General features: G+C 45.9%; 1 protein-coding gene across 12 annotated transcripts; it reads right to left on the bottom strand.

Moving 5' to 3' along the window:
* Nucleotides 1–33,752: 33,752 nt before the first annotated feature.
* Nucleotides 33,753–60,871, bottom strand: KCNA6 (potassium voltage-gated channel subfamily A member 6). Of its 12 annotated transcripts, none has more exons than XM_077178417.1 (6): nt 53,502–60,871; nt 53,107–53,193; nt 52,380–52,485; nt 51,411–51,580; nt 38,240–38,282; nt 33,753–36,190 (listed from the first exon to the last, which is right to left on the bottom strand). In XM_077178417.1, the coding sequence occupies exon 1, from the start codon at nt 59,949–59,951 to the stop codon at nt 58,395–58,397; it is 1,557 nt and encodes a 518-aa protein (XP_077034532.1). In that variant the 5' UTR covers nt 59,952–60,871; the 3' UTR covers nt 33,753–36,190; nt 38,240–38,282; nt 51,411–51,580; nt 52,380–52,485; nt 53,107–53,193; nt 53,502–58,394. The 12 variants fall into 12 exon arrangements, with proteins under 12 accessions (XP_077034532.1, XP_077034537.1, XP_077034531.1 ...); XM_077178422.1 differs by having other exon boundaries at nt 51,411–51,494; XM_077178416.1 differs by lacking the exon at nt 38,240–38,282 and having other exon boundaries at nt 51,411–51,601.
* Between the last annotated feature and the right edge of the window lie 11,218 nt (nt 60,872–72,089).

The following is a 72,089-nucleotide window of genomic DNA, read 5'->3' as shown; positions in this document are numbered from 1 at the left end:
CTCAATGCCATCAGTCCAAGCACAGTGTTAGTTAAAAAAAGTTATAAATTACCCCTCTTACTGCTGCCTGGATCTAAAGCAATTTGTGAATTACTGCCAGTAGGTATTTAAAGAGAAAAAAGAAAAAGAATAAATTAAAATCAATTCAGCAAATGCCCCTAAGTTGTACAAACAAAGGAAGATTTGTAAATGACCTGTGCTCAGCATATCTGCCACCAACAGGGATGACAACGTCTGGCAGTATTTTTCCAGTTGATTTGTAACCACCCTGGAGAGCAGTGAAAATTGGCTGAAATTCTTGAGCTGCCACTTATTTTTCTATTTGTTTGTTAAGTTTTTTTTGTCTCTGCAATGAGCACAAATGTTCTCCTTTGGGCTGATTCTCTGACTTTTGGTTCATGCTGCAAAAGGAAAAACACAAATCCCTTCACAGCTGCTATTCTGGCTTATCAAAGACTTGCTTAAAACACATTACAGTCAAAGAAAGGCTGCTGTGCAGCAGACACGGGACAACAGGGTGCAAAGATGATGTAAAAACAACTCCTATGCAAAGCAAAGTTTGGAAAGCAGAGTTTAGGGTGAAGCAGAAAAAGACATACACATTAATTTGACCATATGATTGGGAATAAGGAGCACAAAGATTCTTCTTACTAGGGAAAATATATCAATGGGACCTCCTCAGGTGGAAGAGCACATTCATTACATTTCTGGCAGTGGATTCTCAGTAGGATAGAGATAGGGTGTCTTATTTTTTGAGAGAACAAGCTTTGTACCTCACACTTTGTTCAGAAGCTTGCTTTGGTCTCAGTGTCTGGCTTCTAACACCTGCATGGATTCATTTCCACCACAAGCTCCTGTGTACACCTTCTTTCAGGAAGATGCCTGTCAAAACAAAGCCATGAATTCAACCACTGGCACTTCCCTCTCTCCGTGGTCTTACCCCTAATGCAAACTATAAATTTTGCATTAGGAGTAAGAAAAAAAGAAATCAAAGCTGTGCTTTTTTTTACAGGAAGTTTCTGGATTTTGGCAAAATATGGAATAGGGAATATGGCTAGGGAAAAATGATTATCCAAAGAGCAGAAGAGGAGCTAGTTTAATGCTATGGGGATAAAATAATAGTACAACTAAATTTCTAGGAAATAAGAGGAAAACAGTAAAACCATTTCCATGCAAGCTCAGAAGACCAAACATGAAAATTATCTAGAGTTACTGAATTTCACTGACCAAGGCCAAAATCTGACATTCCAACAGGAGGATATTCATTCAGGGTGGTAAGGGATGGACCCACAGTTCCAGAAGCTGTTTGGATTCAGCTGACAGCAGCTCTGAGTTAGAGGTTAGTTGGTGGTCATAGAATGGATCAAAAACTGACATTCATTCATTCATTCATTCATTCATTCATTCATTCATTCTTGGGTCCACAAAAGAATATTTTTCTTACCCTGCATCCATCAGGTCAGTCTCAAACAGCTGGCAAAGACTGGTGAGGTACAGGCATGGCTACCTAAAATCAGGGAAAAATTCAGGGAACAAGGGAGAAGAGCTTTACTTAGGTTCCCATCCTAGCTCCCAGTTAGTCTTAGAACCTTCTGCAAAGGACCTTGACGCTTGCCTTTCACCCAAGGTACTGCCTGTGGACTATTTAGTTCCACAGTTGGGTTGGTCCTCTAGTACACACACACACACACACACACACACACACACACACACACACACTCTTGGTGCACTTCCAAAGGTTTTCTGGTCTGCTAGAGCATGAAGGGGAAGTAAATAGCACACACAAACTGCCTTTCCATTGCAAGCAGAGAAGATCAGACTCTCAGACCACAACAGCAGAGTGTGGCCAGTCCCCTGCAATCAAACATCCCCTCGGTCAAGCTGGGCCCATTGCTTGCCGCTCTCCAGCATTATCAGGGAATATTATCACTCATATCAGCCCCCAAATCCTTCAAATTCCACTGCAAGGTGTGGCAGACAGTAAGATGGCACCCACCCAAGTAAAATGAACCCCAAATCTCTGCTGCTGGGGGCTGTGACAGGAGTAGGGGTGTGGGACTGCCCTTTTTCTCTGGCTGGGAGGGAAGGAGTGATGAGCACAGGGGAGCAGCTGCAGGAATCCCAAGCTGTGTTTCCCATTTCTTATTCTGCTTGGGAAAGTGGGATATGGTCAGGAGTGAGTCTGAGGGGTGGGGGAGCAGATGGATTAGGGACAGGAGGCCTTTGGTGTAGGTGTGGGAAGCCCAGGCACCATGCAGCCATGAATCCAGGGCTGACAGCAGGCACGGCAGGACTGTCACGTTCCCACTCTGCCTGGAATTACCTCACTACCAGCATCTCTTCCACAAAAGCTCTTTCACACCTTCTACAAATGTGTAAAAGTAAACAAACTCCCACTACGGGTAAAAAAACTCTGCAAGTGTAAGAAACCTCAAGCAGGTTTTTTTTTAAGCTGAGGAAAAGTCCACAAAGATTGTGCTGGCTTGTTAAGCTGTATGTGCATGAGGATTTTGTGATCTGCTCTCACTTTTCACAGGACTTATCCTGGCTTCCTATAGGTTTGCACAATATATAGGTATATTGCAAAATAGCTTTACTCCCTTCAAAGAGAAACATTTTTTCTTCACCAGTGTTTGCTAAACAGTGGGTTGAGCTCATCCTTTGTGTCCCTGCAAAACTGAATGGAGAATTACATGGGATCACGTTTGGGTATCTGTGAGATTTGGTGGGTACAGAGGCATATCCATAGGGTGAACCAAATTCCATTGTTTCTTTGATATATTTTTGATTCATCTCCAACCACCAAGAGTAAGGCAATTAAACATGTGAACTCAATTGGGATTTTAATCCAAGTTTTCCACTGAAAATTTCCATGGCTTAAAATAATGTATTTCTTCAAACAGTACCATGCAATAAAGTACAATACTTGTCCCCACCACTAAGAAAAACCAAAATTTACAAAACCCTGTGTGTTTTCAACAACTCAAATGCTGGGAGCCCTTGGATCCAATGCAAGCAGGATGCACTTTGGCTTGCCTCCTGTTCTTCAGGGCATTTCTGTCTAGTGTAAGTGCTCAGTGGGAATAACATGAAATGACCTGAGAGAAAGCTCAGTGCATCAAGGTCTACATATATTCCAAAAAAGTGGTAGAGAAACTGTTGCCATAAAAAAGTTCATCTGCCTTGCAGCTGGAGAAGAAAACAAGGGATAAAAATTTTCTCAAACTCCAAGAAGATCCTTTTCTACATAGACAGCTCAGGCTGATGCTGAGCAAGGCTAAAGGGTTTGGTGAAGGCATGCACAGGAACACCACCTGCACCACATGATTGTTGTGTCACTGCTACTCTGCACTTCAGAAAATCATAAAATCACAAAAAGGTTTGGGTTGGAAGGGATCTTAAAGATCATTCAGTTCCATGCCCGTGCCATGGGCAGGGACACCTTCCACTACTCCAGGTTGCTCAGAGCCCCATCCAACCTGCCCTTGGACACTTCCAGGGATGGGGCAGCCACAGCTTCTCTGGCCAACCTGTGCCAGGGCCTCACCATCCTCACAAGAAAGAATTTCTTCTGGATATCTAATCCTGCTCTCTGTCAGTGTGAAGCTATTGCCCCTTGTCCTGTCACTCCAGGCCCTTGTCCAGAGTCTCTCTCCATCTGTTTTGGAGGCTCTCTTCAGGCACTGCAAGGCCACAGTGAGGTCACCCCAAAGCCTTCTCTTCTCCAGGCTGAACAATCCCAATTCCCTCAGCCTTTCCTCCCAGCAGAGCTGCTCCATCCCTCTGATCCCCTTGGTGTCCCTGCTCTGGCCTGGCTCCAGCAGCTCCCTGTCCTTCCTGTGCTGGGCCCAGGAATGGATGCAGCCCTGCAGGGCAGGATGAGCAGAGCAGAGAGGGGCAGAGGGGAAGAATCCCCCCCACTCAGAGTATCTGCACAATACTCCTACTGATGGTCTTTGTAGTATTAAATGTGGGCATCTACATGAGCTCCTCAGACCTGCGTGGCAGCAGAAGTCTCAGAAGAGTGAATCAGCCGTTGCTTTGTGAAGGGCTGGCATGATGGGTGCTGACAAAGGCACTCCATGGAGCCAGGGCCTTGCTTTCTCCAACAGTCAAGCTAAAGGGAAGATACATAAAATCACTGCTTCTAAAAGGAGATGTAAGCTCCAGAAATAGAAAGTGTGGCCACGCTCCCAAAGACTTTGCCAGTCTTCTCAGGGAGCAGTCCTGACATAAACCCGCTCACCAGTACAAAGAATAAGAACTGCTTCTTTGGAGTGGGAAAGACACATTCATTTGTCAGAGAGGAGCAGAAAGGGTAGAAACTGTTTAAGAAAATACCTTTCTTGCATTTCAGGATACTGGGGAACACTGGAGCTGTCACAGTGTTTTGTGTCTTGAAATGTGGGTCTAAAGGAAAGAAAGGAAAGTTTGTTTCATCTAGATGTGGAATGCAGAAAAATTACTTGTCCCCTCTGCCTTCCTATGTGACACAGATGGCAGGCAGTGGGAAGAGTTTTGCTGAGGGAACTCTCAGGTGCCACCATTTTTGCCTCAGAGTAGATGTGTGCAGGTGTTTTAGAACTGTCCCTGTCTGAGGGGGATAAACAACTGAGCTGTTTCAACTGGTTTAAGAGTGGGCAAATTTCATAACTTCCAGTTTGCAAAGATATGAGACCAAACTGAGGAAGTTCCAGTTCTGCTAACAGAGGAGGCACCATGCATTCACGCTTTACAGTTCCCTCTGTCACTGCTGACTTGGAAAAAACAGTAGCTAGGCAAAGTGTGGCTTCACCTAGAGACACTGCTTCATGGTCCTTTCCATCCTGTAGATTAAATTTCCTTGTGAAGACATCAGAGGATTGCATGGGCCTTTGCTAGGAAAACTGCAGCATTAGCATGTGACCTGAGGAAGGTATCATCACTGAAACAATTATAATGGTCATTTTTGTATCCTCAGGGAGGGACAAAGCATGTTTAATATGGCACCTGGCTGCACCCTAGCAGCCAGGAGGGACATCCCTGTCCAGGGGGCACTAGGCCCAGCATAGCCAGCCAGGCCCAGGGTGGGAATTGTCCCACTCTGCTCTGGGCTGCAGCAGCTTTGGGTGCCACAATAGTAGGAAGATCTAAAGCTATTAGAGAGCTGGGTCAGGGGAGGGTTAGGCTGGATTTCAGGAAGAGATTCTTCCCCCAGAGCGTGGCTGGACACTGAACAGGCCCGCCCAGGCAGCGCTCACAGCACAAAGCCAGACAGAGCTCAAGAAGTGTTTGGACAACACTCTCGGGCACATGGTAATTCCTGGGCTGTCCTGTGCCGGGCCAGGAGTTGGACTGGATGATCCTTGTGGCTCCTTTTCAGTTCAGGACATTCTATGATTGTATGAAACTTCTCCCAGTGAATCTTCAGCAAGTGAATCAGTTCTCCATTTCCATTTATAGCCTAATTCCCTTGATCTTTCTAGCACTAAGTGGTTACCACTGTGTCATGCAGGCCCAGATTACAGCAGTTCTTCCAGGCAGGACTCTTCCTTGTCAGAACAGCAAGAAGACTTTGGTTTCTCCAAAGGCTACAATGAGTTAAGCAGGTGCAGCATTCCTATTTCCACACAAAGATGGGAAGATGGAGCCAATTCCATGCAGATGGCGAGCTGTTTAAACAAGAAATTCCTGTTCTGCATCAGCCTGCTGATGTGCCTCCTGCCAGAGGGCATCTGCAGCCTGAGCACTGCCAGTTTCCAGCCCCGAAGCTTCCCCCCTCCCACCAGCACTGCTTGTACAACAGGGAGAAGGCACTGCATCCCACCATCCCTCCTCTGCTCCTTCAGGCCCAGGGAAGAAGGAAATCTACACATTTATCACTCAGAAAGGCACTTTGGTGACAGTGGAAAATATTACACACAGCCATAAAAATAGTCATGTCTCCTACCCAACAACAGCATTATTTCAATGTGATGGATGGCTTAAACCAAATAAAGCTACTTTCAGAGGCAAACCTCGACCTTCAGGGCTCTTTATTAGATATGTAAAGCTTCATCCACCAGGGGTCTCAAGCAGCTGTTTAAATATGCAGAATCTTAATGAAGTCAGCAATGCTTCTGATGTGTTTCAAGCACTCTTTGCTGGATCCATGCCCATAAAACCTCTCTGCTGCCCTTAACCGTGGAGGTATTTAATGGTGCAGGTGCCACACAGTGGAAGTGGTCACCATTCCGGTCACCCAGAGGGAGATGAGGGCATGTTTTAGGCCAGGTTCAAATAGTACTGGTTTTTCATCAGTTTCAGCAGGGCTACTTCCACTCCAAATATTAAGACCAGCATCACAGAGTTGTGCCTCCTCCTAAAAGCTTAATTATTGTTGGTGTATTATTTACATATTTAGCCAAGAGAAATTCACAGTGCAGAGTCTATTTTAGCCCTAGTCTTGGAAAGGATCTGCTATAGCTCACATTATTATACATGTGAAATTCCAGGTGCACATCTGACCAAGTACCAACAAGTATTTTCAATCTTCATGGAATGCCTACTAGTGATGTTCCAAAACATCTTCCTCAGACTGCCTGTGTACCTCATTCTTCCTTCTATTAATTCTTCCATCTCTAACCAGTGAAAACATGGACACCATTATATTTACCCAACCTCATTTGCCATCTCAGCTGGGGAGAGGCTGAGCTCAAGATGCGAATCAGGCCTGTGGCAGTGCCTATATTGCAGGCTGGCAATATAGTTTGGGTTGGATCTACAGACGCAGGAAATCCAGGCAATGCTGGCTCCTGCAACCCAGTGACACAGCTGACTGCCAGCCAACACTGCTTCAGACAATCAGGAGATCTCTCTTGGCTCTGTTGGCCATCATTGGGATCTCCATGCTTCAAAGCAGTTGCTTAATCTTGGACATCTGATGCCATCTGAGGCTGACAAGGATGTCCCTGCTCTGACTTTCAGTTCCTGCTGCAGAAGAGTGCCACACTCCATGCTGTAATTCCCCAAGCACCTCTGGGATACCCTAGGAAGCTCACTGCTTATTTACTTTGGACCTTGTTGCTCTAGAAGAGTTGGTTGTGTCAAGGACCAGAGGTTTTTGCTCTATCCTCTCAATAGAGAGAGGCCTAGTGAGACACATTTACCACTGACATTGACACAAGTAAGAGTTGTGTTTGCTTTGAAACCAAAAATCCTGTACCAAGAGCCCCATTGCTTATGAGAGTTATTAGTCAAGCTACAATTTTAAACCTTGTGAATTAAATACTCTACTATAAAAATAAAGCCTAGTGGTCAGACAGTTGCAAGAAGCAGAATATTCAAAGTCAGTTATTCAAAACAACCAAAGGAAGTCCATTTTAAAGGTACTGATGAAACTACTTCTCTCAGGCCACTAAGCATCTGAGACATTCAGATAACCAGAAACAGAATAGACTGCAATTTATTTACCTGATCTATGCAGGCTAACGTAATGGGTTTTAACTAATATTTTATTGATAGACACCTATTTGTGAGCACTATATAATCCCCTGAGATTGTGACATATTTCTTCAGACACAAGGGGTCAGACAGTTAAGACAATCTGAGAGCAGAGAGGATGCAAACACAATTATTTTTTCACGTGATTTTTGCAAAGCAATATAGAAAACACCAAAATAACAAGATCATCACTTTTGTACAACAATGCAGTCACTATTCCTGGGTGTAGGACTGACCTTTGCAAAGAATTTTTGATTTGCTGTAGCTCTATTTCTCCAGTGGAAAATGGCCATTCTGCTGCCACAAACAAGAAGAGCTGTGTGATTTCAGCTGCTGATGTGTTGTCTCTGATTCTGTTCTCAGCTGGTGAGGGTTGTTGGCACAGCAGACTTGTGTGGGTCAGGCAGGCATTCTGTTTTCCACATAGTGCTGGAATGCTGCTGTACAGAGGTGGCTGCGTGGGATGGCAATCGTGGTGTTGTTGACTCTGATCCGTCCACAATGGCATCATTTGTACACAGCTGTGAAGAGAGCCCTTGTCAGGCTCATTACCATCTGGGCAGTCATTCCCAGAGCAGAGCCAGCCTGGCTGAATGGACAGACTGCGGGAGGAGATGTTGGGGAGCAATGCTATGGAAAGAGACCTGGGGGTGCTGGTCGATGGCCAGTTGGACATGGGCCAGCAGTGACCTGGAGCCAGAAAGGACATCCCAGCCAGCCAGGCCAAGGAGGGGATTGTTCCACTCTGCTCTGGGCTGGGGCAGCCTCACCTTGAGTGCCAGGCCAGGTTTGGATGCCACAACGTAAGAAAGATCTAAAGCTGATAGAGAGTGTCCAAAGGAGGACCACCAGGATGGGGAAGGACTTGGACGGGAAGCCACATGAGAAGCAGCTGAGGGCACTTGGTCTGTTCAGCTGGAGAAGAGCAGACTGAGGTCAGAGCTCACACTGCAGCTTCCTAACGAGGGGATGAGGAGGGGCAAGCCCTGATCTCTCCTCTGTGTGACAAGGGGCAGGAGCCAAAGGAATGGCTGGAGCTCTGTCAAGGGAGGGTCAGGGTGGATATCAGGAAAAGGTTCTTCCCTCCGAAGGTGCTGGGGCACTGAACAGGCTCCCCAGGGAATGGTCACAGCCCCAAGACTGCCAGAGGTCCAGGAGTGTTTCGACAACGCTCTCAGGCGCAGGGTGGGATTCTTGGGGTGGCCTGTGCAGGGGCAGGAGTTGGGCTGGATGATCCTTGTGGGTCCTTTCCAGCTCAGGATATCCTGTGATTCTGTGGCTATGTCAACTGCAGGGAATAAGCTGATTTTATGACAACAAAGCACAAATGGGTGGGTTACAAATTACAGGACAAGGGGGCTGATCATATATCCCAAAATGCTAATGATGATATGCAAGGAGATAGCCAGCCATCTCACAAGCTGGTCAAGGTGAAGACAGGTAGGAAGGTGGGCACCTTCTTATTTGAAACTAAAAGCCAGGCAAAACTGATCTCTGCTGGGGTTTGATTACCAGCACAAATCTCAGGTTGAGTTCATCAAAATTCTAGGATGGGATCTGAGTACTGAGTGAAATGAGTGCTCAGATTTCCAGCAGATCCAAGTCATGTTTAGACTCAAGCTCAGCTCTCTGGGTGGGGATCTACAGTTGCAGAAAGGAAGGTGATGAACCCAAGTGGTTTTAGCTGGAAACAACTCCAAACTAAGATCTGGAAAAGTTCTGCTTTCTATTATCTGGTCATATGAAGAATAAAATTGTGTTAAAGCAAAATTTTTCCTCTGCCTCTCCTGAGATTTTGGATACTTGTTCAAGCTGGAAACTGGAGGGTAATTCTGATTTGGTTTGTTTTGTGGGCATTATAATGTTGGCATTTTTTGGCTTGTTTCTGCTTTCCAAATTGGGAAATTACATCAACATTTGCATTTTTATTCTTGTTTTAACCCATTCTCAGGCTCACCTTCAAGACAAGGACTTGAAACTCCATGTGTATTTCAAACTTTTTTTCTTCACCAGAGTTGATTTCAGTTTTTATTTTCTCTGATTGAAAGAGGACAAATAGAACAGGTATCATTTTACCAAACTCTTCTGAACCACATGTACTTAGGCAGAAAGGACCATGTAGGTCTGGTTCTATCAGGATTAAAGCCTCCAGGAGGACAAACATAGGACGCAGTGTGCCAGGGGTGCTCAGAGGAGACCTCAGTTTCCTCTTCTCCAGCTGAACAGACCAAGTGCCATCAGCTGCTTCTCAGTGCTCATTACCCTGTTTATAGGTGTGTGAGGTCTGATGTTGATATCTGTGTCTCTAGGAACTGAAATCATAAATTGAGTCAAGAAAGATCAGCATGAATCCCACCTCTTCCCTGTATCCTGCTGCATGACATGGTATTATCAACATTACAGGGATGTTTATCTGTGTCCAGGTGCTGCTGCTCCCTTTTCCTCTTTCACCTGGGGTCAATCTCTACAGCCAAACTCACCAGGACTTTAAGGGCTTTAAAATATCCCTATAAACTCTGCAGGACTGCACTGTGTGTGAACAATACAGAATGTTTCTGCTCTGGACCTCATCTGGACCTCCACCAACAAGCCAGTGTTCAGGCTGCTCTTGCTCTGCTTCTCATGTCCCGTAGTTTCAAAACACTTTCCTGTTCTCCCAGAGCTCCCAGGCACCTTCCTGCTCCCTTCCTGTCTGTTTGGTGGGCCTGCTGCTGTGCCAGCACTGTGTTCTCTGTGTCTGCAACCCTATTTCTGTACACACCGGACCAAGAAAGTCCTCTAGTGCCATACCTGAATGGACAGAGCCTCCCATCTGCCCCACTACCACCCACTCTGCAGATTTGGGCTGGTTCTTCCCACCAGCAGAAGGCAAACTGTAGCATAAGAGAACACCTGAATCACAAGATCATTCAAATTGGAAAAGACCTCTGAGATCATGAAGTCCAACCTGTGACCAAACACCAGACCATGACACCCAGTGCCATGTCCAGTCTTTCCTTAAACACTTCTGAGGATGGGGACTCTATCATCACCCTGGATAGCCCCTTCCAATATTTAATCACCCTTTCAGTAAAGAAATTCTTCCTAATGTCCAATCTGAACCTCCCCTGGTGCAGCTTGAGGCTGTTTCCTCTATTCTTGTCCCTTGTTCCCTGGGAGCACCTGGCTGTTCCCTCCTGTCAGGAGTTGTGCAGAGCCAGAAGGTTCCCCCCCGAGCCTCCTTTTTTCCAGGCTGAGACCCTTTTCCAGCTTCCTCATCTGCTCTTCATAGGACTTGTGCTCCAGACCCTTCCCCAACTCCCCATTCCCTCTTCTGGACATGCTTCAGCCCCTCAATGCCCATCTTGCAGTGACAGGTGCAGAACTGGACACAGGATTTGAGATGTGGCCTCACCAGTGTCCAGTACTCAGATACAATCACTGGTCTGATCCTGCTTGCCACACCATTGTTCATCCCAGCTGGGTGCCATTGGCCTTCTTGCCCACACGTTGCTTCTCATTCAGCCACTGTCACCAGCTCCTCCAGGCCCTTTCCCTTTTCAGCCATTCTGCCCCAGACTGGAGCACTGCAGGAAGCTGTTGGGGCCAAAGTGTAGGACCCAGAACTTGGCCTGGTTGAACCTCAAGTTCTCCCCAATGACCACAGCAGCCTAATTGTCTCCCATCTTTGCCTCCTGGAAACAGTTGATAAGAAATATCTCTTGCTAAGGCAACATCTCTGGCCATCCAAGGAACTCTGTCTGAGTGTCCATCATCTGTGAGGACAGACAGCACTGCTCTGGAAGGCACTGCAAAAGGCTGTCCTCTGGGAACAGAGTGCCCTCACTGAGACCATCTCCAGCCAGTCAGTTTTGTGTTATCCTCAGTTGGTATCCCTTTGCCATGTAAGCTAGGGTCTTTTCCTCCCCGCCCCCAAATCCAGAGCTGTTTTAGGTTACAGTGTAAGATGTAACCAAAGTACGTATTCTGCCACCATCTTCAGAAGCTGTTAAAGCAGGTGGGGCAGTGTTCCTTATCTCCTTCATGATTTATCCCTGATAACTCCAGGGGCTGTCTTCTGTTAATGGGCCATCAAGTCTCACTGCATGACAGATAAAATTACATCATCCCATTGTGAGATGCTCTGCCCAGGGGGAGGAGCCAAGCATTCCTACCTGGATAGAATCATCTGAGACTTGGAATGCCACGGGCAGCCTTATCCACTGCATTCCCAGAGGACAAGAGCTACATAACCACCACCAGACCTTCAGAGGAAGACCTGACCCTTCTACAGGATCACTGCTTCAACCGAACCACATCTATCACTTCAAGATAGATGACTGCAGACACCATTTAATGGGACTGCTACCACCACCCTGACCAACAGGCTGTCTGTTCTGACTTGGGATCTCCCATTGGTTTGTTTTCAAACTAGCACAAGGGTTGGCTATAATTCATGCAATGCTGCTCCAATTTCGTTCCCTAATTCCTGTTTTCCCCGGGGGTTGCTTCCTGTAAATAGGCTTCCTTCAGGAATAATAGCACAATGTGTACATTTCCCACCTTCTTTATGAGCCCCTCCTGCCCTTTCATATTTTTATGCTGTTCTGATATTTCTGTACTTACCTAGGTAATATCTTTTCAGAACCCATCCCCCTTCAACTCTAAATTGCTTCTTCTTTCCTTGTGCCTCTCCTTTTGCTCTTAATTTTTTGTATTTTCTAATTAATCTCCCTGCAATGCTGAGATGCTAATAAAATCAGAGGGAGAAAGGATTTTTATGGGACCCAGAGCTTGCTTGAAAACTAATAACCTTGCTAAAGTAGATTTAAGAGATGCTAGGTGCAGCCTTGCTCTGAGTGCAAACCTTGACTCAGCACATATGCAAACAGGCTCCAAAAATAGCTTGCACTTTCCCAATTCACATGTGATGCATGTGCCATAATTCTGCACTGTGCTTTCCAAATATAGCACTCATACACTATTGGCTGGTCTAAATCCGTGGACATTTAGCTTTTTCAACCCAGGCATCAAAGCACGCGGCTGCACAGCTTTTTCATAGAGGGATTTTTCTCCTGGGCACCTCCCCCTCTATTCACAAAAATAAAGAGATTTATCCCCTCCCCTGTGGCTTAAGATCCCCGTGGCAACTGCAGAAACCCCTCGTGAGGAGAAGTGACATTAGGTGTTGTTTCAGAGGTATTTTTAGCTTCTTGCCATGCTCCCTAGCAGCTGGAAGCAAAGAGGTAACCAGTAACATTGAAGCCAGCCAATTCCCCTGGAACAGCAGCAAGGGCTCTGCAGAGCAGCAACCCAGAAACCACAGCCTGACAAGCAGGGCTTGTCTGCACGCAGATCTGCGCAAGGGGCTCAGTTAAAGACTGAATGAAGGCCTACTCTCCTGTATTTCAGGGATGGAGATGGAATGAAGGGCTTCTCTCCTGTATTTCAGGGGAGCAGATGAGTTTCTGGGACAGGACTGAAAAGGCAGAGCACTGATCTAATCACTGGGATCAAGGCCAGGGTGGGTGGGGCTTTGAGCAATCTGGGCTAGTGGGAGGTGTCTCTGTCCATGGAGGGGGGTGGAATGAGATGAACTTCAAAGCCTTTCCAACCCAGACCATTCATGATTCTGTGATGACCATTTCTTTGGAATAAAGCAGCTAGGGAGTTGGGGAGCACAACTCCAGGGCACTACAGGTCCAGGGATGCCTCTGGTTTCCACCCACACTTCAGATCATGGTTACACACCCACTGTCGTACAGGCACAGGCATAGGACAGAGCAAGAGTCTACACCCCATGAAGGGACACTGCGAATTGCTTTGAGGATTTCTGTTGCTAAAGCAAATATGGCACAGACACAGAGCAAAAGCACATAAAGTGTCCATTCAAATGCAGCCCAAAATGTACAAGAATAACTCTGTCCCACCAGCCTTATGTCAGAGCAGGTACTATTCTTCCTGCAGCTTTGGTGAGCAGCTCCCACATCTGTTGTCAATAGTGCAGCAGAAATGTGAGGAACATCCATGCCTTCTTTCCAGTGGTCCTGCCGGATGAGCCAACACTGCTTTAATCGCATATCAGTGATCATTAGTTGTGAAACAGGCTGAAAGGAGAAGACAGATGTAATACATGAGTCTTATCACTTAGCAGACAAGGTCTTCAAGTGCCTGTACTGGTAAGAACAGATCTGAAGCAATGGAAAGCATACCTTCTTGGGGCTGTGCTGTGCAGGGCTAAGGGCTGGCCTTGGTGAGCCTTGTGGGTTCCTTCCAGCTCAGGAGGTTCTACAATTCTGTTTTCTGTGATCTCTCAGGCTGATAACACTAATATGTCCTCCAAACCTGAGGAAAGGAATATAACCTGCAGGAAATCCAGGGACTAAGAGAGAGCCTGGGCCAAACTCATTTGGGATCGATACTGCAAGTACTTACTGACAGCACACTACATCTCCTTATCTAAATAGCCTGCTACTACTACCTTGCTTATCAAGTCCTGCTTTACACTTATTGAACTCCAGGAGCTTTGCTCCTAAAATATACCAGCACACAAATATGCTGGCATGACTCAGAGGTGGTAACATCAGTGGGGATTTTTTTGCATAGCAGCAATGTTTAAAGATAAAAATTAATGCAGCTACTCTAGGGGCAGATGGAGAAGTCAAGGAATTGGCAGCTCAAATCCCATTACCTGTGGGTATCTTTGCAAGCACTCACAGCCTCTGACCAAGGGCCTTTCACATTTGCTTCAGCTCATGGTGCAGATGCTTAACCCTTAAAAACAGGCAAACCTCTTGAGGGTTTGCAGCATTCCTTCTATTCAGCCATCTTCACTGCAACACCAGCAACTAACACTTCATTATTCCTGAGGAAAATAGAAGGAATTTTTGCCAGAAAGGACTTAGGGGTGCTGGTGGGTGAAAGCTGGCCCTGTCCCAGCTGTGTGTGCTGGGACCCAGAACGCCCTTGTGCTGGGCTGAGCCCCCAGCGTGGGCAGCAGGGGAGGGGAGGGGGGGATTCTGCCCCTCTGCCCCGCTCAGGTGAGACCACACCTGCAGAGATGCCTCCAGCCCTGGCCCAGCACAGGAAGGACAGGGAGCCGCTGGAGCCAGGCCAGAGCAGGGACACCAAGGGGATCAGAGGGATGGAGCAGCTCTGCTGGGAGGAAAGGCTGAGGGAATTGGGATTGTTCAGCCTGGAGAAGAGAAGGCTTTGGGGTGACCTCATTGTGGCCTTCGAGGACCTAAAGATAGCCTGCAGGAAAGATGGAGAGAGACTCTGGACAAGGGCCTGGAGTGACAGGACCAGGGGGAATGGCTTCAAAATGACAGAGAATAGGTTTAGATTAGACATTAAGAAAAAATTCTTCCTTGTGAAGATGGAGAGGCCCTGACACAGGTTGCCCAGAAAATCTGTGGCTGCCCCATCACTGGAAGTGTCCAAAGCCAGGTTGGATGGAGCTCTGGTCTAGTGGAAGGTGTCCCTGCCCATGACAGGGAATTTAGAAATGGATGATTTTTTAGGTCCCTTCCCACCCAGCCATTCTATGATTTTATGATTCCTATCCCTCCTGTCCCAACCTTTCAACTCCCATCATATTTTCAGATTCCTACAAGCTACTCCTTGGGTACAGCAGGGCTCCAAACTGCTGATACCCAGTTTGCAGTGGAAGAACAGCAGTGACCTGGAGCTGCTGACTGGGCATAGGTCAGTGTCTGCAGGGATGTCCCCGAGACGGAGGCTCTGCTCCATTCCCCCATGAACAGAGTGGGTTCAGCTCTCGCTGGAACACCTCTGCTGCTCAGTGGTGCAGATGGAGCCCACAGCCCTGCTGAGCTGGCACAGACAGTGGGCTAGAGCAGTGCCGAGGAGTTGGTGTGTGACAGACAGGCTGGCTCCTCCACTCCTGGGTCACCACAGAGATCCTGGATGTCACCGTGCAGCTGTGGGTGGGGGGATGTGAGCATGCTGTTGACTGCCATTCTGTCCGAGGAAAGGCAGCCTCATTTATATGGAGTTCTGAATAAATTCCCTGCTAACCTCCCAGCCATCTGCCGTGGCAGTTGTACCTTCAGAGGCAGCCAACCAGCTCAGCTGCCAGCAGCACGAAGCAGAACTGATGCCTTCTCAGAGCATGGGGGCTGATGCCAACAGAACTTGAAGTCAGGCAGTTTTCCTGGGGGCTTCCAAATGGTTGCTCTTTGTCCAGTGGCATGAAATATAAGAAGAGCGTGAGGCACCTGCCATGAAATGGAAACGTAGGCAAAACCCCCCTGGTTTGGTAACAAATGTCAGTCTCAGGTTAGGTTCACAAAAGTTCAAAGGTCTCCTGGTGAACTTGAGATAGGCCTTTTGAGAACCAGAACTGGGAGCTGGGAAATTTAGAGCCATGAGCAGCCCTTTGAGATCAATATTTGAGTAAGGAGGCACCAAACAAAGGGGCAGGTTTGTCCAAGAGGCGGTGACTCAGCAGCTCCAGGTCACTGCTGTTCTTCCACTGCAAACTGGGTATCAGCAGTTTGGAGCCCTGCTGTCCCAAGGAATGGCTTGTAGGAATCTGAAAATCTGATGGGAGTTGAAGGGTTGGGACAGGAGGGATAGGAATCATAAAATCATAGAATGGCTGGGTGGGAAGGGACCTAAAAGATCATCCATTTCCAAATCCCTTGCCAGGGGCAGGATCACCTTCCACTGTCCCAGGCTGCTCAGAGCCCCATCCAACCTGACCTTGGACTCCTTGGCGCAGGATGCTGTGAACGGTAGCTGTTTAGAAGCGTTCAGCTGGTCAAACTCATGGCAGTGAAATCCCTTGGAGGTTTATATTTGAAATAAATTCCACCAACTTGTGAAGCTTCTGGATGTTTCCTGGGTTTAGGTAATGGATTCAGAGCAAGAGCAGCACAAACAGTCATTCCCGTGTACTGCATTATTTCCTTGACCAGCACTCAGGGTTCAAAGGTGCAAAAGTATTTACAATCTCAAGTTTTACTGAAACAAGAGAGTTTAAGTTTCTATGTCTGTGATTCTGCAGAAGGGTGGCTTACCACCTCCCACAGAGACTTTTGCTCAGCCTTCCCATGACATCCACACAAGTGGCTGATGGAGGAGGTGCTTCACATGTGTCCAAGGTCTGTAAAATCAATGTTGAAAGGCACAGCTGAGGTAGTTCAGCCCAAGGAACAAATCTATGTGGTTGAAGGGCAGGAATTGTCCTCTTGGGCAGTGTAGTCTACAGCAGGAAGTATGGAAGAGACATTGGCTTAAGCATCCATGAAAAGATTAAATACAGACATCATCCCTCACATTTGTGAGGGGATCAGAGCATGACATGGGCAAATACTACATTCAACTGATGTGTGATCATCCTCTGTGAGGGTGGAAAGGCCCTGGCACAGGTTGTCTCGAGAAGCTGTGGCTGCCCCATCCATGGAAGTGTCCAAGGCCAGGCTGGATGGGGCTCTGAGCAACCTGGGATAGTGGATGGGCCCATGACGGGGGGGTGAGCCACATGATCCTGGATGTCCCTTCCAAGCCAGGCCATTCTGTGATTTCTATGGAGCCACCAGAGCTCACTGATAAATCTTGCTTCCCTTGCAGACAAATGTTCCCCCACATCAACTACTTTGACTGACATGAGTGGAGCAGTGCCAGCTTACACCAGCAGTACATCTGCTCCCACATCTTTACATAACTGTTCCTGAATTTTCCCCCCTTTTTTTTTTCCCTCCTCCCCACAGGTAAAAAGAAGCTGTGATTATGCTGAATTCATTTGAGAAATTCCACCAAAATTGATGACACCATGATAATTATTACCAATATTTGCTGCTGTTCATATTTTAAGCCCTTTAAACTTTTCCCCATTTTTCTTTCAGAGCTGGGCTGTTAAATTTATTGCCAATATAAAACGCAAGGGGAAAAAAACTTTGTAAAAACATTAAATATGCTGCAAGACTTGGGCCAAACCTGCTTTACAGTCACTCTAGATGATCTAATAATGTACAGATCAGGTTTATGCAGCAGTGAGCAATTTGACGGTCAGACCAACAGTGTTTCAGAAAAGGGGAAAGCCATGAGGCAAGCAAAAGATGCTCTGTGGAAATGAAACATTTCACAGTGGGACTCTGCTTGCAAAATTATTTTTCACCCTCAACATTAATGTTTATCTGTTCTAAAGCAACACCTATGGTAAATGCCAGGCATGTTTACTACAGGCACTGTGTTGACATCACCCTAGAGAAAATAACAATGGTCTGGCAGCCTGCAAAGTCTTTTTAAAAATAGACTGTGAAGCCCCTGAGAAAACGACAGGCTCTAAAAATAGGAGTAGAGATGAGGAAGGCCAAAAAAAAAAAAAAAAAGTGAAAAAAAAAGCTTTCCTGATGCTAAAGCTCAGGGTCAGCTCCAAAATGTGAGGTTCCTTCAAGGACACATAATGAATGCATAGCAGTGCTTTGCAATGAATGAAAGCTCCCTCTCTGAGGTTTTCCTGTGCCGCACTGGTATCTCAATGAGGGGGGAAGAGGGAAAAGGGCACAATTTTAGCAAATACAAGGAGGTACAACCTAGGGTTTCCCCTCCTTCCTACCCTTGATCAGCCCTTGATAAAAACGTCTCCCAGAAGTGGTGTGGATCTCCCTTTGCTTCTCCCTCCACACACACCCCTGCCGCTGTTCTCCAATGCCAGTATTCCTTCTCATAAAAACAGATTTTGTGAGCACATCTTTGCTTCACTGGCACAGAGACAGACCTTCGGAGGCTGAGAAAATCATTGTAATAACCCAAATAATTGCAAGTAAGCATCCCAGATTCTTGGTTATTTGTGATGCATCAAGCTGGACAACCCATTTTCAACTTTCATGCCCAAGTAGCAGGATAAGGCATGAGGCTTCTGCAAGAGTTTAGACCCTCCTTTTGGCCCATGACACTGGTAATTTTTAGCATCATTCTCTCATAGAATGAGAAAATATGGAATATTTTATGAAATAAATCCAGAGCCCTCCAGTGGCCAAAAGCACACCAGTAACCTTGCTGGAGGCTAACCAGAGATGGACTCCAAGTTAGCTGCCCTACTTTAACTTGGCACCAGCCAGCAACTGGTTTGAGAAGAGCTGGACAGCTGCAGTCAATGGAATGTACTGGGACAGACACACGTGAGGACCGTGGGATCCCATGGGTTAAAATCCTAGCATCACTAGTGGAGAAGACACCAATAAAAACAGGGAGCCACTTAAAATGGCCATGGTCACCTGTTGGGAATAACTTGATTTCCCTTAAAAAGTGGCAGGGGAGGAAGAGGCTAGCCTGAGTTTTTGATAGGAGTGCGATGGAAAGGCAAGCCATGGGCACAGCCACGGGTCAGGCACTCCAGAAATGCCACTCTGCCACCTTAGAGGACAGCTGTGAATCTCCAAGGAATTCTCTTCCTGCAAGGTAGGCACCAAATTCAGGCAAAGGAAGTTGTGCCTGTACTATAGGCAGCTGCCTTAGAAACAACTGCTCGGTGTAGGTGTTTTGTTTCCTCGGTCAGTTGCCTAAATGCACCTCTTCTTTCTCCAGTTCTGTGTTATTTATCAAGGAGTGGATTCAGTAGAAGCTGAGCCTTGTGTGTGTGTGTGTGTGTGTCATTCAGAGTCTCAGGATCTCCTAATCATGGATCCTGAAGGTGTGACAGCACTTTCTTTTTGGGATTATCCTATTGCTGTGACCCTCCTTGCCAGGTGCTCTCTGTTACAAAATTAAGCAGGTTTTCTTATCTAGGGTTTCCTTCCTTTAACTTTGATCACTCCAGTTTTTTGGGGTTTTTTTGGTTGTTTTTTTTGGGTTTTTGGGGTTTTTTTGGTTTGGTTTTGGTTTTTTGGGTTTTTTTTGTTGTTGTTGTTGTTTTTTGTTTTGGTTTGGTTTTTTGTTGTTGTTGTTGTTGTTGTTGTTTTTCCCCAAAACAACAAGGAAATTGAGTAACCTCTGGAATAATGGAAGTGCCATGCAGTCTCCTGATTGTTAGTGCCCTCCTCAAAGGGTGAGAACACTCAGCAGCAGATCCAGGCTGCTCTGGGTTTCTCCAGCTGAGGAATGCCATGGCAGAGTCTTCCCTCACAGGCTGCATAAACCTCAACCCCACCCCAGCTCTCTTTGCTCCTGCGACAAACTCTCCAGAGGAAAGGAAACTTTACCAAGTGTGGAGCAGATTTTCCCCACAGGGTTCCAGTCCCATTTCCCTGCCCACTCACAGATGCTGACAGTGAAGGAGTGCTCCATTCCACAGAGCTTCCCAACACCAGGATGATATTCCTAGCTGGCACAGTGGACTGGCACTTTTTGATGCCAGGGAGAAGATTAATCTTTCAGCCTATGTTAAATATTCTCTCATGGACCTTCAAAATCAAGCTGAATACAGAGATGCCATTAAAAAAAACAACCCAGGACATAAGTATGAGCTGAATTATTCTCCAGAAACCTCAATATACTTAAAATGGGGGAAACAATAGAAAATAATGGGAAAACCTCTAGAAATGCAGTTTTGCAGAGTCATGAGCCTGGTATGGCCTTCTACAGATGAAAACCCAAGAGCCAGAAGAAGATTAGTCAGAAAATTCGTTTGTCCATTCCATTCTTTTCTTCTTTCCCACCACAGATATCTCGGTCCTCAGACATCAGTGAGCAAAAGTAAGGATTTTTTTCCCCCAGCAGCCCTATCCACAAATGGCTTTAAAATTATCATTTCTATTCTGGGAGGAATACCACAAAAGGAAAAAAAAAAAAAAATCACTCTGCCACAATCCATCGACAGAATGAAAGGGGTGCATTTGGAAGAACTCAAGGAAGCATTTGGCAGGGTTATTAAGACAAAAGGAGAAATCAAACAGGTGAAAAAGAAGAAGGAACTGTGGAAGAAATTTTGAAAGATTACAGAGGTACCGCTGGAGAAACTTCCTATGGGTAAAAAAGCACTCCAATGGCCTAGGAAAAAAAAAAAGTTCAGGTGTGTTATATACTGCTTTGAGATCAAGATGACAGGGAGGAGAAATGACCAGAATTTAACCAAGAGAGCAATAGTGTCTTTAAATACCTTAAAACAAACTGTCTCCATGCAAACTGGAGATACTCTGGTTTTAAACAGCAGAATTTACTGCAATCGAGAAAATAAATCAGTGTTTTACAGCTTGTTTACCAAACCATGCATGGAGCCAGTCAACCCAACTTGATGACTTGCAGGACATGAGCTCTAGAGACTTCTGGCTGCATTATTCAACACTGATATACAGCCTTCAGAACAGTAGAAACAGGTCCTCATGCCAGCAGCATACAGATGATATCCAGGTGGGCAGGAACAACATTGAGAAACACTCAGGAAATCCTTGGTTAGCAAGGAGGGTCACATTAATTTATAATCACAGAATCATGGAATGGTTTGGGTTGGAAAGGGATCTTAAAGATCATCCAGTTCCAACCCCCTCCCATGGGCAGGGACACCTTCCACTATCCCAGGTTGCTCAGAGCCCCATCCAGCCTGGCCTTGGACACTTCCAGGGATGGGGCAGCCACAGATTTTCTGGGCAACCTGTGCCAGGGCCTCACCACCCTCACAGGGAACAATTTCTTCCGGATATCCAATCTAAACCTGCTCTCTGTCAGTGTGAACCCATTCCCCCTTGTCCTGTCACTCCAGGCCCTTGTTCAGAGTTTCTCTCCATCTTTTTCGGAGGTTCCCTTCAGGCACTGCAAGGCCACATCATTGTGGTCACCTCAAAGCCTTCTCTTCTCCAGGCTGAACAATCCTAATTTCCTCAGCCTTTCCTCCCAGCAGAGCTGCTCCATCCCTCCGATCCCCTTGGTGTCCCTACTCTGGCCTGGCTCCAGCAGCTCCATCACAGAGCACAGCCTTTTGGCCCGGGATCCTTTTGCTGCATTCCTGACCACCCCATGTGAGAAAAGTTATCTCCAGTATCTGAAGGGAATTGTTTGGAGACATTTTTTCCTGGTATGTATCTCATTCTCACTACTGTAGCCTTTAAAAGGAAGACACAAACTGAAAAGTCAGGCCCAGAATGTATCCTAGACATTAGTCCTACTTGTGTTGGATGGGAATGCTGGAGAGTGACTATACATGACAGAGCTCTGCCATGGGTCTGCCAAGAGAAGTACAAATTCTTTGATTACCAACAAAGAAGTCTGTGTCGCTCCAATTGCCAGATTAAGCACCTTTGTCAGTTTAACCATCCCCAAAATATGCAAATCAGACTGTAACAGGATAACCATCCCCATCACAGTCCTCTACAACTGAGACACTGCTGAGCAGGGAATGTTACTAGAGGTCAGAGAGGAATTTTTTTCCCTGCATCCCCCCCAATTGGAGGATTTGTGGTGACACTGTCAGACTCAGCAGCAGCATTGCTGGTGTGTTTGATGCAGCCAAGCTTGGCCAGGGTAAGAAAATGCTTTAAGCCCTGCTTGGCCTGAGTCAGAAAGTAGTGGTTTCTTGTTAGTTCCTTGAGAAGCTCATCACAGCATTGGGCTCTGCCCTGTCTGAAATGGTTTGATTTTTCTGGAGGAGTTAAACCACACCTGGATCCCCATGCAAGACCCCCATTGCCATTCACCTCAGCAATGAGTCCTGCAGTGAATGTTGAGTGCTCTGCTCCCTCTGACTCTACAATGTTAACTGGAATCAAGACCACATCTCTGGCTTGCACCAGATCCCAGCTATCCAACCAGAACAAAATCTAGACATGTCCCACCAGCACCTTCTCTAAGCCTCTTTATATGTCCTTCTCTCTCCCACACCAGCTTTGCCAGACTCTCTCACAACAGGATGTGGCTGCTTCATCAGTTCTACCTCCTAGGAACCAGCCACTTTCTGATGCAGAGAAAGCCTTAGCTTTGACATACAGGCAGCTCATCAGCTCCATTTGCTGTCACTCACTGCTTCAATTTTTGTGCACGTGATTCTATTCACTGAACTCCCACTGAAATCTAAAAGAAAAATTTTAGATGTACCTAAACATCTACTGCCTTTATTCCTCTCAAAGATATTTCCTTCTCCTAGCAATTGATTTCCAGAAAAGCAGAGATTAAGGAGCTGTTTCTTATGAGCTAGCAACAGTTTGAGTGTCCTCTAGTGGCACGAAATGGGATTTCAGTCACTAAACCTTAGATGTCTGGAAGATCTCCCACCCTTCCCATGCCAGCAACTATCCTCCCTCCCCTGAATCTGCTTTCCTGCGCTCCATAGTATCCCCCACAATCCCAAATTCAGGATAACTTCACCTGTGGTAGCCACAAGAAGAGAAAAGAAAATAAGAGCCTTTTGACACAAGATATGTTAAGACATGAAGGCTCTCTGCTCTCTTGCTCTTTAGAAGCCTCGGCCATGCTCATGTTTGAGGCTTTTAACAAGAATGTTTGTGTTCAAACAGCTGTGTGGGCATGGGACCAAAGACTTGTAACACACCCTAACAAAGGCATCTGCTGCTGCTGCCACTACCCCAAGAAAAAGAGACAGCTCCACCATGGCACCAATGTCAGAGCAGGGCTTTGGTCACAGATTTAGAGAATCACAGAATCAGCCAAGTTAGAAAAGACCTTGGAGATCATCATCTCCAACCTATGACCTAACACCACCTTATCAACTAAACCATGCCACAAGTGCCACATCCAGCCTTTTTTAAACACCTGGTCCATGGAGCCATCCCATCCTTCACTGATAAGAGGGGAAAAGACTTTGGTGAAAAGAAGCTGAAGAGCATCTGCTGCCAAATCTCTAAGCTACACACCTGTCTAAAAGATGGCATCATACCTAATAATGAAAAAGAGTTGACAGTATAACAGTACTGTCATTATTTTATTTTATTTTATTTTATTACCTACCACCGAGATTACCAGTAATTTTAAAATTCTATGATGCCATGTGATAGAATACTTCCAGTTTGAAAAAAAGAGGATTTTTTCATTTCCTTTCAGAGAAACTTTAGGTGGCACTGCTCTGCCATGAGAAGCTTGGTGACAAATCATGGTGGACCAGCCCTTGGCCCTCTGCAGTTCTGTGCAATTCACACATGGGGAACATTCCTGCATTTCCTGCATTTCCTTGTCCACAGAGAGCTTTCAGTCATCCAAAAGCATCTGCTTTAGTGTTGGCAAAGTCAGCTCTGTAATAACCCAGGTTTCAGAGGCTGAGTGGAAAACGAGAACCTTTCTTTAGCTCTTTTTTTGCGTCATCCTGTAACCTTTAAATTGGAACAGCACCTCTGCTATTGAATTCAACAGGAGATTCCATATAGTTTTTTTTATGAGATTCATTATCTGGGGAGTTTATCTGCCATCAATTTTAAAGCCATAAAAGATTGCTGTGATCATGTATTGTACTTAGAAAAGGGAGCAGTGGAATCTCAACCTACTGGTAGAGCACCTCTGTAAGGCGTCTAGGAATTCTCCCAGTGTCGGCCTTGTACCTTCCCTGTCCCTCTGAACGTGCAAGTTAGTATACACAAGTTAAAATCCACTCTTCATTGTGTTAAAACTGGCTGGATGGCCAGGCCCAGGAAGTGGTTGTGAATGGAGTCATATCCAGGTGGTGGCCAGTACATCCAGAGGTGTTCCCTGGGCTCAGTGTTGGGGCCAGTTCTCTTTAAATGACAATCTGGACAGGGGGATTGAGTGCACCCTCAGTCATTTCTCAGATGACACCCAGCTGGGTGGGAGTGTGGATCTGCTGGAGGGCAGGAAGGCTCTGCAGAGGCATCTGGACAGGCTGGATCCATGGGCCCAGGCCAGTGCTCTGAGATTCCACAAGGCCAAGGGCCCGGTCCTGCTTTGGGTCACACCAAGCCCCTGCAGCTCCAGTCTGGGGCAGAGGGGCTGGAAAGCTGGGAAAGGCCCTGGGGGTGCTGGGGACAGCGGCTGGACAGGAGCCAGGTGTGCCCAGGGGGGCAGGAGGCCAATGGCACCTGGGCTGTGCCAGCCATGGTGTGGCAGCAGGGCCAGGGCAGTGACTGTCCCCTGGGCTGGCACTGCTGGGGCCACACCTCAGATCCTGGGGCACTTCTGGGAACCTCAGGACAAGAAATGGACATTGAGGGGCTGGAGCGTGTCCAGAGAAGGGAACGGAGCTGGGGAAGGGTCTGGAGCACCAGGAAGGGCTGAGGGAGCTGGGGGGGCTCAGTCTGGAGAAAAGGAGGCTCAGGGGGGCCCTTCTGGCTCTGCACAACTCCTGACAGGAGGGGACAGCTGTGGGGGACTGGGCTCTGCTCCCAGGGAAGAAGGGACAGGATGAGAGGAAATTGTCTCAAGCCGTGCCAGGGGAGGTTGAAGTTGGACATCAGGAGGAATTTCTTCACGGAAAGGGTGCTCAGGCATTGAAAGAGGCTGCCCAGGGAGGACAGGGAGTCCCCATCCCTGGAGGTCTTCAAGAAATGACTGGACATGGCACTCAGTGCTCTGGGCTGGGTGACAAGGTGGTGTTTGGTCACAGGTTGGACTCGATGATCCTAAAGGTCTTTTCCAACCTGAATGATTCTGTTATTCAATGATTCTATGATTCTAAGGTACCCTTAATAGAATAACCTTAGCAGGCAAACACCCCACACTTCCATCAGCAAAAGAAGAGAGAAAAATCTAGAGACTGTCCTAGAGGCAGAGTGTGTAGGGGCAAGTATTCACACACCTGAAACAGCACTGCAGAAGAAAAAAAAAAAAAAAAAAGATAATCAGGCTGTGTGGAACAGCCTGGAACAGCTTATTCCTGAATGGATCCCTCGCCCTCTGCTGGAGCTAGCTCATGCCAGCCCAGCCAGGGAGGAGAGAACAGAATACAGATGTGCCATGGAAGGGTCAGAGCTGGGAACAGGCAGCTAGGAGGGAGAAAGCTCAAGGGATATAATACAGTGCAAAGGCTATTAATGAGGGGAAAAGGAAGCACTGCACAATAGGTGATGAGGGGGGGAACTTGCTCGCTACAGGGTACCAGAGGGGGATGGATGGACAAAGAGATTTGGGGCTGTCTCAGCTCACTTCACAGCAAAGACCAGACCCCAAAATTTGGACACTACAGCAGAGGGGAATTTGGAATTTCAGGTTTACTAAAACATCATCAGAAATCTCTGGCATGCCTGAGAACAGTGCCAATCTTTTCTGCAAGCACAGGTGAAATCAGTGATTTGGATGAAGGGCACTGCCTGCACAGCCTCTGGGGAAGGTTCCACCTCCACCTGTGCTGCTCAACTCACTGCAGCCACTTTCCCAGGAAGTTCCATGATGTCCCCTTATGTCCCAACAACAACACTGTGCAGCAGATGTAAGGCAAGCTATCCTTGCAAACTTCTCCAGGCTTCTGGTTTCAGGGATACTCACAGGAGGGGCAGATCAGCAGATGCTGGAATGGCCATCCCCACTTCTAGGGATGCACAGGACAAAGGTATCAGTGAGACTCAGCCCTTTACAGCACAGTGTACTTGTACCTCTGACACCTGGGGCTGCCTCCAGTCTGGAACTGCAGCTTGGTCAGGAGTGTGGGTGGATGAAAAGCCCTGGGAGCTTTCTTCCCTCCTTCTGTGATGCCCAGGTTTGGTTCCTACATGGACATATAAACAAATGGCAGGACTGTATGGGGTTTGCAGAGCAATCAGAAGTCACAAAGTGAGCAGCTGCAGGAAGCAAACAGCACCTGGTTGATTTGGAAGGAGCTACAGCTACACATCCCTATATATCAAGTTTAGGATAGGAAGTGACTTCCTGAAACACAGTATCAAAACCTACTGGAAAGGGTGAATTTTTCCAGTAATAAACAAGGAAATGATTCCTCTATGAATATGCAAATTGCTACTCAGCAAATGGCCTGGGCTATGGGGAGCTGTTAATGTGCACAAAATCGATACCGAGACAGTTTGTCTGCTCCATTCAAAGGCAAACACAGCAGCCACACTGGTTTGGATTGGTCTAGGGTATGGAATATAATTTCCCCATTTGGAAAGAGAGAGTGCTGTGCAGACCTGATGGTTTCACCAAAAACCTCAACACTTCACACAGATTTGACCAGGTCACAAAGAGAAATAGACACAGGGTTGTCACATTTCTCTGGTGAGAACTTCACCTCTTCCTTATTCATGAGCTTCAGACTCTCACTCTTGTGACTACTTTCTCCTTTTCCAGGAGTGGATGTCTGCTGCCTACAATAAATTTGAAAATTAGGTATTGTCGTGAACGGCGGAAGAAATGCCTCACACAATATGCGTGAATAGCAAATCCCAAAGTTTATTGAAAGCTCACACATATTTATATTGGTGTTAATGAAGCTTATACATATTGCAAAAGCTGAGCTCATTATTGGCTAAAGCACACTTAGATCAACCACACCTACTTCTATGCTCTAATGATTATTTTGTTTCTATGTTTACATTCTTCTAGCTTCTCTACCTAGGCTATCTTCATTTTCTGGCAAGCGATTTTCTCCCCCATCTTCCCGTTTCAGCAAAGGTCACTATGACCTCTGTCAGTGATTGGACACTGGTTGCATAATCCCCAGCTTGTTTCCCCTATCCTTATCCAACGGTATCACATCGAAATGGCCTTTCTCAGCTAGCCAATTATCCAAAAAGCTCTCCACATTTCCCCCATTTTTCTGTTGAACAAGCATGGTTTGATTAAATGCGGTAGCTATCATCTTTCGCACCATATTCTGTAAGCATATACAAACACATGGCAAAATTAATACTAACAACAAAGCTACAATAGCTACTACAATGCCAACCTTAACAATAGAACGTAACCATGATCCTAAGCTTAAAGATTTGAGCCACCCATCAATACCAAGGCCTGATTCTACCCGTAAGTTCCCAGTTAACCTCCGCAACTCAGAGAGCTGTGAGTGAACAGACTGTGCATGATCAGAAAGATTCATGCAACACATGCCTTCAAATTCATCACAGCCATGGCCTTGTGCAAGTAAGAGAAAATCAATTGCAGGTCTATTTTGAAGTGTTGCATGGCGAATAGAATCAACATCAAGCAAAAGACTAGAAATCGCTAAAGAAGTTGCATTTGTTTGTTTAGCAAGCCAACACCCTAACCTATTTAAAATAGCATGAGCACGTGCTGCTGATACCCCTGGAACTAAGAAAGATGCTGCGATTATGGCCGCTGGGGACCAAAACTTTACATCGTCCCGGCAGTCTGCTGCAAATGCATGAGCCATTAGTTTGCTTCTACGATGGCGGCGGCTCATGTTCAGTATCATGGACATGTTGGGTGTAAGTAGAGACAGCTGTCCAAGTGTACATGGTCCCCCGTGCAGCATTGATGGGATACCGGCCCAAGCACGGTCTCCACATATCAGGAAATATCCCGCTGGCAATTGAATAGGGTCATTTGATGAGACTGACACTCTCTTTGTTGTATAATTGCACCAGGCCGATGCATTTCGGTAGACAGTCATGCTGGAAGTTACAACATTAGAATGGTTCTTGACTGACAGCAGGCTTCTATGGTTAAAATGAATACATGCATCTGCCATCACTGACCCTAACAACTCCAACTCTTGGAGTTCCTGTGGTGCTACAGGAAAGTGGGAAATCCACTGATCCCAATTATCCACACTCGTCCTAGCATCGCTGACCTTACATGTGAAGGGCACGGCCAGGGATCTGCTGGTAATCCAACCAAACAGGTCATGAATGGATTGCCAGGAGAAGATAATGACAGGCAAATAGTCTCCTGTTTAGTCAAGTTTGCCAGGGTGACCCATATGTTAGTCTTGGGCTGAGGTGGGGCCCATGCCTGATGGTCTACACTGTCCACAAAAGAAGCAAAAACTAACAAAGCAATAACATAAAGTTTGCATCTCACCCTGATTTTTCCAGGCACCTTTTTGAACCACCCGGCCATCATGTCTGTCACAAACTTTTAAGAATGTCTCTTCTTTCTCAGATTTAGCTTCTTTAGGTTCTTCAAACAATCTTCCCACACTTGGTTGGGATCCTGACCTCCCGAAATAGGACCTATCACACTCGACTGTGACAGAGGAATATTTCTACCACACTTAGTCTGCAAAATACACGACTGAGATATCCCCAAAACATGTTTGACTAAATGTTGTATTTCCCATCTAAACCATGCAAGGATTTTCTGTTCTGGGGACTCATACAACTGTAACCCTTGGAAACCAGGTAGTCCTGTAAACAATTTAAGATCTCTCTGCCAAGAGTCAAACCGCCAATAGAAACCACACCTTTCACACCACAATTCAGCTAATCGAGTTTGATGTACCCACTTAGTTTCCTGACAACCTCCACAGAAAAGCAGTACCCATGCAGCACGACGTCTATCTTGACACTTAATACAAGCTAAATCCCTAGGCCCTTCAGATTCAAAATCAGAAAACATTGAATGCAAGCTTAATATGTTATCAAGAGATTTGCACCGATCAACTGCTCGATCGATGGCAGCATCACACTGTCCTTTCAGTTTAAGAAGTATCGGTCAAAGGATGATCAACAGCTCCGTCTCCACCCGCTGACGATCCTCTTCGCTCAGCTGATCAAGGTCTTCCATCAAACACAGCTGCTTGGGTCCATTTAGCAGGTACCCACAGAGATCCTGTAGGGGTAGAAACACAAAGATATCCGTGGCCCCAATATAACACCTTAGCAGGACTTTGCTATTGTCCTGCTTTAGGATCTCTGTATCTCACCCATACATCTTTCTTTACACCATCTGTTTCTTGTACGTAGTGACGAATCACAGCAGGAACCTTATTTTCCCCAAAAACACACAAGTGGTTCAAAACAAACAAACACTTTAACAATCTTTCTTGTGGCTCTCTGGTATCCATATATTTACTCAAATATCTTTTCAAGGTACCATTTGCTCTCTGCAGCTGCATAAACAGCCCATGTAACCTCCGGTTTTGAACCTCTTTTATGGAGGCATCCTCTATTCGCTCACACACTCCTGCAACATACAAAGAATCTGTTACAATGTTAAGAGGTCCAGAGAAATGCATCATGGCCTATACAACAGCCAATAGCTCCATCGTTTGCAAAGTGTCCAACTCAGTAGCTCGGAGTATATGATGATGCCATTGTCCCTCTTCTTGCCAGGTAACTGCAGTGGTTTTGGATTTTCTTCCTGCATCTGTGTAAGCAGTTATAGCATCCAATAAGGGCTTTAGTGATCTTTTTGGGCATTGAATCCAACCCCACTGTCCTATCCAATTCAATGGTACATTGGGAATATCATCAGTAGCAGTCACACTACCGGCTCCCAATAGGGCCTCTTGTAACTCCATACTGTTTGTCAGGTACCAGGTCAATGTATCTTTCTTCATTGGTATCTGTATCTGATCAGGTTCCTTTCCCGTAATCTGTACTGCCTGTTCACGACCCTTTTTGAGCAAATCAGCTAAAATTTCAATTTTCTGAAGAAGGGTTTTATGTTGTTGAAGTGGAGGAGATATCCATTCCAAGGCTCATATCTCCCCCGTTTTTCTGTTATGCTGAGTAAGTGCACCCAGTAAAAATTTTGGTCCACACCAAACTGTCAGCTGTATAGGAAGATCAAGATCACGTCTCCGAACACTGCCTTGTGTGACACAGTCCAATATCTGCTGCAGTGTCTCAACCTGTTCAAGGGTTATACGAACAGACTGTGCTGGATGAGGGGGTACAGTTTTAGCCAACTGTTGCAAAGGAATCAATTGAGCTATCCTTTGTCCTTTTTCGATTCGCATAGGTGGAAAAAGAGTATGCACCATAATAGAAATCTCCCCTGTATAGTCAGCGTCTATTATTCCAGATAAAACAAATAGTCCCATCATTGTAGCCGAGGAACGACCTAAAAGCAAAGCTCCCATAGGTAATCCATCAATAATGAGTGGTCCCTTTGCCCCAGTTAGAACCTTTTCTGGGTGGGTAGTCATCAGAGTTACTGTGGCTGTGGCTGCCAGGTCCAATCCAAGGCTCCCGGCGGTGGCAGGCTGGAGGCAGGTTGAGCTGAAGCGGTGACAGCTGCTACTTGTGTCTGAGCGCAGGGAGCTGGTGACCGGGAAGCAGAACCGCACTGGGCAGCCGCGGGGCGGGAGGACCCACCGGAGCCCGCTGCCCCACGGGGGGTGGGAGGCCCGTCCTGCCGCCCCCCTGGCTCGGGGGTCGGGGCGGCTGCGGAGCGGAGCGGGAGGCGGCCGGGCTGCAGCTGCTAAGCCGCTTAGGGCTGGGGCTGGCATGAGCCTCCCCGGCGGGGCGGCTGCGGGCTGCGCGCTGCGGCGGGGAGGCTGAGGGCGCGGATCCGGAGCGGGAGGAGGCGGAGGGGGGGCTGCTGCCTGAAGCAGGAGCTGATAGTGGTGGGGAGCTGCTGTTTAGAGCAGGAACTTGTGTCGGCGGGGAGCCAAACCAGTCTCCGTAACTCCTGTTTCTTTCATGGGCTGCACTAGCCTGCTGGGCAGCTCTTTCCTCTGCCTGGTATTTCAACAATTCATCATGCACAACTCGCCATAACTTTCCCAACTTTCTCGTGGCTTTATCATCATCTATGACTGCCTGCCACAACTTATCCCCAAATATACGCCACTCTGATAACCTATGCACTGTGTGAGGATTTTGAAATAGTCCTTGTGCATACCCATGAGCTAACAACCCATGAAGCTCTTTCTGCAAATCTATACCCTTAACCTGACACTTTTATAAAAAGCCAGTAAATAAATCATATGCTGCTTGCCTTTCTTTATCCATGTTAAAGATAACAGCACGCTTCTTGCAGCCCTTCCAGGCTCCGGCAAGGTATGAACTCTACATAGTGCAGCCAATGTCCGTCAAGCTATGGTTCAAGACTCTTTAAGGGTCTGTGGACAACTTTTAAGGAGCCCATAAAGGTCGCTAAGAAAAAATAATTGGTTGTCAGCATTTACTGTATTGCTATTCTCATCCCCAGCAACAATATTTATAGTATCTGCAAATAAAGACTGGGAAACAGTTATTTTACTCAGAGCTTGGGAAAAGTCAGATATAGATCTCTCCAAAGGGTCAAAGCTATATAACACCAGTTAATACCATTAACTGTAGAAGATGAGCTGATTTTGATCTAGACATAAGTTTCCTGTTTCTGCCAAACTTCTGCATGAATATTAAAGTCTGAAGAATGACCACAAGCAGACCACCTAAACCTAGAAGCTGACTGTTTCCCATTTTTAACCATTCCAGGACTTTCTCTTTTGATCCCATGACTGGACATTTCCCTCTAAAATCTTCTGACCTAACCAAGGAGACTCACTATTACCATTGTGCTTGTTTATCTCTCCAAAGAAATCAGTGTCCTAAAGCAAAACCTTCCATAACAGAAATTATGGTGACTTTTATGAAGGATATTTTTTGTATTTATCAGGTATTCATTGATTCAATTCCTTGTTATACAATTAACTGTCCTCCTACAGAAGTTAAATTTACCAGACTGCAGTACCCTAGATACACCTATGGAAACTCTTTTAAAGAAAGTCACCACCTTTGATATTCTGCAGACTTCAGGCAACAATGGAGGATTAAGTGAATGAAGTGCTGTATGTAATTCCACAATTTCCCTTGAAAGTCATGAGTGAATATCACTCAGTTCTGATGATCTGTCAGCATTCAGTCTGTCTGCAACACAGTTTCTGCCACAGTTATTCAATAGAAGAGATGCTACTCTGTCTTTGATTTCATTTCTTCTAATTCAATGACTCCCCAAATTGTATTCTCTACTGGGATCACTAATTTACTTCTAGGAAAATCATTTTAACAGACCAATTATGACAGAAAATACAAATGCTGTACTCAAAATTAATACATTTATACCTCTCCCTGCTTCTCCTTCTTCCTGACATTTCCTTTATACCTGTATTGCCACGAATGCAGTTTAATACTCTGTGGGCCCTTATGGCAGATGCAGCTTGACTGGTCAGCCTTGCACAGCTTATGCCTTCATAATTCACTCTCTAAAAACCTTCTCCCAAACTTACCCTAAACCAGATTGGTTTAAAAAACCCTCTTTATCTTATCTGCAGTAAGTCAGACTGAAGAGGGTGTCACAAAATTTAACACCACACAAGGAACTGAAAAAATGTAGGATTCTTGGGGCTCACAGACACAGCTCCGGAGTGGCCTCACCTTTTGCTGGAGCTCCCTAAATCCCAGATTTCAGAAGGAAGCCATGAAATGAGTATTTACAAGAGTGAAGATCAGGGCTGTGCTTGCAGCCTGACCAGAAATGCCGTTATCTCCATCACCCATTTACAGTTCTGATGAGTGACCACCTGCAGCAGCCTGATGCCAGTGAGATGACCACTCCTCCCTTCAGAGGGGAGTGAAGAATCATCTGGGCTGGATGAAGAAGGGAAAGGGATGAAGTAAAGTGAAGAAGAGAAAGAGATGAAGTAAAGTTAGCAAGTGTAGTTTGAAATGTGACAGCTGAGAGAACAAAAGACTTTGTAAAACAAGGAAAATATGTGGATTAACTCAAATGTGCAAATGTGTTCAAAGCAGTGAGGGCTTTGGGTGAGGGACGGGGAGCAGACAAGCACATGTACTTACCAGTAACAATGCTGCCACAGTGGTGGGGGAGAAGAAAAAGAAAACAAATCTGTGTGGGAAACATTGCCCTTCAGCAAGACACAGACTCCTGCATCCAGTGGGAAAATGAGGCTTTTTCCTTGCCTGTTGTCTCCTTGCTCTCTTCCAGCGTGACTGTGAGGCAGACACATGGATAAATGCCACGTGCAGGGGCTTACCTTTGTGGCTCCTGAGTCCAGAAGCAAGCAAAAGCCGAGTGAGGAGTAATTTGGAGATTGCCACTGAGCACATGCAGTGCCCACGATGGAGCAGGACAGGTCTCAGGGAAGGTGGTAACACTCTGTGGAGTGCCCAAGTTGGCTCTGTTTAGTCTTGGTATCCAACCAGACACAGGATGTGGGAGATGCAAAAGCATCTTCACCAACTTCATCTTTCCTTGAGCAAGGGCTGGAATGGAGTCAGACACATCCCTCACCAGCACTACACTGATCTCCAGCCAGGAGTTCGCTCCAACCTGATGGCAAGCAGAGCTGTCATAGCACAGAGGGACCACCCCTGCAGGACCATCAGGGGGACATGCCAAATTATCTTCACATCTTTCCCTGTGGGAGGAGCTCAGTGCAGCACTGCAGCACCCCCCTCTGAGGAAGGTGAAATTCTGCAAGGGGATGTGGACTGTGCTAAAAAAGCTGCAGACCCGTATTAACTCCACATCAAACATTTAATATGAACACAGTAAAGTCCAAGAGGGCAACTAGCCTTTTTGACATAAAAAACCCCACACAACACTTTAAAAAATACTGATTTTATTCATGTCTAACCTATTCAACAGTGGATCACACCGGCAGGAACAACAATAAATATCGCGGTACAAGGTTTCACCAGGTTCTTGCCTTGCAATGCTGGATTTGAGTCAAGCATATATTATGGCACCACCTCTAATGACAATGATTGCTGTTCAAAGCTCAATCGAGTCCCATCTCCCTGGTGCACTTCCAAGCCCAATAGCCTCGTTTCCCACTGTGTGTGGGGTAGTCTGCAGAGAATTTGTGTTCTCAAAGCCTGAATGCAGCAAACATCCTGAAGCATAGTCCAGCTAAAAATTCCCTATACCTCATTTGGTTTTTATTTGAAAGGGTTCGAGTTTTCAGTGAAACAAACAAAAAAGCCCCCACCATCAACAATTTCTTAGAAATATTGGACCTGGGCTGTATAAATCATGTCCAGTAAGGGAGCTGGAATTACTTATCTCACCACATGACCTGGCCTGCAAATTCCAGCTGTTTTCCTCAGAATGATGCATCAGAGCAAGGTTTCACACCAAAAGGAAAGCATGCCTGTCAATATCATGCCTGCTGATGGTAGGCACACAGTATGGCCCAAGGTTTCTGCCCCATGGATTTCCCCAGGATATTCACACTTTTCCAAAGATAACCTGAACCTACGTTTGACTCTGAAGACAACTGCCCTTGCAAGAAGGGTCCATGGCAGCTCTGGTCACTCATGGTGAGCCACATGGCCTTGACACACAGATCAGGATAAAGGAACTTGGAGGATTCCCACAGCTGGCCTGCACTGAGAGATAAAGCAGGTCCCTTGGGATTGTGGAATGCATTTTGCCTCCCAAGGACTGCAGGCTGACTTCCACACCCAGCACCACTCAGAAGAGCTGCACCAGGAGCAGTCTCCATCTGGCAGCTCAGGGCTTCTCTAAGCCCACAAGCCTGTGGGAGCCACAGGTAGTCAGGAAGCTCCTCAGAGATCCAGACCCTCAGCCAGCAGCTCAAAGATGTAATGAAGTCCCAGAGCTGCCAAATCAGAGAGAGCTGCCTCCCATCTCTTTTCCCTCACACACTGATGCTGAAAAGTGCCAGACAGGCTAAAAGTCACTCAGGGAGATATAGAGGGTGTTACTGATAAAGAGTTCTAGAGAAGCTGGATGCCCAGCATCCATCAAACTGCCTTCTGGAATCCCAGCTGTCACATTTAACTTTACTCTTCCTCTCAGGCTTTCCCCTTCCAGAATCAATTCTTCCTACCCCACCTCCCACTCTTCTGTGCAGAGACCTGGCAACACAAACAAGCTGGATCCACACCTGGTCACGGAAATTTGGCTGCACGGTTGACTTTTGCTGCTGCCAAAGGGAGGGAATTCCAGGCCAGAACACCCCTCTCTGCCCTTTACTTTTCAGAGCTAATTGGGTTTTCTATCACTTTCAGCATGGCACAGCATGGACTCATGTAGCTTGAAAAGCGGCAGAGGTTTTTATCACCATGGTGCAACGGGAGAAGACTTCAGAGCATTTTCTGGGAATGCCACGTACAGTTATATTACAATTGCAGAATTGTCTGGCTATTGTGTCTCCTAAGTCACACAATGGACTACAAACAGTGCTATTTCAGTGAAACTCTCTACAACCACTGAAAAAAAGTCACTAACTCCATTAGAGCAGGCAATGGACTCACAGGTTCACAAAAACTGACTACAAATGCTGAAGCTAGATGCTTTGTAGGTAAATGAGAAACACCTCTGGTTTGGGCCCATCCCTCAGGCAGCAGATATTTTGCATGAATAGGATGATTACTACTTGTAGAGCTATATGAAACATCTACCTTTTTATCCAAGTTATGAAAGCACAGCTTTGAAAAGCACAGTAATCCAAGGCCAAAAAGGCAGACAAATGGACAGACTTCAGCCACTCATTTGGTTTTCTTAGAGAGAGCTCTTTGCTCTTTTAAGGGCTGACCTTATGCATTTGCCAGGTCTGGATGCTCCACTTGAAAAAAAGGCTTAAAGGAAGTTTCAACAGCAGTCTCTTCTGGAGGTGTCCTGTGTCAATCTCCAGCTTCCCACAGGACTTGGTGCTTGTCTGGGGCTTTTGAGGAACAGCTCATAAATTGCTGCTATTTAGCCACTGGCAGTTGAATCCTGCTTTATTTAGTTTTCCCAGAAATAAGATGTATTGGAATCTTGTAGGGGATTCTCTCTGCTTCCTTCCTCCAGCCACTGCTCACATTTAGTTTCAGTTTCCTGGAACTAAGAGTGTTGACCCTTTTAAAAGCAGCAGCAGCAGCAAGAAAATCACAGAGCAAGGAAAACAGTTTCCTGGCTGGAAAGGTTGTACCCCCTGCATAGAGAGAAACTCCATCAACTTTACAGGAAGAAGATGCAACAACCTCTTTTGCAGCATCCTGACATGACAGTCTTGCAGCATACAGAATCCAGCCTGGCAAGGAAAAATAAAAAAAGGTGTTGTGTTAAAAAAAATGCACAAGAAAAAGGTGTTATTTTACATGGATCACAGTAAAGCCACAACAACCTAAGGGTTTATTTCTTCATGAGAATGTTTGAAGGGGATGAATTTGAAATCTGTTGTAAACTGCAGCCATCTAAAATGGAAAGTGCTACATTCCTTGATGCCCACTGGGATTGGTTTTAGGGCCAATTTTTCCTTGCAGCTCATGGGAATTACACACCTGTCTTCTTGCATGAGATGAAATATATTTATTAGAAGGTTGCAAAATTTGTCAGGATGCATTGCAGTGCTCTGCTCTTCAAGGACAGAGGCACAAGGTCTGATTCTTACTGTAACTGGGACTTTGGGAATTCCTAGAGCCATTTTCATGGCATCTAATTTTAGGTCCTTTTAAGATAGATCTGTAATGACAATTTGCCTTATAGTCTTTCCCTTGTGCCAGGGGCAGGAAAGTCTATCAAAGCAGATAAGGGAATTTAAAATTTTTATTTTATTTTTTTTTTAATTAGATCTGAAACAATTTATGAGACAGCGGAACAAAAGAAGTTGGCTCTGCAAGAACTCTTGTTCCTTTAGAGACTTCTCCATTGTCACACTTTTGTGCAGTCCATTCCAGCTGCATCTGTACTGGTGATTCATAAAACCTAAAAGGCTATTAATAAGTTATTAAAAGTATCAGCAGTCTTCCACGACAAAAGAAGGAGAAAGAAAAAAATGACTGGAATAAATGAAGGACTGCACTCTGTGGAAGGGATCCACACTGGAGCAGATCATGAAGAACTGCAGCCCATGGGAAAGGCTCATGCATGGTTCATCCTGTAGGACTCAATTCCATGGGAGGGACCTCCTACTGGACTAGAGGAAGAGTGTGAGGAGTCTGTGATGATATTTTCTCTCTGCTGTGGAGCTGAGGATGGAGAGTGACAGAGTGGCTTTGGGGGGCACCTGGCATCCACCCAGGGTTAACCCACCACAGCTACATGGATAGGATATGATCTTAAATTCACCATTTCAGGACTCCTGAGTGCTAAACAAAACTGAGGTCCAGACTTAATTGTGGGAGCAGGGCTAGTAAAGAGCTTAAAGAAGTTCAGCTTGTGCCTGACAAAATGCTGAGCAGCTCAAGCTTGCACTGCAAGGAGTTTGCACCATTTGTTTTTACACAGCATTTTCCACCATAATTCCCTTTTCTACTCAGTGCAGGGGTTTGAAAGCAATTTATTCCATGATGAAAACCATACACTTTCCCGTCCTGAGCTCCCACAGCTCTTGCTACTGCTTGGCAATGACTCAAGTAGCCAGAAAAAGAAAAAGAACAGGCTGTAAAAAGTGTGGCAGTAAGAAAGCTCTGGGCCAGAAGGTTGTTTGTCACATTGCCAAAGCCCAAAGGAGGAGAAAGAAGTGAGAGAAACATCAGAGATGGGAGAAGCCTACTAAGTGAACAAGATTTATCAGGAGTTCTGCCTAGGTCCAAAAGGAGAAAATGTCAACAGCAAAATAAAAATAAATATGCATCCTTACATGAAGATAAATATACACCAATACATTTGCATCTGTTCTTCAAAAAGTTTTCTAAGACAAAGAGAAGCCAGGTCTACCAACAAAATGAACAACATGCTTGCTTTGAGTTCACCACAAATGTGAGCAATCTCTGCTTTCCAGACTAAATATGTGCTGATCTTCAAAGCAAAATTCCCTCAGCAAGTTTTCTTTCATGTCAGTTTTTTCCCTGTGGATTTATATATTGGAGAAGAGAGTTTTCACTCCAGGGATTACAGAGAATCAAAAAATTGAGATGCTGAAGCCAGCTCACAGTTTTCAAGAGATTCAGATCAGCAATAATTGAATTCCAGTGATTGTTTGGAGTTTGGTAAAGCAGAGACCCGATCAGACAATCCAGAGGCAGAAAGATATGTCTGCAGCAGCTACATGAACCTCTGCCAAATGCCTGGATTTCCCAGCAGTGTGAGCAATCACAGTGGTGGTTTGGTCTGATTCTTGTTCTAGTTTTACACTTACGTGAATGACATGAATCTTCCCCAAAGGTAGTTGAGATGTTCCACTGGGAAAGAGGAGAGGATGAGACTCTAAATAGTCAATATTTGATGTCTAGGATCTCCTTTTATCCATTGTGTATTTAAAAATCGAAAAATGCTTAGAAATTGTAAAATATACTCTTTTACAGCTTGTTTCTGACCTGCAGGGAGATGATTCCTGCTCCTTTATGGTTTGTAAATTCATTTGGGAAAACTCTCTGGCAGCAAACATGACTCCTTTTGAACTGGAAGTGCTGCATGTTTAAAGTGTGTTATGTTACCTCCTGTTCAAAGCAAGGGTTGTGCAAAAGAACCACGATCCCAGTAAATAAAAAGGTAATGAATTTTATAAACAGGTTTTTGAGTTTAGTATGAAAAATTTTCTTGAATTATCTGTAAATTGAAAAGCCAAAGTCTAAATTTTTCTGGCCAACCTTTCATTGAGTGTTCTAGAAACAAAGTATCTGCAGGGATCAAACACTGCAGCCTTAAGCAGATCTCTGCAAACAGCTTAGAAAGTATAACTGAGCTGTTTTATTCAGTTACAGTAGAACAATCGTTCAGCACAGCAAATGTTGGGAAAAAACCCAACCAGTTGTGGCCAGCAAACCTCACATTGTAAATCTGTCCACTAAACCAGGGTTTAGCCAGCACAGCACAGCAGAGACTGGCATGAAGTCATCCTATATCCAAATTTATGACAATGTTGGAAAGCACCATCAAAATAATGATTACTTTCACTCACACAGAGAAAGCAGCAGGAAAGGTTTTGACTGGGCCAGAAGAGTGGCAGGTGGAACAAGGAAGATTTTTCTATCTCTATAACTCTATAAATACAAAAGTAACAAAGCACCTAAAAGGAATGGGCATAAGGCAAAGTGAAGCATAAGAGAAACAAAAAGTGAAATGTGAAGCATAAGAGAAACAAAATACCAAAGTACTCCTTGCCTATGACTTACTCATTACTCAGTTATTGCTTAGTTACTTTTAAATACCATTTAAAGTACAAAACTAAACCAAGAATTTCCCATGTGGTGAATGGCATTGAATGCTCAGCTTGAAGTCTAAAGGGGCTGAGTTCCAGAAAGCAGAATGCAGGTCTTGTACACAAAAAAAACCCTGCTAAACTGCTGTTATTTTTTACAAAGTGGACCTCATTTATTTGTAGAGGGTTGCAGGGGGTTAATTTTGGGCACCCATTTCTCTATCCTTTATTGTCCTTAATTTTGAGAGCCTGATACTGATGCCTCAATTCATAATAAATAGTTCACCACTCCTCAGTGAAGTTTTCTGAGACCAGAGACGTGAAAAATTGGACTATGCTCTGTAATGGGATCTAAACTCACCTGGGCAGCTTTTCAAACCCATTTCAGACACTTTCTACATTTATGAATTGAAAACATGGAATAGCACTCATGTTTAAAACCAAACTGCTGACTCCTGCTACCATGCAAGGTCTTGGAATCCCCCTCAGTGGTGAGATATGCAATCCCATTCAGACTGTACATTCAGCAAGTAAGAAAATCTACAGACAGAAGCAACTTCTAATGAGTTAACTGAGAATAATTTCAGGCGTTGAATGTCCCTGGGTATGGCGAAAACGTGGGGAAAGTTACTTCAAGTGGATGTAACTCCACTGAAGCAAATTTTACTCACTTTCATTAGGACAGACCCCTGTGGCAGCCAGGCTATCCCACTGTGCAGAGATAAGGGAGAGGTGATTAAACAGACCAGATCCAATATATTTATAGTGCCCATCTTAAAGCAGAGAAGCAGAAAAGAGCAGCAGGAATGTGAAGTAAGCAGCTCTGTTCCTAATGAGAGGATGAACTCCTTCCAGTGTTTCTCTGTTGCAAAGCACACATCAAATAATCTGGCATAACTAAGTGGAAAGATCCAGCACAGCCTCATGTGAGATTGCTTGTTTTAGCTTGACTGAACAAATCAAATTATTCAAGGAAATTCCCAACACTGCACCATCTTTCCTCAAATTAAACCCCCAGTTTAACCCCACACAGTGCTGGCCATATGCAGCTCACACTTCTTTCCCTGGGAACCATCTGGGGCTCCCTTGAGGAATCCCAACTTTCCAGAACATGTTGTGTTTAATTCTGACATTAAAAGGACATTGTTTGGTTTAATGACATTGTGCAAAGACTGCACTGACTTGTTCCAGAAAATGCGCCATGTGGCAAGTCCTACATCCATTCCCTAAATCCGACCCAAGCCTAAGTTCTTGTCCTCAGATGCCACCAAAGTAGCTCCTTCAAAGCTAACTCTGAAGACAAAAACCACAGAAAATCTTGATTTTTTTCCTACATAAAAGGAAATGGATTAATAAATCCTGAGGCAGACAGTGCTGCTCATGCGAGCCCTTTGTGGCTGGGCTAGTTTTGGCTGGGGTACAGGTAATTTCCTTCCCAGGGGCTATATTTCATGTTTGTACTGGGGTTAATAATACTGGGATGGTTTTGGTTGTGCTGACACAGACCCAACTGGTTTTCCTACTGCCACACTGGCAAGGGAGCTGGGGGTGTGTGCCAGGAGACACAGCTGAGACAGTGACCCCAAGTGACATTCTGGACCTTATGGCATCATCATTATCAGTGCATAACATGGGGAAAGAAGATGGAAAGGGATGGATGTTCAGGGTGATGGCATTTGTCTTCCCATGTCACTCTTAGGTGGGATGGGCCCCTGCTCTCCTGGGGATGGCTGAGCATGTGCCTGCCCATGGCAAGCAGGGAATTAATTCCTTGCTTTGCTTGTGTGCACTGCTCTTCCTTTCCCTAGAAAACTGCCATTATCCTAACCCAGGGGTCTTCCAGCTTTACCCTTGCCATTCTCTCCCGTATCCTGCTGGTGGGGAGTGAGGGAGCACCCACCGGGCACCCGTGCAGGTGTCCCTTGTCTCATACCTCCGTGGCCCACAGGATGGCACTGCGACACTCCATAAACTCCTCCCGGGCTCTCGGGGCCGCTTCCTGACAGCAACAGTCAGTATTTTTCCCAAAGTCAGACTTTTTCCCACTACAATCTGCAATTCAAATTTCCTTTGAATTTTCAGGCTTTTCGGAATTCAGTAGAATTCCACAGAATCGCCTATGTCTTTGCCCAGAAAGGTCACCTCTCTTTCTGTGGGCATTTTGCTGGAATAAACATCAGTGATCTTCCCCCCAGGCTCCATTGGAAGCTACACACCAACCTTCCAGAAAAACTACGGTTTTTTGCTGCTGAGAAACTGTATTCAGTAAACCCTGAGATTAATTAATAAGAAGGAAGGGTCTGGAGAGCCAGTCCTGTGATGAGCACCTGAGGGAGCTGGAGGGGCTCAGCCTGGAGAAAAGGAGCCTCAGGGGGGACCTTCTAGCTCTGCACAACTCCCTGACAGGAGGGGACAGCCAGGTGGGAGTCAGGCTCTGCTCCCAGGGAACAAGGGACAAGATGAGAAGAAATGGTCTCAAGCTGTGCCAGGGGAGGTTGAGGTTGGACATCAGAAGTAATTTCTTCATGGAAGGGGTAGTAAGCCATTGTAAGGGGCTGTCCAGGGAGGGGGTGGAGTCTCCATCCCTGAGGTGTCCAGGGAATGAGTGGATGTGGCACTCAGTGCCATGGTCTGGGGACAAGGTGGGGATCAGACAGCTGGATTTGATGATCTTGGGGGTCTTTCCCAACCTCAATTACTCTCTGATTCTATTGCTTCCAACACACTTCAAGTACTGTACAAAACCAAATCACTTTGCAATCTTGCTATTTACCACACCACCATTTGCATTTTACTTCAGATAACTGCAAAAACTTGCATTTTGGGGAACCTACAGCTTTCCAGCACTGATGTCCACCACACCTTCACAAGCACTGACACACCTGACACATGAGCTCCTGTTCAACTGGTACAGCACCCACAGAGTTTCCCAGTCCTTTCCCATTTATGGGTCAAAGATGCAGCCAAACCACAGACATTAAAATTTGGGCTGTGCAGATTTCAAAGCATTCTTGTCTGTGCAGAGGAGCTTATGATACAGGGTTTAGATGTTTCCCTTGGCTCACAAAGTCTCCCTTCAAGAGCAATATTTTGGGACAACTGCAGAGTTAATGACTTTAAATTAAAATTCAACAAGATATGCTTGCCCTTATTAATATTTTTGGAAAGGACCACAAAGGTCAATGTTTTCAGCTTAAAGTGGTTGAGAAGATGAAGCAACCAGAGTTCTACTCAAGTTGAATCCAACCTTCCTTATCAGCTTTAACCTCATTGCTAGCCCTCATTAAATCCTCATCTCTCTTCTCTTCACTGCTGTTTTAAATACCTTTTTGAAATATCCCAAGGGAACCAACACACAAAATCCCACTAAAACAAACCCTGAACATACATTTTTCTTCCTTCTTCTTCCCATCTTTATATACTGAGCAACAAGGTCTGGAATATCCCTCTGCAGCACAAGCAAAGACAGCATTACTAAGGACAACAGCCTGCTGGGGACAGCAAAACAGCCATGGTCCTGCTGCCAGCCCAGCCCTGGGAGGCCAGGATGGCAGCTGTTGCTGAGAAATGTGGGAAAGGGGCTTAGGGACAAAGGAATTCCTGCCATGATTGTGGCAGTGATCACAGTTATGTCCACTCCTTATCTCTGCCCTCGTCCCAAGGGTCTCCGGGGTTCCCCTGTGATCAAAGCCAGCAATTACAATACAAGCAGCAAGTTCATGTCCTCTGTGTAGGAGACCAGTCTGCCCAGGACAGAAGTTCTGCCTCCTGCCCAGGTGGAACCTCCTGGGCTCAGTTCCTGCCTGTTCCTCTGGTGCCATTGCTGGGCCCCTGGAGCAGAGCCTGGGCCCTGCTCGGAGCCCTCCCTGCAGGCAGGGACACCCAGGGCTGAGGGCCCCTCTCAGCTGGGGCTCCTCTCCAGGCTGGACAGCCCCAGCTCCCTCAGCCTTTCCCTGCCAGAGATGCTCCAGGCCCTAAATCACCTCTGCAGCCTCTGCTGGCCCTGCTCCAGGAGCTCCATGTCCCTGCTGACCTGAGGAGCCCAGAGCTGGACACAGCACTCCAAATGTGCCTCACAGGGCTGGGCAGGATCACTCCTGACCTACTGCTTGGAGCAAGAGGCAGGATTTTCAAATGCACTTGCTATTGCTCCAATTCTGTTTCGCTAAAGTCACTTAAAAATTTTGCAATGGCCATGGTGTGTTTAGGCATTTTTTAAATGCCACCTTCTATCAAAGTCCTGGAAGTGTGAATTTATGGTATCTCCTGAGTGTCTGGCTGCTTAGTTAAGTATTTATACTCCCACTATAGTCGCCTGAAGACACAGTAGTGAGATTTCCAATTATTGACAGAAAGCATGAAAAGGGATGTAGGGGCACAGGGAAATAGTCAGAGAATCACAGAATGACCTGCATTGGAAGGGATCCTAAAGATCATTTGATTCCAAACCCTGCTATGGGCATGGACACCTTCCACTACCCCATCTGAGCCCCATCCAGCCTGGCCTTGGACACTTCCAGGGATGGGGCAGCCACAGCTTCTCTGAGTAACCTGTGCCAGGGCCTCACCACCTTCACATGGAAGAATTTCTGCCTAAAATAAAATTATCAATGGCAGCAACATTACTGAAGCAAGTAAAGAGGGCCAACATCCCATTTATCCTGTTTGCAGCTGTGAAAACAATACTCTTTACGGAAGTTATAATCATGTGAAATCAGGAAGAGATCAGAGAAGCTCCTTGAAGATCTCAGAGTAAGCAGCTGCCCCAGCTGCACATCTAGGTTCAGTCCCCATCCCTGCCAGTGTCCAAGGCCAGGCTGGATGGGGCTCTGAACATCCTGGTCTAGTAGAAGGTGTCTCTGCCCATGGCAGGAATGAGATCATCTTTGAGGTCCCTTCCAACCCAAGCCATTCTGTAATTCTATGATTCTAATTTCCCAGGCCTGTCTTGCACCATCTACTTGTGATTCCCTGCAGGAAAAAAAATGGACATTTGCATTATCTGAAGACAAATGAATGTACCTAGAACTTTACCACTGATAAACCCAACTGCAGGCTGAGGAGAGAAAAATGTTATTTTTCTTCCAGAGTCAGAGGAATTGAGGTATGGGAAAAATGAAATGTTAGATCCATCCCAGATCCTGACCCAGAATGTGCCTGTGAGCATCAGTCTGTCCACAGATGGGCATGGTGCTGTGGCACATCTGACAGTCAGAACTCAAAAAACATTCAAATGGCAATTTTAGTTACACTTCAAAACATTGAATTTTCAAGCTAAACAGGTATTGCTTCCCAATGATACAGTAAATAGACCCCAAAAAACCCCTAAATGATAAAAAAAGGCTTCTAAAGCACCCTGTACCATGCTGCCTAGTTGGCATCAGAAGAAAAATGTGCTGATGGATGAACACCAGCTGAGAATTTGGCTCCATTTGCCTGAAATTAAGTCTCTGTATCAGCAGGGCTGTTAAAACATTTCAGCCATCAAAAAAAATTCTTCATGCATTATGGTGGACACAAAGACATGGCATGACTCCCTCTCCAAAAACATAAGGTTTTTGTAAGATTCATGCATTCCTTGTGAGTCTCCAGCACCTAAATGTGCTGTAGGACAGGAAGGAATTTGCAAAAGGATTCATCTGGGCCTTTTTACATATGCTTGTTTCTGAATCACCAATACATGACTAAATATAAACCATGAAGAGCTGTAATTGCTATTCTACATATCCTCATATCCCACTGAAATACCATAAAGGAAAAAAAAAATCTACCAAATTGTTTAGGAGGATTAGTTCCTAACAATGCCAATGAATATCTGCAAAAAAACCCCAATCTTGCCAGATTCAAAATGCAGATTTGACTGCTCAGTGCCAGTCCTCCATGCTTGGAGAGTTGACACAAATCTCTGAAAGAGATAGTGAACTCCTTCCACCTCCAACATATTTTTCTTCTGCTGTTCTAACACCTTGGTCCCTGAGGGGAACTCAGGGGGTAGAAGAGAAGAACTTGTTTCAATTCCCTTTTTCTGAACTAGCTGTGAAAAGTGATGTCAGCCTCTTATCTCCATGGAGCAAGTGTTCCAGGAGCTTTCAATTTACCTTGCAGTAAAGTCAGCTCTGGGCTTTGTCAGACAGAAATATTTTTGCACACTTTTAATTATCAGGCAGCCTGCAAGGGAAGGGAGAGTCAAAATGAGGGGCCTGCTCCAAGTGTTTTGTGCCTGAGCCTGAAAAACAGGGATCAGATCAGCCAAGCCCAACAAAGAGCCAGGTGACAGCAGGACTTGTCAGCATTTGGGTATTACATGAGTCCCATGCACAGGGACAAACATTTTCCTGTGTTTTTTTCATCCTCACTGCCCATCTGTTTGTCACCGCTGTTGTGACAGCAGCACAACACTGTGTCCTGAGGGAGGAGAGGTCCCCAGCTGTGCCTGACATCATCCAGGTGTCAGGAAGGAGACGAGGAATACTCAGAAACATCTCTGTGTCCAAAAGGTTTAGGGAAAAGAAGGAAACCAATGGCTTTATACTGTCTCATCTTATTTCTGAGGCACTGAGATGTGAGGGACATCCAAAGGACATGTGACAGAACTGGGGACTGTCCCCTTGACTCCAAGCCCAATATTTAAATCACCTTCCTTCCTAAGCAGTCTCTTAGCTGTCAAAAAACTCACACAACCTTTTTGTGAAATTACAAGAAGCAGAAATGCCAGGGCCAGAAGTACCAGTGGGTGTTTTTTCTACACAGTTTCCATGATTGGGGATGGAGGATGGGGAGGAAAGCTGCATCAGCCTCCAGAACCCCTCTCAGCTGCAGCTGGCTTGATCAATATGTATTCAGACATTTTCTATGGGGATGCTGATTAGTGGTTACTGTGGAAGGAACTCCCAACTCATCTCCTCTGAAATCCCCTTAGCTAATTGTTAGTGGCAGCTCACAAATCTGCACAGGTTTGGTTTTTAAAGAGCCAAGAAAAAAGTAAGGGAGCAGCCACAGTCCTCTGCAGATAGCACCTTTTCCTTCCATTCTCAATTCACCCAGAAAATTTCAATAACAAGCTTTTTGTAGTTTTTTAATTTTTTTTTTCTTATCACATAATCTTGGAGTAAAAAGATCCTAAAAGCTGACCAGCTGAGTGGGAACAGGAGGAGCTCGCAATTCAGAATGACATGATCTAACAAGTCCAACAGCACTGGAAAAGCAGTTTGGTCTCATCAAAAATACTTTCCCAACTGGGCAGGTGTTGCAGCTGCAGAAAAGAACAACTGGCTTGGCCATAGCCAAAGCACTGAAATATCCCTTCTGTCACTGGGAGTACATGCTGTAATTACCAATGAGCTTTGGGCTGTCATTCCATCTCTTCTGGAGCATTTGAGTATCAATTCAAGGAATTGATTGGAGCTGACACTGGAGCCACGCTGGTAATGAACAGGAACAACTAATGCCTACCACTACACTGCTTAAAAAAAGAGTTTATTAAAAATAAACTCCCCTAAACTGAGACTATCCCCTCCCTTCCAAAAGAAAAAAAAAACAACATAAACCCCAAATGCATGTTATGTATTTCATTCCAGATCAAAGTTAGAAAAAAACAAACAAACCCCCCCCAAAAAAAACAAAGAAAAATCCTAAAACCAAAACAAACAAACAAAACCCAACCAAACAAAAACCAAAACAGGGCCAAATTTTGTGTTTTACCTTGCTTACATGCATTTTATTAAAAAAAAAGGCAAAAAATATTTAGAATATTAAGAAAGAGATTGTGTACACTACAAATTTTTCCAAACATGCCTTTTGTAAAGGGTACCAAAATGAACTGAAATGAAACTTCTCACACAAATATTGCTGATTTTGAGGAAGGGGCACCTTTTGAAAATACATCCAGGAGAAATGTTTGCAGTCCACTGCTAAAGACTAGGTCATCAAATACCAGACTAATGCGGCAGTGAATACGCTCCAAAACATTTCTCAAAGTCACTTCCAAGGACAGGCTACAAAGATCAATTGCTTTGTCATAAGCATGAAAGGCCATAGTCTACAGTTCTCAAAGGAATGTGCCAGACAGTGCTATTTCTGACACACTAAAATATGAGAATAATTCAGAGCCTGAGAACTATACACTGCTAAGGGTTCCTTCCAGCTTGGGCTATTCCATAATTCTGTGAGTAAACTGAGATCAGAAAAAAATGCACAACTGTGTTCATGGTTCAAATCAAACTCCTTGGCTTACTCTATTATTTCTTACAGCTCCTTTCTAATGTGGCTTGTTGCCATGACTCAAATGATGCCAAGTGCTTGGGACAGGTTCTTAAGACATCTTAAGGGCCACCAGATTTGTGTGCACCATCCTGCCAATGCCACAGATAGAGCACAAGTGGTGTCCACATTCACAGGCTTTTGTGACGTGCATGGATATTCATAAAATTTCCATTGCCTGGCTTTTCTTTTTTTCCTCAATGAATCACATTCCCTGAATTGGAAGGGACCTACAAGGATCATCAAGTCAAACTCCAGTTCCTGTTCCCCAGGACACCCCAACAATCCCACCCTGTGCCTGGAGCTCTGGAAGCCTTGGGACCATGACCATTCCCTGGGGAGCCTGTTCAGTGCCCCAGCACCCTCTGGGGGAAGAAAATTTCCTAAACAACCTAACCCTTCCCTGATACAGCTCCATCTGTTCCCTGGGTCCTGGTCACACAGAGCAGAGATCAGGGCCTTCCCCCTCCTCTTCCCCTTGTGAGGAAGCTGCAGAGCTGCTGTGAGCTCTGGCCTCAGTCTGCTCTTCTCCAGCTAAACAGATCAAGTGCCCTCAGCTGCTCCATGTGTGGCTTCCTGTCCAGGCCCTTCACCATCTTACTACTCACAGGAAAAAAGCTAAAGAGCAGAACTGGTTGGCCAAAATAAAGACGGAAATCACAAGACAATGGTTTCCTCACTGAAGTGAACAAAGAGCATCAACAAGCAGGAAATCTCAAGGACAAAATCTAAGGACAGCTCCTTCCTGGCACTTCTGTGGCACAGAGCTGGCTGAATGGATGAAGCTCTCACTTCAGTCAATATTTTTTCTGCCACGTGAGCTTAAGAGGATCTTCATCTCCACAAGGGGAAACAATTCTGGGCCCCTCAGTTTAGAAAGGATGTTGAGGCCCTTGAGTGTGTCCAGAGGAGGGCAATGAGAGTGGTGAGGGGCTTGGAACACAAGCCCTGTGAGGAACGACTGAGGGAGCTGGGGGTGTTTAGCCTGGAGAAAAGGAGACTCAGGGGGGACCTTATCACTCTCTACAGCTCCCTGAAAGGTGGCTGTAGTCAGGTGGGGTTGGTCTCTTTCTCCAGGCAGCAACTGACAGAACCAGAGGACACAGTCTTAGGCTGTGCCAAGGGAAATATAGGTTGGATATTAGGAAAATGTTTTTCACTGAAAGAGTTGTGAAGTTCTGGAATGGCTTGCCCAGGGAGGTGGTGGAGTCACCATCCCTGGATAAGTGTAAAAAAAGACTGGATGTGGCACTCAGTGCCATGGTTTACTTGAGATGTCAGGGCATAAGTTGGACTTGATGATATTTAAAGTCTCTTCCAGCCTAGTGATTCTGTGAATTCTGTGAATTCTGTGATTTGAGAGAGGTGAGAGAGGTAAGAGTGGAAATGTGAAATTTTGTTCTGTGTCGGAACAGTGCGTGCAATATGAAATTATTCTGCTCATCTCTTCAGGCCAGAGTGGCCATTGGGATCAACTGCTCTGACCTCCTACCCAACAATACTGCTCGCCACAACTCCCTGACAGGAGGCTGTGGCCAGGTGGGGGTCAGCCTCTTCTCCAGGGGAACAAGGGACAGGATTGGATTAGGAAAAAAAAAATTTACTGAAAAAGCAGTTAATCATTAGAGCAGACTGTCCAAGGAAGTGCTGGAGTCACCAGCCCTGGAACTATTCAAAGAATGAGTGGACATAGCACTTCATGATATGGTTTTCTGGGCATTGTGATATTTCACTGAAGGCTACACTCGATGATCTTGGAGGTATTTTCCAACCTCAATGATTCTGTGAGCAGCAGTTGTTGAAGACATCACTGCTTATTTCTGTAACAAACCACAGAATCACAGACTGATTTGGGTTAGAAAGGACCTTAAAGATCACCTCATTCCAATACTCCTGCCAGAGGGGCAGGAACACCTTCCACCAGGGCAGGTTACTCAAATCAGATAATCTAACTGAGCTGCAGCAGAGCTGGTTCAAGGCTTTCCTCAACATTAGATGCATAATAAAATGATGCATTAGATAAATGATGCATAATAACAATGATGTATTAGATAAAATGAGCTGCAGCAGAGCTGCTTCAAGGCTTTCCTCAACATTAGATGCAATGCACCATTCCAAGGATTCCAGAAGCTCGTGGGAGTGAGGAATGACCACAGATTTCAGGAAGAAGGAAGATCAGCAAAAACCTGGAGAGCTCTGGATAGGGAGAAAGGACTGGACAAGGTGAGCAGCCATTCCAGGTTGAGGGGAAGAACAGTGAACAGAGTTTGGTGGGGTTTTTTAAAGGGTGTGAATTTGCTTTCTGCCTCCAGACTAACTCCTGGAGGGATATGGTATCCTCTGTGCCATTATACCCCACTCCTAGGACCTCCTTCTCTCTCTCCTCAGTCCCACAGAGGAAAAAGCCTCCCAAGACTCACAGTTCCTCTCCTACCCATAAAACCAAAGTATTTAGTAGTAAAATCACCAAGATTTGGTGTTTTGTACATAAATGTGCAATATGGGAACTGATCTGGAGACACAAGAAATGTGTGAAGATCTTAAAAATTCTCATATTTTTCCTCTTTTTTGGTTATTTTGCCCCCAGTACTTTCCTAACTACAGGTCTCGTCAGTTTTTGCTGGCCTACAAAAGTCAGGCTCTTCCAGCTTCCACTAGCAAAGCACATTCCATCCACCTGGTAATTCTTGCTGTTCTTCTGTGCATCCTGCCTGACCAAATTTAGGTCACCAACAATGCACACAGCATTCCAGATAAGGCCTTGCAGAATTAACATTTTCCAGGTGTTACTGAACATTCTTGTCCTGAGACTTTCCAAGACTTGCACCTCGATTTTTTTTTTTTAACTGAGCCACCTAGTTAGTGACACTCTGGCTGAGTGAAGGACAGGGAGCTGCTGGAGCCAGGCCAGAGCAGGGACACCAAGGGGATCAGAGGGATGGAGCAGCTCTGCTGGGAGGAAAGGCTGAGGGACTTGGGATTGTTCAGCCTGGAGAAGAGAAGGCTTTGGGGTGACCTCATTGTGGCCTTGCAGTGTCTGAAGGAACCCACAGGAAAGATGGAGAGAGACTCTTGACAAGGGCCTGGAGAGACAGGACAAGGGGCAATGGCTTCACACTGACAGACGAGATTTAGATTGGATATTTGGAAGAAATTGTTCCCTGTGAGGGTGGTGAGGCCTTGGAACAGATTTCCCCGAGCAACTGTAGCTGCCCCATCCCTGGAGATATTCAAGACCAGACTGGAGAGGGCTCTGAGCAATCAAGATATCCCCGCCCATGGCAGGGGCATGGAATGAGATGGTCTTTAAGATCCCTTCTAACCCTGGCCATTCCATGATTCCACAACTATTCCTTTTACTCACCCTCATCTGTCCCATCTCCAGTGGTATTTCCCTTACAGCAGACTGGTGATTTTACACAAAGCTTTCTGTCCAGTTTCAGGGAAGGCAGAACTGACATCAGAAGATTTAGAGCAGGTAAGTCCTATTTTTTCTAACCTAGCACTCCCTGTAAATGGAGACTTTGAAACCAGCAGATGTAAAGCCAACCTACCAGGACTGCAATGATTTTCACATAGCCCTATCAGCAAAAAAAATGTAGGAGGCGCAGAGCTTGTCTCCACATCTACCTCTGCCACCCTTCTGTTGTTCTATTACTTAAGAATTGCAACTATATTTCTTCATCTTAAAAAGCTCTGTCTCCTTGGGAAACATATCCAGGTAAGAGGAAGCTAAGATGGAGAGTGGTCAGGAATCCAGAGCCAGAAAGTGCTACATTCAGCACCAGGAATTTGGTGGCCATGCATGCCCCAGGCCAGCCTGGCTCCTGTTCCATCCACGCATGTGAGTGGGGGTGTCAAGGACACAAAAATGTCAAGCACAGCACAGCAGACAGGCACTCACCCTCACCTTATGTTGTGGCAGTGGCACACCTTCCCCAGAGCTCCAGAGCAAAGAGGCAGACAAAGAGACTGTGGTCCAATTCTGCTTTTGCTGGGGATAAATTTGGAGTCACTTCACTGACGTCAGTGGAGTTATTCCAGAATTGCACCAGTGTAAAAGAGGGCAGCATCTGCTTTCTGAAAATGGATGCCATCAAGCTAATTGAAAACAACAGATGCATCAAGGAGCAGCAAGAAGGGATGGTAATGTTCCCATTTTCTTGTAAAATACCATTTAATTTCCCTCCAGAGAATGTAAGAGAATAAACCAATATGTACTCTAAAAGCTAGAGGTTTTGTTGGTGTAAAATTGTATACAACCTTTTAGGTGAATGGACCAAAGTGCACCTACAGCACCCTAAAGAGATCCAGCCTAGTCATGTGCACTTACAGCCCTCTTCTTTGAGCCTGATTCTTCTCTCACACTCATTGAAATCAGGAGTCATACCATCCACAATCCTATGGAAACGTTTATCTAACCTTGGGTAGGGAGCAGAATCGAGGGCCCTCATTTTGTTAAACAGTCAATGGCTAGATTTGATAATTAAATCGATAAAATTGTGACTTATGTCACTTTTGGACTAAGGGTGTTCCAAAATTTTATACCACTGAATAAATATATTTATATTAATTTAGTGAAAATGAAGCCAAAGAAGGACTTCCTGAATTTTCTTTGTGTGAAGACAAAAGTTTCCCCTAATTCTCATCTCCAATGAGTAGTCAACACAGATTCAGTATTTATGGTGACCACAGAAATAGATGAGCACTTTCCCTCCTGCAAATTCTTTCTTTCCTTTCACTATGAAGAAGTTTAACGCAGCAAAGCTCAATTATTTCTTGGGCCCCCTCTTATTAATTGGCACTACAGACAACCTCAATATGTCCAGTGGTGAGGGTTCATCATTGAATGTTGTAGGACAGCACAACTCACACTGACCTCAGCTATGAGTTTCCCAAAATGTAAAGCCATGTTGTGACATTCAAACTCCTTGTGCCAGCCAACAAGCCCCAGACAGACTTCCCTGGAGCAAGGGAAAACCCACCTAAAAAGGGAAAAGCATGTGGAATTAACATGTACTAACAGCATATGCTGCACTGTTAATTAGCACAGTCCCTGTCTGCTTTCCCCAAAAATATTTTTCTGGATTTATCTCCCTGGGTAGGGTCTTGTAGGACCCTAGCCTGAACAAGAAGAGCTCCTTCAAACTGGCAGGCAGTTTCCTCAGGCACTGTCTTTGGTGGCAGCTAAGGACACACCGCATCCCCTGGTTCCTTTCATCAGGGGATTAAGTCTTTTCATCCTTCCAACACCTGCTTCCCTCCTTATGCCTAAAGCAGGTGCCTGCAATTCAGGCATTCTCCTGCTGATAACATGGCTGTAAATCTCTTCAGAAGGGATCTGCCTCTAGTGCAAGCTTCAAAGAGCAACAATGAACGGCTCAAGGCTGTGCTTTTGGTTACAGCAACAACAGCAGCACCAACAGAGATATCTTGTGCTCATGGGGCTGCCATGGAGGGCAGTATCTTCCAATTCCCCATGAATCTGTCCACATCTTTCCAGCAGTGAGGAAAAAAATGTATAAAATGCTGCTGCTTTTAATTTCTGTCAATATAAACTCAAAAGTTAAGTTTAACTTAGCTCTTCTGAGTTTGGTAGGACTTACTTGGACTTGAGTCAGGTGGGAGCTTTTGGGAAAGCTGTGGTTGTCTCCTGCTGTAATCTGCAGATCTTTCCCTGATGTAAACAGGACCTCAAGAAAAGAACAAAGAAAAATAAGCAGTTTAACAAACAGTACATGTGCTTGGATTTGATGCAGAAGATTAAAGTTGGAGCCTGATATAATCCAAGGCAGTTGTACTAAAAGGAGTTTTGCCAGCTTGAATCAGCAGATGGTGAGGATCTGGCTCATACTACATTTCTGTAGTTTATAATTATCTTTCTTTCTTCACCTAGAACCAGATTCTCCCTTTAGGCTGCAAATCTTAATTAGGAAATCCTTCCTCATTAATTTCAAGAAACTCTTGGTCAGTAATTTCCCAGAACAGAAAGAAACCTTACCTATTTCTGCAACAGCAGCAGATGCTGGAGCTGTTTGTTCCTTTGCTTTTAGGGTTGATGCTGCTCTTTCCATCACTGTGTGGAAGACACTTCAGTCCTTACCCCGTCTCTTGCTGCCCTGAATTTTCTTTACACTCACTCTTCTTTATCCCATAGGGACCTCTGAATGAGAGTACCCAGGAGAGAAGATCAAGTTCAGTCACCTTCACCCCCACAGCTGCTGTAGCAGTGAATTTTTATCCATGAATGCTGGATCTAAAGGCCCAAACTTCCTCAAAAATCCCGAATTCCAATGTTTTCTGAGAAGGAGCAGAACAGGAGTTTCATCTTGGAGATAAGAGCAGGATTCCAACAGTAAAACACCACAGAACCGGTCTTCATGCCTTTCATGCTTCCAGACCCTTGTGTGGATAAAAAAATTGTGTCCTTAGTAAAATTCTTCCTTTCCTTCCTTCCTTCTTTCCTTCCCCACCTCCAAGGAGATGATTTCTGCCCTGTTCTCCTTCGGTGAAAAACATCCTGTGGGAAAATGATCAGGGGAACCAACTGTCACAAACCAGCCAGGGGACCTGGAAGGAGCAATAGTCTCTTCCACTGCAAAACTATTTCCTAGTGAGATTGCTGCAAGAGGAATTTCTGGATCTTTAATGTAATGGTTTAGCCCGTATTCCTTGTCACCAGGCGCCCAGATGACTCTACATCAGACCAGTTGCCCCTCAGCTCCCTGGCTGAGTGCTCAGATTGTTCTTCACACATTCTCCAGCTCTCTATGTGTAAGGATGGACAAATAAAATCTCTTCACATCTCTAGGTTTGCACTCTCTGCTTTCAAAAGAAACTGGAAACTGCCCACCTGAAGTTGGACAGGGCAGCTGTACATGATATAAGGTGATAGGATCAGCTCCAGTAGGCAAAGAAAACATCTGTAAAGATAAGGTGCTGATATCTGAATACAAAATTCAGTGCTTTCGCTTGTAGCCACAATCACAGCATGGAGAGAAACAGTCCGGGAGGTTGTTATGGAAACAAGTCCCTGGAGGTGCCTACTTGGCTTCGCAGGGATGTGCTCTACCTTCAGAAGGAAACAGATTTGCATTTTGAGCAGCCGGGGGGAGTGCTAAAGGCTGAGACCTTGAAGTAAGGTTTTTGAAAGCATCTCTGATCAGTGGCACGAGACCTCTGGTAAAGTCAATGGGTGCCACTGTGTCATTTCAGTCACATGAAAAAAAAATCTGAAGGCTCCTTAAAAGTCAGATTCCACAAGTTCTGTAACATATAGCATTACTGATGACTCTGGGACTTCACTTCTTTTCAGGAGGTGCTTTGAGAAGGATTTACATGCCCTAAATGAGTCCCAAGGTTACAGTTTCCATGCTTCTGTTGGTGGTCTGTATTTCTCTTAGAGAAAACACAGGGAGCAAACACCCCTCCTGCTTTAGACATTTTCATGTGCCCTTTTCTTTTCAGAACTTTTCAGACAAACGTGGCTCACAAAAACTGCACAAAGCTGCCTTCCTCACCACAAAATTCCTTCACACCTTGGGTGTGATCTGCGGGCGGAGAATCCAATACCCACTAGAAACTCACTGCTGGATTCCACCTGGAAACTCACTGCTGGATCCCACCCGAGGGCAGGACACCTCTTTCCAAGAGGATCTGTATAAGACATGCTGGGATTGTGCTACCAGTGATCTTTTTTTCTTGTTAGAGTCTCCATGTCCAGCTGTCTGTCATGCTGGTCAGGAGAACAACCTGTTCTGGGCACGGAGGGCTCCCTCCTGGCAAGGCCAAAGGGGCCAGGCCCAGGGGGAGAAACAAGCACAGGAATTCTCTGACATAGGCTCAGCGTGTCTCATGACTCCTCCTGAACTTGTGTTCAACCTGAGTTTTTTATATCTTACTTTGGGGGAACTTTTATCAGCTGATAGACTCAGGCATAAAATATCCCCAAACATGGGCATTCTGCTGGGAGAGGGCAGCAGCCTCAAAACATCCCTCTTAAATAGCAGCTTCTTTTGCTAGTTTCTAGCAATACAAAATTTGAAGAACTCTCTTGGCCTCACAGTACAGATTTCATTAAGTTAACCCCGAAACACAACTCAAAACACCACCAAGACTAAGACACACTAAGAACTAGACAACTTTTACACAAAATCAACAGAGATGCTACTATGCCCCTCCAGTCCCACTTATTCACCAGGACAATTTACCCACCAGCTGATTACAGGTGTCAAGGGATGCAGAATGGTCCCCAAGGCTCAGACCTTCACAAACCTTTGCCTCAGTCCCATGAAGCAAAGAGAAATTAGGCTATATTCAGGCAAAGCCCTCTGAACTATGAATCCTCACCACATCTGATGTTGTTGAGTTAGGGATGGAAAGAAAGATTTTAGTTTTCAGGTGGATTAGAAGGTTATTTTTAATGAAAGTAGCGGGTCTTTTTATAATGTGATTTGTTAAGGTGATACTTGATTGGTTTTAAAGTAGAAACATCTAACACTATTGGTGCACTATGAATAGCACACTGTGGAAAACCATAACTATAAACAATGGTTACAGAAAGAGAGATAATAATTGTTCTAATTCTTTCCTCTGCGATTCCTAGGCTCAGCCGGGGAGAAATTATCTCTGTTCTTTCTTCGACCGAACTGAGAATCTCCACACACACATCAAACTTGTGTCTCCCAGCTGGAGAGAAGTGGCAATTCCCTACTAATTTCAGCAAGAGAGAGAGAGCAGAGGTTTTAATATAATGGTTGTGTGGTGACCCCAAGGGATATCCCTGCACACTAAAAACATTTGAGAAGGCAACAGCACTCTGGAGAAATGGAGTAGTTAGGATTTGCACAAACAACTTCTACCATATGAGCAGGGCCAGGATGGAGAGGGGCTACAACAAAAGCACTCTAGGCATGGAGCCATATCTCAATACAACTGAGAACAGGGAGAGTAATGAAGATGCAAACAGATCCCACCTCACAACCAGTTCTATAGCCAGTTTTTACTATATTAAAGAATAGGGCTCTGAGCAACCTGGTCTAGTGGAAGGTGTTCCTCTTTGGAAAGAGATGACCTTTAAGGTCCCTTCCAACCCAGGTCATTCTATGATTCTATGATATGCCTTTAGCATTCTTAGTCTTATGGCTGAAAAGCACAATATATATACAAAATCTATTATCTGTATTTTTGCACTTTGGCATTATGTCTGGTTTATGTATTACACGTGTGCCATGCAATATGCAGTACATTCCAATATGCATTTCATACAGTGTGATGCAAGGCATTAATGGCTGCCTTTGCTTTCGTACACATGCAGACATGTGAATGCAGAATAAACACTTAGAATTCAAACAAGAAGGATTTTTCCTTGCAGGAAAATCTGCTAGTGGAATCTGAAAGCATACATTTCCCTTTCTCACCTGCTGGCAGAGCTTGAAACATTTTTAAAGTTAGGTGTAAGGCTGATCTGACTGAAACTAATGAAATTATCTGGGAAGTAAAACGCGTATTTGAAGATAGAAATCTCTGGTCCCTTGGCAAACCCGGCACTGCAGGCCAAGCTATGCATATTTTGCATGGCTGACACAAACTGCTCTCACAAAACCAATTACAAAAACACTACCGTCGCTCTTATCCATGAAATACCAGGAACTGGCTAGGCCAGCAATACAGCAAGAGCCTCTCTTCAGGGCTTGCTGTTTATCCCCTCATTTAAAGGGTCTGGAGGATCCCCTCATTTAAAGGGTCTGGAGACAGCTTAGGGAAGTTTGTATCCATGCCAGTCTCAGTTTCAAATGTTGACACACTCACCCTGGAGCATTTTATGCCTGTTACTTGCTAAACCAGCACGATCCTCACACAGCACAGGTGCAGAGCTCTCTGTGGTCGAGATTTTCCTGCCACATCAACAAAACACCAACATGCAAACTTCCCTCAGCTACACAAATGCTCAATTAAAAAAAGCAGAGGGGTCAACTGCTCTCATATGCCCGAATACAGAGCTGGGTATCTGAAGTACAAAGCACATCTCATTAAATGCTATTGTGTGAAGATGAACTCTGCAGATAACAAATGAATTTACTCAAACACGCCTTGTATCAGAAGGCACTTACCACTATGAAGATTAAGTTGGTACTATAAAAGCCAATTAACATCAGGGCACTGGCATAAATAAGGCTGAGATAAGCTCAAAACACAGAGAATCTTCACCAAGCCTGTTGACTGCTTTAAGCCTGTTTTTGATACATGATGTATGGTCACAAGTAGCAAAGAGCTTTTAGATTTATGCACCTTTTTTTCTTTTTTTTTTTTTTGAAACACAAACCAGGAGGATCTTTTAGCATGCCAAGGGTTGCAAAGAAGGCAGGCATCTGCTTGCTGGCTTTCCCTTAGAGCTGCAGAGCTCCCTGTGATCCTGGCTGCAGCGTTTCCATTATTCAAAGGCAATGGCATGGCAGGCGTGACTGATTCCACAGCCAAGGGCACCGTGCTGGCACAGGGACTGAGAGCATGGCTCGAGCCAGATGTTTGTAGCCCCTTTAACTGTTTACTCTACTGAAGTAGTGGCAAGGACTTCTCTGCTAGTGGAGTTACAAGACTTGGTCTCTGAGCAAATGTTGGATTAAAACAGTCATCAAAAGCAGAGAAAGAAATGCATAAGGGAGTGGGGATGACAGCTAGCACTCCACAGAATAAAGCAAGAACATTTCTGGCTGTACACAGTAATGAGAAACAGCAAATCAGGCCAGAAGAGCCCATTATCACAATCATTCTGTTTACGGTATCACAATTCACAGTCTGGCATGTAAATGCTGAATAGATCCAGCTGCTTGTAGGAAGACAACTGTAACAGCAGCTTGCAGCTCTGTGTCTGGACCCAGGACAACAAAACCCATCACACCTCTGTCAGCATTTTCTTCTCTTTATATCCCTGGTTATTGGGAGGAATGAAGTTGGAATATTTCATAGACTCCAGGTCTTCTGCTTCCAGGAATTCAGATTTGCTGAGGGACTGATTACTGTCCCCTTTCTTGGGCTCAGAGAAGGGTGACTGTTGCTGGCCACAGGTGACGTGGGTGTACTGGCACTGCTCCTCATGGTCAGTCTCTCGGTGGTAGAAGTAGTTGAAGTTGGACACAATGACAGGGACAGGGAGGGCAATGGTGAGCACACCAGCGATGGCACACAAGGAGCCCACAATCTTGCCACCAATGGTCATGGGATACATGTCCCCATAGCCCACGGTGGTCATGGACACCACTGCCCACCAGAAAGCATCAGGGATGCTGGTGAACAGCGAGTCAGGGTCATCAGTCTCTGCAAAGTAGACAGCACTGGAGAAGAGGATCACCCCAATGAAGAGGAAGAAGATGAGGAGGCCCAGCTCCCTCATGCTGGCCTGGAGAGTCTTCCCTAAGATCTGCAGCCCCTTGGAATGCCTGGAGAGCTTGAAGATCCTGAAGACTCTGACCAGGCGGATGACTCTGAGGATGGCCAGGGACATGGCTTGCTGCTGGCCCCCATTGTTGCTGCTGCTCCCGGGCTGCTGCTTCTGCTGCTGCTGCTGGGCCAGCTCGGTGCCCAGGGTGATGAAGTAGGGGATGATGGCCACAATGTCGATGATGTTCATGATATTGCGGGAGAACTCGGGCTTGCTGGGGCAGGCGAAGAAGCGCACGAGGAGCTCAAAGGAGAACCAGATGATGCACAGGGTCTCGATGAGGAAGAAGGGGTCTGTGAAGAATGGGCCGGAGCCGGCGGCGGGGCGCAGGGGCGGGGGCGTCCCGCTCGGCGGTGGCAGCGGGGGAAGCAGCAATGCCTCGTCCCCGAGAGGCGCAGCCTCCCCGAAGCCAGGCTGGGGTCCCTTGGGCTCCTGGCGGAACTCGGGCAGGGTCTCCAGGCAGAAGATGACGATAGAAATGAGGATCACCAGCACGGAGACGATGGCGATGGCCCGGGCTGGCCCGGAGCTCTCGGGGTACTCAAAGAGCAGCCAGACCTGGCGTTGGAAGTGGTGCTGCGGCAGGGGCTTTTCCTCCTCTGGGATGAAGCCCTCGTCCTCCCTGAATGTCTCGATAGCCTCCTGGCCCAACTGGTAGAAGCGGATCTCCTCCAGGAAGATGTCGAGGGGCACATGGACCGGCCGGCGGAGCCGCCCCCCCGACTGGTAGTAGTAGAGGATGGCGTCGAAGCTGGGTCGGTTGCGGTCGAAGAAGTACTCGTTGCGGAGCGGGTCGAAGTAGCGCACCCGGCGGCTGGGGTCGCCCAGCAGCGTGTCGGGGAAGATGGAGAGGGTCCGCAGCTGCGTCTCGAAGCGCAGCCCCGAGATGTTGATCACCAGGCGCTCGCTGCTGCAGCAGCTGCCGCCGCTCCGCTCCTCGCCCGGCGCCTCCGCCTCCCCCTCTCCGCCCGCCCGCGGGGCCGCCAGCGCCAGCGGCTCCTCCGCCCGCATCTCGCCCGCTCTGCCCGGCGCTACCCTTCCTCGCCTGCCCTTCCCTGCCCCTCCGCCTCGCCCCGCTCGCCTTCAGCGCCGGCCGCCCGCCGCCATCCGCCTGTTGCGCCTCGGTGCGGCCGCGCTCGCCCGGCGACTCCGCGGGGCTCCCGGCGCGGCTCCTCCTCCGGCCGCGGGGCTCGGGGCACCGCGCCGCTGCTGCTGCTGCCGCTGCTGCCGCGCCCGGCTCCGCGCTGCGCTCCCCGCGCACACACAGGGACACACAGACACAGACACGCGGGAGAGAGAGCGGGAGAGGGAGGTGTGCGAGCACACACGCACGGTGTCACACACGGGGAGAAGGGCACACGCAGACACAGGCAGGCACCCGCACGGAGACAGACAGACACAGACACGCACGCCGCGCCAGCGCCGACACGCTCAGCTACAGACGGATGCGCGCACCCGCCAACGGGGGATGCTCGCCCCACCTCTCCCCCCGCCGCGGAGGACGCGGCAGCCCCAGCCCAGGGGCGCCGGCTTTTCGGGGGAGACCCTCGAGGGGAAGCCGCTGGCGGATCAGCTCTCCGGCCAGGAGCTTCGCAACAGCTGGTCCAAAGGGCGGCACCGCCGGCTCCCTTCTTTCGCCGACCTCTCCCCCCTGGAGTCCTGCCCTTGTCCCCTCAGGCAAGCCCCTGCCAGGGGCTGTCCAACGCCGCCGGCTCCGGGCAGGGCTCAGAGCTCAGCCGTGGAACCGGGCTGACCTCGGTGTTGTTCCCGTCCCCGCCGCAGGCTGGAGTTGACCTTGAGCCAGTCACTCCATGCCTGTGGCTCGTGGACCTCCATTTATAAATGTCATTGCCATGATGCAAGCACGACGGTGGCATCGGACCATCCGCAGATGGAGACAACCTGTCACGGTGAACAGTGCAACCGGGGAAAGATACAGGTAAATGCAGTTTCTCTCCTCATTTGGGGTGGATCGAGTTTGCCTCTTTTCCCACATACCAAACACATGAGCTTGCTTTTTTTTTTTTTTTTTTTTGTTCCATCACTACAAAGCCAGCATTAAATGTTCCCAAAATCACAAAATCAGAATCTGCATTTCACAAGCAATCAGACTACCAGCTCCTTTTGTCTTTAGAAACCTGTGGTTTGCCCCGTCCCTGTCATGCTCGGCATTTGAAAGCACAGAGAAACTCACGACACTGTACTTTCTCCTGAAAGACAGAAATTTGGCTAACAGGTGACTCTGGTTCCATCCTTCATAGGACAAAAGTCTGTCTTTCCCTTGAAAGCCCTTTGTCGGTGCTAAATGTTATTAACCAGGCTTTTACCATCGCAGCATCTGATGCCTTTGCTGGCTGCAAGCCATGTGCTTAGCCTACACCATCTCTTAGCAGCACGGATCTAGAGGAAAACATTCCCCTTTTTATGCCTCCCTCCTCACAGTCCCTCCTAACTAGCTGGCAATTTCTGGTTCAGGCTCTGGACATTTTGATCAGCTGACTGTGGCTGCTTTCTTTGTCTCTGTTCTCAGGAAGAAGGTGAATATGAATTAAATGTCACTTAATCCCCTTTCCTTTCTTGCTCATTAGCATTGAAGATGGCTGTTGCAAAAGAAAGCACATTTTTTCATTTATGGAGAGATGGCTGTCACACAAGGAAGTGTATTTTTGTTCCATTTTAAACATAATTGGGGTATGGCAGCCAGATGAAAAAGACTTTGCTGGAGAATATACCTAGTCTTTGGAAAAAAATAAAAAAAAAAGGATCAATGTTTGCTTTTGTAATAGTAAAATGCTTGTTGCTGAAATTTCTTTTTCAATTATTACAATGAATTATTCATTCCCGGGATTATTTGAATCATAATTATGATTTATTCATTTGCAGGGTTAACTGTTGAGAAATCCTTTCAAAACAGCTTTCAGGAGGGATGAGAAAGCTCCCGAGGTTTCTAAGAGGACACACAGGGCATGTCTACATGATGGAGCTCACCCTGTGCTGGGTTCGAAGGAGTGAGCTTCAGTCAGCAGAGCAGAGTCAGCATGGAGCTCCAGACTGGTTTGCAGGACCAGTTTCCAGCCCACACAGACATTCCATGCTGCCACAGCTCTGGGCTTCCCGCTACCTGGGCGAGCCGTGCTCCAGGCAGCCGAGGTGCTCCCACATCCCATCCCTTCCAACCCTCCTGCCACAGCCCAGCTCCGAGCAGGCGCTCCGGCTGCTCTGCACCACCTGGGCTTGCTCCTGACAGCCCTTCAGAAGCCACTGTCCCTCTGGTGCACTCACGGTGCACTCAGGCTCAGTGTTAATGCCAGAAGCCCTTGCAGTGTGCAACACAACTCTTCTCAGCAAGCAGCCTGCTCCCGAGCGGCTCCGCACCGCGCTGCCTGTGCAGCCACACCCCTCCCTCACTTCTATATTAAGAGGCAATACCAGCTGCCACAATTCAGCCTCTGTGCAGATCCTGCTGGGCCAGCAGATCCCGATGGCACACAATTTGCGGAGCTGGAGGCAAGGGAGATGCGGAGATGTCGGGAGGGACAAGAACAGCATCCCCAAAAGCCACACTGCTGTACCATAACGCTCCCTGGAGACAGATTTGGGTGCTGGCTCTGAAGCCAATACCATGAGGCCTGTGCCACCTAAGGGTGCCATTAAGCTCCTCTTTGAGGCAGTAGCTGTGATCACATCTCCAACGCAGGTCTGGCACCTCGCTGTGGTTCAAGAGTTTCTGATGACCACATCCTTCCGCAGGCTGTATTGATCATTAATGCCAAGGTGCACAAAAATCCCTTCAGAGATTCATGGGGAGAACTGTTCTGGCTTGCACAGGACACCCAGTTCTGGGCCCTCATCCTGCTCCAAAAACTGGAGGGACATTGTCCTTCCAGGCCTGGTCCATACAGGCACTGTCAATCTGCAGCATAGGAGTTCAGTTTCAACCATTCCTTTGGATGCACCCCCAAACGTGGCTCAGCATTTTGGGTAACACTGCCACCTTTGGATTTCTTTTAGCTCCCTTTTGCAGGATTTGATGTGATCAGCACTGCAGCTGCCAAAAAATTGTGTCTGTGTAGCATTTTCTCAGGAAAGCCAAACCCAGAGACACTCACTCCAAAACTAAGATATCCCAAGTAGGAATCCAGGTTTGAAGCTAGGGCATGCAAAACTTCTTAGCCACTTCCTTGTCTTCCTGCATTTCCCAGTCACCTCATCATCTCCTGAACTTTACAATTCCCTCCTTCATGGCTCCTGTGCTACCCCTATCTTCTGCTTCCCACATTCAGGTACTTTTCCCAGTTATGGAGCTTCTTGTCCCTATAACCCTACTACAGTTTCTTCACTTGCTTGCAACCCGGTAGCAAAATACTTTTCATATCCCTTTTCCAAAACTCCTTTTGGGGCTGAAGGCTGCCCAGTACATGCTGGGGATGCTGGATGGCCATTGGGCCTTCAGCAGAACAGCTTGACATGCTTTGCTCATGTGACATCTTGTAACTCTCACCCCCATTAAATGGAGACACGAGAACACCTTCCATGCCTGCAATATATTTTGGTGATCAATGCACCTCTAAAATCATCCATCAGCACCCTAATGCACAGTCTGGGAGGCACAACAGAACCTCCCACAGGCTGGAGGCCCTGGGGTAGGATTCATTTCCCAGGAGCCAAAATATTCCACACATCAAACAAATCCCCCCAGTCTAAAAAGAGCAGTAGACAGAGAAAATGAAAAAAAATGCAATAGCTGGCAGAGCATCCCCATTTGAAATGGTAATTTACACTTAGGCACAGTACCAATTACAGCCAACTTCATACTTCCCTTCTTACTCAGAGCCATAAATCTATAAATGAGAGTGCTGAACAGGGGAGGGAAGCAGAATTAGCTTGAGCCTTAGAGCTGTTGGGCACACCACTTGGAAACAGGAGTTCTCCTGGTTTGTTCTCTCACCAGAAAGCAGGAGAAACCTGAAGGATGTTTATTAATGATCTTCCAGGCATCAACTCCTGCGGCATAAAATGTTCATGGTCAGATCCCTGAGGCCTTCAGCCTCCTTATTCTAGTCCAAGTGAAGGCCTGGGTTTGAAACATTGCATCTCACAGAATGCCAGAGTCACTTAGGGTAGGAAAGAGCAGTGATTTCACTGCATATGGGCAATGAAACCTTGGCTTTCCTATTTTTATTACACTCCCAGAGAGAAGAAAGTACTCAAAGAGTTCTCAATTCATGTAACTGCAGATCTCAAAGAACCAGACAAGGTGAGGAAGGCTGGGGCATCTAACAATACCCACGTATCAATCATGATTTCATGCATCACCACAATGAGCAGGGATTAAAAAAAAAATCCCAATTTTCCAAAATAGAAGTAAACCTGAATATTCTCTGATGGGAAACCCTCCATCCCCATCTCAGAATCACAGAAAGGCCAGGGTTGGAAGGGATCTTAAGGACCATCCTATTCCAAAGCCCTGCCATGGGCAGGGGGAACATCTTCCCCTAGCCCAGGTTGCTCAGAGTTCCATGCAGCCAGGCCTTGGGCAGTCTCTGTGCTGCCCTTTGAAAGGGGTGCTTGTGCCACTGCCACTGATGGAGGAAGAATTGCACTTCCACAAAGTGAAGGTGACATCCTATTCCCTGGATTAGCCCAGACTATTCTGGAATGCTGTCCTTTCTGTTTGTTGAATGAGGACAGGTTCATGTACTGGCAAAAATATATAATGGTATAACTAAAGATTTTGTCACAATATTGGGATAAATGGGGGAGGGGAAGACAAAACAGGTTGTACCAGAAACTTTCTCACAAATATTTTCTAGCTTTCAAGTACTTCTGTTAACCCAAAGTTCCTTTAATACTGTGTTTGTCTTGGGTTTCCCCCCAAAATTCTATCTACAGACGAGTAACTTTTAAACCTTTATTTTTAAATCTCTTAAGTATTTCCCATGTACATACCTTGGGGTTTTTTCAAATGCCCTTTCCCAGAGAGACACTGTGGATGTACTTTAGGAACTTAACGTTTCTGTTTATCACAGGAGGAAAAGTATTCTGGCCTGTCATAGTTTTTAGGTTCACAACACAACTCTGTGGTGTGTGAGCAAATGAATGAGTGTGACAGGCAGTGACAGCAGCGTGCAGACCCCTCACCAGGGAAAGACAGAGGGTTTCACAGCTCTTTGCCAGGCAGCTTAAAATGACTGAGGTATACAAATACTGTGTCAGGTTTTGCAGCATCCGATGCAACTACTTGGACAGCTCTGGTCATGCTTCAACTGGACTTTGTCTTCTTGTGGGTCTGTTCAACCCCTTTTGCTCCTTCACTCCAATATTCAATTTACATTCTTTAATTTATTTCCATCCTAGAGGCCCTGAGGTGGTCCCAAGTGTTTATCCTTTTATCCTGTCCCTCAGCTCCTGTCCATGTTCCATCCTCCTTCCCATTTTCTATCTTCTCCCAGCCTTTTAGTTTGCTCTTCTATCCTTCCCCATTTTCCAGTTCCTTCTGCTCCAATCCTTTCATTTAACTTTGGCTAAAACCAAAACCCCAACATTTCAATGATGGCCTGCTTCCATGCAGAAAAATCTCTTGTCATATTTCCAAAATGACAAGAGATTCTTGAGAATTCTGCTGTGGCATTTAGTCTCTCTACATCTGGGTGCCCATCCACTGCTTCCAAACATACAGTGAGGAAAATTATGTTAGCCCAAGTCCAGAATGCCCTTGCAAGGAGTTCTGGCTAAGAGCAGGTTGTACATGCTGCCAGTGGCACCTCTGATGGTTTTAGCTGGCGGTGCAATGTTTTCTTAGTGGTCCAGGAAATGATCAGTGCCTTACATCCTGTGTAAAGCTATGCAGAAGGAGAAAGCTTCTGCTTCTTTAAGGCATCTCAGTCAAGGACCCTTTTAATGCAAAGAGAGACTCCTGACAAGGCCTGGAGGGACAGGACCAGGGGGAATGACTTTGCACTGACATAGAGTAGGTTTAGATGGGATATTGGAAAGAAATTAGAAATTGTTCCCTGGTAGGGTGGTGAGGCCCTGGCACAGGTTGGCCAGAGCAGCTGTGGCTGCCCCATCCCTGGAAGTGTCCAAGGGCAGGTTGGATGGGGCTCTGAGTAACCTGGGGTAGTGGAAGGTGTCCCTGCCCATGGCAGGGGGTTGAAACAAAATGATCTTTAAGGTCCCTTCCAATGCAAACCATACTGTGAATCTATGATTCTATGAAAGGTGATAATAAAGGGAAAAAGAAAAAAAAACACACAGAGACACAAAGGGATAACTGAGAAATTACAAAGACCAAAAATTTTCAGTCACTAATTTCAATGGATGAGGGCAATGAGGAACAGGAGGAGCCATGACAATTGAGGGGGGCCTGTGAAAGTCTGGAAAACTTGGGGAGAGTTTAGGAGCTGCTGGCCACTTACAGCATCCCTTAACACACATCCCTGAGAGGCTGAGATCACCCAGTGAAACATCCACTGGATGGACTAGATGATGTGACTTTAGAGATGCCTACTAGAGAGGGCATCTCTAAAGTCACATGCACTTGCAGCCTGTTTCAACTTTATTAAAAAGATAAACAAAACCAAAAGAGACAGACAAAACCCAAGAGAAAACCAACCAACAGTAGCAAAACACCTCAGCTGTGGAAATTCGCTACATTTAAATTACTTCATTAGAAGTTGTTAGTCCCTAACAAGTTCTAACAGTCTGTTAGATGTTGCCTGTATCATCACAAAACTCACCCTCTCTTTTATTAAGAAGGAACAATAAAGAAAGATTTTAATGAGATTTGTACCGCTCTGATGTGAAGGGAACTCTCTGTTGCAAGAGAAGCCCCCTCCCTTGTGTGTCATGCATCCATCCACCCCCTCTGCCTGTCCAGAGTCCCCAGCCACAAAGAGAAGGGAAAGGATTTGGCCTTTCTGTGACTTCAAATTGCCCTTCACAGGCAATGGAAGTGATTCCATTCCACTTCCTGGAATGGAAGTGATGAGACTTCCAAAGGTCATCTGGCTAAAAGAGGTTTATGTCCCCACCTGTGAGGACACAGCTGACAGCACTGTGTTCCTTCTCTCACCTCAGGCTGCCTCTCCCTTCATCCCATTCTCTGATTTCTGTGCCCTCCCACTTCCCAGGGTCCTGCTTGAGGCATGGAGAGCCCTGGAGACACAGCTCTTGGCCTGCCACCTGTTATCCCATCTCTCCCTGCCAGGAGCAGCAGGTCTTGGCCAGCCAGAACATCTCCCTCCAACTGATATGGGAACATCTGATCATCCCAGAGCTAAGAAATCCTCAGGCACTTCCATAGTAAAGCTCTGACAAGTCTGTAATGAAATACATGTTAAAAAAAATGCTTTGAGAAAATTTCTTCAAGGATGGCAGAGACCACCATGACATCAGAATAGCCTCCCTGCCAAATTTTCTGGCTCTGCTCAAAAAGTAGGAGAGCTTTGTAGCAAAATGAGTGTAATAATTTCTGACAGGCAGAGCAAAACATTTTCCACCAACTTTGTTTTAGAGACAGCCAAATCTTTTTTTTTCTCTGGTTTGTTTTAGCAGAAGCTTTCAAAACAAAAACAAACAAGCAAATTAGCTCAGACGTAGACAAGCAACATGAAAAAAATCTCATTTGAGCAGTCTTAAGATCAACAAGAAACCTTCCAGCTGGGGCAGAGAGGGCTTTACCATATTCCTCAAAATATAACATTAGCATGATCACTGAACTTAGTATTTTGGTATTATCATTATTATTATTACTGAATAAAAAGCAAATAGGCACCAAATTCAATTAAAGCTCAACCTGATGTACAAAACTCAGTATCAGACTAAGTCCATTCACACAGCCTTCCCACCCTTCTTGCCTATAAAGGGCAGAAATGACTTCCCCTCTTCTTGACCACTGGAACACAAAGTCGATCTTCAAATACACAGCAATAAAAACAGATGTAAGATTAGCTCTGTAACAAAAACCATCTCTTCCCCTGAATGAAAATTGCTGGGAAGCAGTGGGGCATTGCAGAGAAACTGAATAAGAAATGTGAGAGTCACAAATAAGGTGAGGATGAAAAATATCTGACAGAAATCACCCATGCAAAAATCATCTGTGTCTGCTCCAGGACTTTCTGGAAACCACTGGAGAGCCACAAGTTCAGATTCTTTCAGTCTGAATCAGATTTCAGGGCAAGAGGAACTGGCTCCATAAATAAAAGGAAAAAAGGCAAAAAAAAAAAGAATTTAATACGTAAATTGCTCAGTGAGGTAGGGAAGGTAGAGAAAAATGACAGGAGAAAGTCTGAGGTGCCCACTGATTTTTGGGGTTTTTCTTTAGTTTCCCAGCAATGTTGCCTCCCTTGTTTTATCAGGAATACAGTATTGTTTCATCCTTAATGTCCTTTATCTAGGAAACAAAAGCCATTGCACTTCCCTGGCTATGTCCTGTGCTACAGCTTAATGGAATCTGAGCAATGTGTTAAACTGCAGTGGAAGAGAGCTATACTGCAAATTTGTCTGATATGAGACCTCCAATTTTAGGTTTTTTCAAGGTTTGGAGCTTGGCAGAGTCACATTTTTAAGCACTAGATGCAGTTTAAAGCCTTCTGTGTTAATCTTGGAAGCAGACCTGGGAGAACTTTGCTGTAAAACCTCTTTGAGAGCAAGGGTTCCAAGGAAAGGGTGTTTTCTTCAAGCTCCAGCTGCTGCTTGCAGAACACATCTACAGAACCAATATGTAATTATCTCATTGGGATGTGATCAACCTGAGGCATGTGGGAAAGGCTCCTCCAAAGGAGAAGAGTTTCAGGATCACCAGAAGCCAAGGAAAAAAGCTCTCTATCCTAGTTGCAAGCTATAATGGAGCTGGCACCAGATTAAACCAAGGATTTAAGCTCTGTGCACAGCCCAAAGCAGTGCATCACGCTCTTTCCATGACATCTTTCCCATTAGATCTGTCTTATCCACTTATATCCAACAGTTTCCTAATGCCTGCCAAGCCAGGCCTCAGCTCTTGGGAGGAGGAACAACAGCAGCACCACTTTCATTATTGTTTTTTGAAAACCCCACACTGAACAGGCACAAGCTGCCTGTAAAACAAACTTTCCTAAACCACCCTTTGGAGTTTAATGAGAAATCCATAAAATTAACTTTTTATAGCATTGACCAGGTCAAGGCTTGCTGTGAAGATGTCAGCACCCAATGGACTGTGATTGTAAGGAACAAATACTACATGATCTTGGACCCAGGAGCAGCCTTTTATAGTAATTTAGGTACTGTTGGAGGGACAGGCATGGGAGCAGTTTTCCTTGGCTGGTGGAATCCCTCTGACCTCTTTTGGGATCACTGGGAGGGAGCCTGGAATGTCAGTGGAGCCAGGCTCTAACACTGCTGAGGGCTGTACTGATGAACGTTTCTGTAAAATGCTGTTTCAGCACAAGGGTCAAACAAAATTCCTTAATTATAATGTTGATGCTCACTTCTTTAGAAAGAAAGGAGTGGGAACATCTCCCTCAGCCTCAGCTCTCTCTCCCAAGACTGACAAAATTTTAACTTTTTACTCTAATAACCAGAACTCTAAAAGCCTTTTTCCTCTCAAAATATCGAGCATCTCTTTAATAACATGTAATGAAGAGGATGTGGTTGAATAATGCAATTCTTTTGCCCCAGTTCTAATACTTTTTTTCATCTCAGTCACTAAAAGGAATTAATATTTTATTGCTTTCTATGAAAAATACATAATGCCTTTCCCATAGCAAGGTTTCAAACTCCAGTTGCTTCTGTTCAGACTGGATTTTTTTTCTGATTTGGCTCTCACTGAAGTCAATAATCCTCTGTGGGAAAATACCTAAATTATTTCTTAAAAGATGAAGAGGAGCCTTAAATTTATCATGGAAGCTGTTTTTGAATATGAGCCATAAAGCTCCTATCATGTTTTAGTTCCACAGCCCTGAAAACCCAGAAATTTCATTTCCTGTTTGTACACATCATCACATGCTAACCCTTTCTAGAACTCTGCTTTGAGTAGCCCCTGATTTTTAGGAAAAGCTTTCTTTACAACATATATCATCTCCTAATCTTTTCCTGTTATAAATCCCTACCTTTGTGATGGGCCAGTCAAATTCTTGGAACCAAAATATTTGCAAACAAGGCTTTATCAGACTGTCAGTCAAGCAAACAAAACTGAACTGACAGGTCTGTGGAATCAAAACTATTGCTGGCATCTTGGTGTTGAAGGAAAAACAAGAAACTGCATTTGAATTTAAGAGCTTAAGCATCCCTAAAGCAGCCAGATTCACTGCCAGACATCTAAAAATAAATGAATTATTCTGGACTTTTAAAAAGCAAACAAAACTACTCTTATTTCCCAGTAGGTTCTCAGAAGCAGCTTCTCTAGGATTTTTCCCAAGGGAACCATTTCACCTAAGGACACTGATCCCAATCCTTCAGGTTTTTACCCTGCTGAGAAGTGCTCTTTCAGCCATTTTAGCATAAGTAGCACCTAGCTTAAGGAATGGCTTGACTAAATGATCAGGAAATGTGGAATTCTGAACTTCGGATCATTTGTGGAGACATTGCTATTAATATTTAAGAATAATAATTAAAAAGAAAAAAAACCATAGATTAGCTCAGGACAGAAATAGCATTAACTGCACTTCATTTTGTGAGGCATTTTGAGCTGTCATCAGAGCTAGCTATTGGAATGGAGCCTTAAAGATCACATCTATTTTTATAAGCCCAAAATGACCAATAATTCTGCAAATGCTGAGCTAATTCTGCAAATGCTGAGCTCTTTGCAGCACCTGATGCCCAGGCTGTGGAGATCACTGCAGCCCAGTAAAACACTCCCTGTGTGCTCCCAAACAATGTAGGAGGGAGGTTACACCAGAAAAATATTTGCCAAGCCTTCAGAGGATGACTCTTGCACAGATTTCTTTCTCTGCAGCCAAGCAGTGCTCTCTCCCAAGCACATCCCCCAGGAACACTGGAAGGATCAGGCTGCTTTCCACTCCAGTGGGCCCCTTTGGCAGATGTTTCTGTAAAGGTAATGCAAGAACATGTTCTGAGAAAGGAGCTCCAGCCTCCTTGTAGGGGCAACACCAACCTGAGTCATTCCTCTGCTGTATTGTTAGAAGGACATCGGTGCTACTTAAAACCCACTTAATAGGTTTGCTTACAGCATTTCTTCAATTACATGTAAGCCTTCCCAGCTTGCAGTGACAGATTCAGAGGTTTCTGTGGCCATGCTGTTCCTGCTCTGTCTCATCTGCTGATTATCTCTGACTTACGGGGACATTGCAGCTGGATCCAGCTGAGCACTGTGGCAACAAAGCAACGGCAAACTGCTCAGCCCTCCAGCACCTGAAGGGAACCTACAAAAAACACATGGAGAGACTTTTTACAAGGAGATGTAGTGACAGGACAAAGGGGAATGCATTTAAACAGAGGAGGTTTAGATTGGGTACTAGGAAGAAATTCTTCCGTGAGAAGAATTGAAGGTGATGAGGCCCTGGCACAGGTTGCAGACAACAGCTGTGGCTGCCCCATCCCTGGCAGTGTTCCAGGGCAGGTTGGATGGGGCTCTGAGCAACCTGGGATAGTGGAAGGTGTCCCTGCCCATGGCGGGGGGTGGAACAAGACAATCTTAATCGTCTCTTCTAACCCAAACCATTCCATGATTCTATATCCACTTCTGCCTCATGTCAGATGAATTCACCTGACCTCTGACAGCCAAGGAAATGATAACCTAAAGGAACACCATATGCCTGACTTCCACTTTTTATCAGTTCACTGCACCAGAAATACACCTGTGGAAATTCAACATGCTTGTCATTAAGGGTTTGGTGCCTTATGTATGCATTTCCTTCTTGCCCCATTTTCCCCACCTGCTCCTACGGAGAAAGAGGATCCAACAGTGTCTGTTTGTAAGAGCCATAAGGCTGAACAACAGCCTCCTCTGCCCTTTCCCAGTGCCTGGCTTCCAAGGATGCTGATGAGTGGAACAGGCAGCAAGGCGGCTGCAGTTCAGCCCCACCTGGCAGCTGCTCCTGAGTTTCCTCTGAGCAGAGAACCAAGGATCATTCCCTATATTCATCCTAGAGAGGGGGAAATAAAAAGCTTCCTTGGCATTAAATCTCAGCTACTGCTGATGGCTAATAATAT

The sequence above is a fragment of the Agelaius phoeniceus genome, chromosome 5, assembly GCF_051311805.1.
Source record: "Agelaius phoeniceus isolate bAgePho1 chromosome 5, bAgePho1.hap1, whole genome shotgun sequence".
Lineage (NCBI taxonomy): Eukaryota > Metazoa > Chordata > Aves > Passeriformes > Icteridae > Agelaius > Agelaius phoeniceus.
This window is presented reverse-complemented; position numbering and strand designations above follow the sequence as displayed.

What these genes read in the sequence shown, in the direction of transcription:
- KCNA6 (XM_077178416.1), bottom strand. Translation starts at nt 59,951, where the DNA reads ATGCGGGCGGAGGAGCCGCTGGCGCTGGCGGCCCCGCGGGCGGGCGGA.